We start from the raw sequence: 60,948 nt of genomic DNA, 5'->3' as shown, positions 1-60,948 counted from the left end.
CCTGTGTTTCCCCAGAGGTCCCTGGAGAGTACAAAAAGAGTCAGGAGCAAGACCTCCCAGGGGAAGTTTTCTGAGGAAAGCTTTCTGGTTGGTGGTTTGGAGAAACTAACCTTAATAGCTTCCTGATAGTGAAGGCAGAGTCTTGAACCTGGTCTCTAACCTCAGACCAAGGCAATTGGGATCTTTGGTCACTGATTGCCCTCTTCTGGCTAGGCAGAATATTCTAAGGTTTGGGTTTTGACCCTATTGAGACTGAACTTAGGAGGCCAAAGTGCTGAGAAGGCTTTTGAGGGATCAGAGACAACAGGTGTCCGTTTGCAAAAGGGAAAGGCATGAGCGTGTGGGAGCATAATCCTTTTCCACCTCCCTGAATTCTTATAATGAATGTGTGAGAAGTGAGAACCCTCTCACCCTCCAGGCCCTTATCAGGTCATCCAGAAAGATCCAGTCCTCTGCTGGCCCTGTGATGTATTAGTTCATCACAGAAGGGCATAAGTAAAGAGAATTTGGATTTTCTCAGCCAACCTTCTGGCAAATTTTAGAAACATGGCCCTCTATCACAAAACACTACAACCCAAGACAGTTCTGAGCAAGAGATTTCACCCAAATAACCTCAATCATTGTAGACCGAGCTCCAAGACCAAAGAAGGAGCTCCCAGGAGGAACCCCTCTCCCCAATCTTCCCAGTTCCTGCCCTTCTGTGAGAAGTGTCAGCCTGGAACATGCCACAGGATGGTAAGACACCTGGGAGAAGTGGGAAGAACAGGTTGGTGCAAGGAGGGAAGGTATATCTCAGGGCCCTGCTTTCATCCACATGGTTTCCATGCCCTTGGCCAGTGTTCTGGGGGAGTTTGGTTCAGTCACTCCCTCTCTGCTCCACCCTGCTTCCCTTAGATCAGTGGGGTCAGTGCAAATGGCCCCAAAGCAAAGACTCAACTATGAGCCACCTCCCAAAGAAAGTGAGAGCTGGGGGACCCTGGGAGCAGAAGGGGAGCAGTCCCCTGGGGAGAGGACTTTCTGTGTGGTGGGAAACCAGACTTGAGGGGCCTGAGTGACCCTCCCCAAGAGGGTCCTCCTTGCCACAGGTGGGCCGGGGAGAGGGGAGATGTGTGGATGCCTCCTTCTCATGTCCAGGGACCAGCAGTGTGAATCAGCTGGGGGGGCTTTTTGTGAACGGCCGGCCCCTGCCCCTGGACACCCGGCAGCAGATTGTTCGGCTGGCAGTCAGCGGGATGCGGCCCTGCGACATCTCACGGAGCCTTAAGGTAGTATGCTTTACCAGGTGATGGGGACAAGAAGCAGGAACAAAGCACCCTCTTAAGGCAAGTCTGAGGCTGTTGCAGACTCTGAGGGCTTTCGAGGCTTGGGCTACTTTCTAGAAGACCCTCTTGGGGCCTGGGATGGGGAGCTTCAGGCTCCCAAAGGTGAGGCTGAATTCTTAACTCTGCAGCCTGGTCCAGTAAGTCTCACTTTGCCTTGGAGCCTCCTGCTGCCCTAGGGACACTCACCCTCTGCCCATCATGCCTTACCTGTCCTTGCTTCTTATCTGACCCAGGTATCTAATGGCTGTGTGAGCAAGATCCTAGCGCGTTACTACCGCACAGGTGTCTTGGAGCCCAAGGGGATTGGGGGAAGCAAACCCCGACTGGCCACACCCCCTGTGGTGGCTCGAATTGCCCAGCTGAAGGGTGAGCGCCCTGCCCTCTTTGCCTGGGAGATCCAACGCCAGCTCTGTGCTGAAGGGCTTTGCACCCAGGACAAGACTCCCAGTGTAAGTGCCCTCCCCTCCCTGCACTAAGTCTGGTGAACAGGCCGTCTGGGAAGAAGATCCCTTCTTACTTGGCAATGAGGCCATTCCAGCCTGGCAGGGCAGGGTTGCTGGGCCCCCTTCTGTAAAGTGGGAGTGGCGAGATAGGAGAGAAGAAAGGAGGCTTCCCTGGGAAAGATGTGTGGGCCAGGACGGAGGAGAGAAAGGCTACTGGGGAAACATCCTCAGGATATAACCCTGGGTCTGTGCACCACCTCCCCTCTCAACACCCTGACACCCCCAGGTCTCTTCCATCAACCGAGTCCTGCGGGCACTACAGGAGGACCGCCGACTGCCCTGGGCACAGCTCAGGTCACCAGGTGGGTCTTGGAGCTGCAAACGTAAGCATTTTACAGGGATGATCAGAGCAAACATAAGCATCTTACAGTTGGCAAAGCCCTTTCTTGGATCACCCTCACTGACAACAAGACAATAAGGAGGGCCTGGCAAGGAGTATTGCTCTCTCCTGGCAGAAAAGAACTGAAGCTTAGAGAAGAGAAATGGCTTACCCAAGGTTACCAGCTAGTTGTTGGCAGGTCCTGTGACAGAACTCAGGTCCTCTGGCCCCTAGGTTCACAGGATCTGCCAAGGAAGAGGCAGGGCTGGACCTCCCACACCCTCCCTATGCCTCATGCCCAGCCTCTCAGAGTGCTCTTCACATTCTGTGGAATCATGCAAACCTGGGCCAACCTTGCTGCTGTTTCCCCAAACACGAAGCATGCACTCAACCATGGCATTGGGAGTGCCTCCCACTAAGTGCTCCTTTAGTAACCTCCAAGAAACTGTGAATGCCCTACGAGCATGGCTCTGCTCTTATATCCATGTTGTCCCTTATCCATAGCCCCAGGGCCTTGGGAACCCCATCTGATGAGAAGAAACATCACAAACCGCTACAAGCCACTGTCCCCCTTTACAGATGTTTTGACTCCAGTTCCTCACACTCCCCGCAGTGGCTGTGAGGTTCCTCGGGGTCCCCACCCAGGGACTGGCCACCGGAATCGGACCATCTTCTCCCCAGGCCAAGCTGAGGCTCTGGAGAAAGGTGCCAGGGCTGGGGAAGACAGCAGGTGAAAGGGTGCTTGGTGTGACACAGGCAACGGCCCCGTGGCCTGTGGGCAAAGGCTGAGAAGCGGAGGCTGTGGGTGGCCCTACCTTAAGGAGGAAGGTAGTTTAGGGTCATAGCAGGTGGGAATGGGGCCTGAGGGGGAGATCCATGCCTTGCTCCTCTCCCTGTGACCTTACTACTTGAGCCTCGATCTCTGCAGAGTTCCAGCGTGGGCAGTATCCTGATTCGGTGGCCCGTGGAAAGCTGGCCGCTGCCACCTCTCTGCCTGAGGACACGGTGAGGGTGAGTGAACTCTGCCACACAAGGTGCACAAAACGCAAGAACAAAGACTCTGTGCTGAGGTGGTTTTGGGTTCCGGTGAGGGGCAGATGGCGGGGAAAAGGTGGAAAGAGATTCGTTTGTAGAAAAAAGTCAGACACAAGACCCTCCTTGTTCTCCTTCTGCCGATTCCTCTCTTCTCTTCCCCACTCCAAGCCTTTGAAGTGAGGAGGGGGACAGAGAACAAAGGCCAGAGCAGGGAGGAGGGACATCAGGTCTGAGGAAGGGTCTGTGCTCTGGGTCCAGACCAGAAACATGTGATGAGAGCAGTAGGTGCCAGGTAGCGAAGGGCACAGCCAGCTACACCGTTCTGCTCTCCTTCAGGTCTGGTTTTCCAACCGAAGAGCCAAATGGCGCCGACAAGAGAAGCTCAAGTGGGAAATGCAGATTCCAGGTAATTTTCCTGCACATCCATCCTTCCATCCACTCATCTACCCACCCATCCTTCCACGCATCCATGCGTGCATGGATCTATCCATGCGTCCATCCACTCACCTATCCATCTATCCACCCACCCACCTGTCTGTCCCTCCACTATCCATCCATCCATCCATCCATCCATCCATCCATCCATCCACTAAACATTTACTTGGCATCTTTCATGTGCCAGATTCTGTGTTAGATGCTCAGCATTCAGAGTCTCTGCTCTTTAGGTCTGCACTGCCCCGTTTACCATCCCTGACATTTAATCCTTCTTCCCCAGTCTCCCAAGGGCCTGCCTTGGGGAGGAAGGCAGTTTAGGGTTATAGCATCCATCTCCTCCCATCCCTGCCAGAAGTTGCCATCTTTCTTAGAACCTCCCCGCTACTCCCCGCTCCCCAAACCTATTCCTCCTTCTGAGTGGATCTACTCTCACCTTGTAGGTGCTTCCCATGTACCAACTGTGCCCAATGCCTCCTCTGGGATCATCTCTGCACAGGTATCCAGGAAGAGAGGGGAGTTTGTGAACTGGGAAGACAAGGGCTCACTGCTTCTCCCAATTCCTGACTGCTCCTGGTTCCTACAATTCACATTTCAGAAAGCACCATGCTCACAGTCTACTATGTGAATGGTGCCCTCTAGAGTTGTGCAGGAGACAGTTGGAGGCATGGGGGCAGCCTTGGGGCCCCAGTTCTGCTAAATAGGAGGCATCACTGACAACTGAGGGTCTCCTCTTGCTTTTCGTGGCAGCCCCCTGGGAGTGTGTCTTCAGCAGTCCTGCCTGCCCTGGAATCCTTGGGTCCCTCCTGCTATCAGCTGTGCTGGGGGACAGCACCGGACAGGTGTCTGAGTGACAACCCACCCCAAGCCTCTCTCAAGCCCTGCTGGGGTAAGAATCCACAGGCCAGGCCTCACTCCTGCAGGGTGTGGGGAAGGCTTACTCCTTGACCCACAAGAGGGCATGGATGTCCAGTTGGGGTCACCAAGGGAACCTTGATACAGCTTTCTTCATTCCTTCCATGGCCTACAAGGTTGGATGCTAACACCCGCTGAGTCTATATTTCCACTGACAGATGTAGAAGGAAAAGGGGGTTGGATTGGGATGTGAGTGTATATATCCAGGGTAGAGAACGGATATCTGTCCCTCTCCCCACCAGTGACTTTGAGGGGTGGGGTGACAGCAACAAACCCAAACTCACACTCTCTTTGTCTCTGCAGGCCACCTGCCTCCTGCAGCTGAGCTCCCTGGATTCAGTAGTGCTTTGCCATCCTTACCCTTCCTTCCACTGCCCCCGTGGCCAGTGTTGGTGCCCCTGCGGCCTTGCTCTGGTCCAGCTCCCCACCCCTGCAAGGCCTGGAATGAGGGAGGAGGGCCAGAGTGGAAAGGAGATGGGGTGGGGAGGATCTAATATCATCCTGCCCAGGCAGATTACTGGTTCCTCTTCCTTCCTGTGACTCTTTCTCCTCATCTGTGGACCCGGTCTGGTCCTGTCTCGCTGCCCCTTCTATGCGGCACCTGTTTGGAGGGGCTGGGAAAGCCGTGCCCGCTCACGCTGGCCTTAAATGGCCTCTAGTTGGCAGGAATAAAAGCATTTTTTTAATTAGCAGTACTTCCTGTTTGTGTTTTTCCCATGAACATGCATACTCCCACCCCTACTTTTAACAGTGATATAGTTTGCTCTATAGCTAGCTAGCTAGCTAGCTGTCTTTTATCTTCCTATCTTCCAATCTATCTATCTGTATGATCTCTTTATGTATGTAACTATGTATGTATCTAGCTGCCATCTATTTAATTTATCTATATGTTTATGGAACTATCTACCCAATCTGTCTAATCTATATATTCATCTACCTGGGTGTATATCTACATATGTATGTAGATATGTATCTATATTAGTGTGGACACTCAGGCACTCATATTGTGCCCACACACACACTGATAGTACATCATGGCATGTCACTTTTAAGTCCCAACAGGTATCTCCAAAAATAAGGGACTTTTACATAACTACAATATACAGTAATTCCTTAATCTAAGGAAATAGACATTACTTCCTTAATTGCATGTGTATTTTTTTGCAAAGCAGCAGAGTGGAAATGCCATCTTTCATACTCTGTCCCTTTATACACACCCCTGGGGCATGTTTGCTTGCAACTTCTTGGCAGTAAGTTTCACATCTTCTCAGTTTTGTCTCTCTGCAAAAAAAAAAAAAAAAAAAAAAAAAAATCTGGCTCCCCCTGGGAAGCCTTGGTATGTAGAGAAAGAGGGGGAATATGGGGAGAATGGGGTGAAGAATGGGATATTTTGAAGAATAATATCCGAATTCTTTCCCTTTTGAAGAGCAGGGGCATGGACTGATAATGGCTGATGGCACAAAGCGGGATAAAAGGAGTGGGGGCACGTTTGTTTTCTCTCATCTGGGAGTGCTACTCATCCAGAAGCTATCTTCATCAAACACTCTAGAGCTGTGCTCTGCAATAAGTAGCCACCAACCACATGTGGCTATTGTAATGTGACTAAAATTAAGTAAAATGCTGGGGCACCTGGGTGGCTCAGTCGGTTAAGCAACTGACTTCGGCTCAGGCCATGATCTCATGGGTCACTAATCTGAAGCCCTGGGTTGGGCTCTGTGCTGACAGCTGAGAGCCTGCAGCCTGCTTCAGATTCTGTGTCTTCCTCTCTCTCTCTGCCTCTCCCCCGCTTGCTCTCTTTCTCTCTCTCTCTCAAAAACAAAACATTTCAGAAATTTGTGTAAAATGAACACCCCAACTCCTCATTCCCACTAGCTACATATCAAAGGCCCAAAGGTCACATGTGTCCCCTGGCTGCCGTATCAGACAGTAAACATTACAGAACATTTCCATCAGCACAAAACGTTCTATGGGACAGCACAGCTCTAGAATGAAATTCCAAGGGGGACGGAGCCTACCCTGCCTCTGCCCTGCTGACAGACGGCCTAGGTAAATGGGTAAGGTTTTGTGGGAAGACAATCTGCATGGCACAGTCTGCGAACAAGCCGTTCATTCAACTACAGGACTCATGTCAGCAATGGAGGGAGCTGTCAGCTGAGGCCCCATGGCCAAGCACGATCAAGCGGAGGATGGATGGCCACCTGGGGGAATGGGGCCCAAGAGACTATGAGTGGGGGGTGTGTGTGCCTCCATGCACACGCATACCCATGCATCTGAGTTTGTACATGCGTTTATGGAACGATGAGGAAGAGATCCTGCCTTAAATGACCCCCAAGGTCCTATCTCTCTGAAGAGTGTATTCCACTCCATATCTTTGGCCTGTTCTTAAAGTTCTCTGGGAAAGAAATGCCCTAGTCTCTAGCGTTCTCAAGCTTCACTTATTATATTAAAATTTTTACAAAATTCTTTTATATCTCTTGAGGAGAAACATACTTACGAAAACCTGAGGTCATTTTCCTCTGTGCAGATGGAACCTCTCTCATGTGGTTTTAGCTTCTTTTCTCAACAGATTTAAAAACCAGGCACTCATTATAGTGTGGTGCAATTCCCCACACCACACACCACACACAGTGGGTCAGGCATCACTGTTGGTGTTTGAGAACATTTTAGGAGGCATGTAGACACTGCTTTAAATAAGGGTGAGTCAGATGGGGCGCCTGGGTGGCTCAGTCGGTTGGGCGTCCGACTTCAGCTCAGGTCACGATCTCGTGGTCCATGAGTTCGAGCCCAGTGTCGGGCTCTGGGCTGACAGCTCGGAACCTGGAGCCTGCTTCCGATTCTGTGTCTCCCTCTCTCTCTGCCCCTCCCCTGTTCATGCTCTGTCTCTGTCTCAAAAATAAATACACGTCAAAAAAAATTTAAATAATAGTGAGTCAGAAATGAGAAAATTATTCACCTTTCCACTCCCTTTCAATTCAATTTGATTGCATCAAACAGAAGCTTTCATTTTGGTCCTAGTATTTAGTGCCTCTATAACAGTTATTAATCTTTTTGTTTTTAATGTTTATTTATCTTTGAGAGAGCGAGAGAGACAGAGCATGAGCAGGGGAGGAGCAGAGAAAGAGGGAGACACAGAATCTGAAACAGGTTCCAGGCTCTGAGCTGTCAGCACAGAGCCCGTGAGATCATGACCTGGGCCAAAGCCGGATGCTCAACTGACTGAACCACCCAGGAGCCCTGCCCACCCCCACCCCCTTTTTGTTTTAACAGAGGGAAAGGGAAACACAGGTTCTGAGCCTTGGACAGGGGAGGGAAATCTAATTAGGATTTGATAATCATTTTGTATTTATTTATTTATTTGTTTGTTTGTTTATTTATTTATTTATATTTGTGAGAGAGAGAGAAAGAGAGAGCATGAGCAGGGGAGGGGCAGAGATAGGAGGAGAGAGAGAGAGAGAGAGAGAGAGAGAGAGAGAATCCCAAGCAGGCTCTGTGCCCACAGCACAGAGCCCAATACAGGGTTTGATCTCACGAACTGTGAGACCATGACCTGAGCCAAAGTTAAGAGTCAGATGCTTAACTGACTGAGCCACTCAGGTGGCCCTGATTGTATTTATTTTTAAGGTCACTTTCTATTTGTGGCAAGTGATTCTGGTCTTCCATTTTATGACAGTGATTAAAATATTCCTTTCTAAATAAAAGTACTTAAGAGTCTATGTCAATAAAGACATTGATAGAGCATATGGTAGGTAGATGAAGGCCAAAGTTATACAGACAGTACAAGAACGATGGTCATTTTGGAAACTCTGTTTTGATGGAAAGAGTAGTGGACATTACAGTCCATTCTAGTTGAGGAAATTGAGTCAGAAACCCCAGTCGTGGGACCTTGGGCAAATCACTTCAGCTCCCTGTAAAAGGTGGGCAGCGATGGGGAAAGTACCTGTCTTGCCCAACTGATGAGATCAAAGGTAATGATAAGGTGGGATAATTGGTAAACCTCCAGGGTGGTGCTGAGGGAGTGTGCTACACCAGCATAAGGTGTTATTACCATTGCCCTGTGCCCATAGGATTAGTAATCATTCTTTCAAAACCAAAAGGACAGCTAATCATATCTGGATTCTTAATCCTTCAGGGCAAAACTGGCTCCTTATGGAATCACTGGAAAAAGTCTAGCGATTCTGGTGGGAATGGGAAAGATCATTGTAAGAACTGGTTACCATTTGGTGCCGCCTCTTCTGGATAGAACTTGGAGTGGTCTGGGGCCTCAGTCTCCACCCATATCCAGACCCCTATTCTGTACTGAGTCAGATGCACACCAGGGTCTTGGGGGTGGCCTTTTGTGATGTATTGTCACTCGAAACAGGTGTTTTGCTAAACTGGGTAGGGAAAGTTCTGTAACAGATATTCTCATGGATTTGGACTCTGGGGTTCCTCTTGTGTTTAGTGTAGTAGTTTCTCCTGGAGGATTTGGATTTCTGTAGGTAGCATCCCATTGACCTGGGAAGGGAAGAGGAAATAGAAAGCTTCAGTCAGTCATTTGTTGAGCTTAGGCTTTTAAGAAAAATCTGGTAAGACCATCTGTGAAAAGAGACAATAAAATGATTTGTTCCATTCTTGATGAGGGATCACATAGATGCATGTGAAGTTAATTGATAGGAAAAGACAGTAAAACTTATTTTTTAAATCATATTAATGGCATAAAAATAGCATCAGAGTTCAAAGGGATACTAAATTCAACAGAAAAGATTTACTAAGAATTCAACAGGATTGGGGAAGACTTCTGATAGAGTAGAATGCGCTAGGTGCCAGGCTGTTTACTGAGCATTTTCAAATCATTATCTCACATAACACAACAATCCCAGGAGATAGATATTATATTCCCATTTTATCCACAAAGAATAGGCTTTGTGAGGTTCATTTTTCCAGGGTCAAACAACAAGTTAAACTGATAAAAATCTAATTTTATCAGAACCCAGTTCTGAGTCCAAAAATGAGCTCTTAACCACTATGATACACTGTCTATTGGAATGTCAGGCTGGGAGAAGCCTGAGAAATTTAGTTAAATCAAAACCCTTCACGTAACAGATAAGAAAACAAGCCCAGTGCGATTTCATCCAGTTTGGCCATAGTAAAGGGTTTCTGTAGAAAACTGATAGAAAATGGAAGAAGGGAGTGAACATATATTAGGGGTCTATATCTGGATTCATATTGTCACTTGACCGTCATACCACTCTATGAAGTAGATATTATTCTCACTTTACAGATAAGGAAACCAAGGCCTAGAAATGTTAACGCAATTTCCCTAAAGTTCCAGGTTTATACGATACCAAAACCAAAGTTCTTCTTCCTACAACATCCTCATAACTTTCCAAGTTGAGAAAGTGAGGTCAGCTATGAAGAAACGGGGCTAAGAGCAGTGAAACGTCCTGAAGAGGTGTGAACAGGGAATGATGGATTGGAGGCAGCACCTTAGGAAAGCAAACTTGGTGTGGAGAGGAGATTGAATAGGATGGACCCGAGGCAGGGGAGTGCTGCTGGGGCGGGGGGTTACTGCGGTGTAGGCTTTTGGTGACAAGCCTGGAACCAAAGGTACCAAAGGTAGTTAAGAAAGAGTAAGCCCTCAAGAGGCATAGTTAAGGGAGTACCGAAGAATTATCAGGGTTTGGTAAAGGGAATGAACGGGAGGAAGGAGACATGGTGCTGAGGTCTTGATCCAGAAGCATTTGAGAGGGCAGCCATGCCCTAGATGGCCATGGGGAGGGCAGGAAGGATCATCTTTGGAGGGGAGGGTGAGTCGGCTGATTTTGAGGGGATAGCAAGACAAAGTCAAGTCAAGTGCCCATCAGGAAGTTGGAAAGAGATGAAGTTAGAGTTCGGGAGGAGGGTCAAGGCTGCAGATGAATATTTGGGAGCCATTAGCACTCCAGGGATCCAAGGGTGTAGGGATAGAAAGTGCATGGGATAGAAAGCATACCCTCAGAGTTACCTGTCTCCCCGAAACATGGGACAAAACTGCATCTTAACAAAGAAAGATAAACACACACGAGTACACCCAATTTTGTCCCCTGCAAGTTTGCTTGCACACTCGTGTCAGTGTGGCATAATAGTGAGAAATCTAGATCTGATTGCCCCTCCTTTCTCTAGCAAGGCTGGGTTTAGAAGCCCTAAGAGGAAAAGCACATATCTGGAACAAATGTCTGGCATTGATCAAGTTGTGGGACACACGTCAGCCCAGGGGAGGTGTTTTGGTCTCATTCTCACCCACCTCCCTTCCTTTCTTGCCCCTCAGTTCCTGCTCCCCCATCTCCAGGTCCTTGCCCATTTTGTCTTACCTAAAATTCCCAAATACACTCTTTGGTAATCTCCTCGCTGTCTGCCAACAGGGTGCCGCTTCGGTCGGATCGCATGTAGAAGCCATTGGGTGCCAGTACTGTGAGCAAGTTGCTCCCATGAAGCTCTACACAGAAGTTGAGAGCGAACTTTCCCCAAGGGCGAAAGGTGCCAAAGGACGTTATTGACCAGAAGGATCCACCCTGTGCTGAGGAGGGAAGAGCTCAGGTCAGTGCCCTATTCAGGACAAAGTTCTCCAACAGTACAGCCTAAGGAGGCTCCCGGGAAGCATGCCAACCCTCCCTGACTACCCTACCCTGCCTGTGTTGGCAGGTCCCCCTACGGAAACACAGGAGGGCTGGGTTTTGTTCTGCCGACCCATTCTGGGGGTGGGGGGTCTTGAAGTGTGAAAACAAACAGAAACTCTGTTTCTCCTTTTATGGTGAGTAGGGTCTGAGCAGCAGGCCCTGAAGTCTGAGTTGGGGCCAAGGCAGGGCTAGACTCTGACCCCAGGGATGAAGAGGAGCTCCTCACCCCGGAAGTGGTAGATGCCTTGGCGGCAAGGCAGCAGGTGAATGCAGTCAGGCTGATCCATATTGCACTTCATTAGGTCGTGTTCTGATGAGGTGCCCACATACCCATAACGACCTCGCAATACGAGGAAGGGACGGTTAGCTAATCGAATCCCAAATTCCTCATTTGGGCCTAAAAGAAACAGAAAGGAGTTATCTGGATGAGCTGCTTCTAGATGCCTTCACTGATAGAAGCAGGAAGAGGGGCCCTAATTGTAAGGTGTTATCAATACTTTAACAATTTTTGAACACCTACTATGTGCTGGATTGTATGCTAGGTGCTTATGAAATGTTTGTGAAAGCACTTGTGGAACCCGAGAAATGTTGATGTTCTTCCTTCCTTTGAGATGTGTGAGCCTATTTAATCCTCACGATAATCCTGTGAGGCAGGCAGGTTGGCTATCACTTCCATTGATTATGGAGCCAATGAAACTGAGGCTCAGAGAAGTGGTTTGCCCAAGTGATGACAAAAAATCAGTGACTCAGCAAATATACAGACCCAAATCTTCTGGCTCCAACTCCAGTGCTCTTTCTGTCATATCTCAGCTCCCTCTGAAAGCATCTCTGACTTGGAATAACCTGGCAGGAAGGCTGTTGTGCTTACCTGGAATGGTGGCTTTGGCCATCAGCAGGCCATTGTCTATGATCCCCAAGAAGCGTCCATTGGGAGCCTGCAGGATAATCCTGCCGCAGTTCCAGTGCATGTGGAAGAAGGTGTCAGACTCCATTGGGTGCCCATTAGCTACCACTGTCCTGTGGTGCCTCTGGAGAGATGATAGGGAGCAGAGAGGGGAAACAAGGACTGAAAATCTCAGCTTTCTTCCCAGCGTTTCTATTCCTAGACCCTTTCCCACACACCACCCACTAGCTTTCTTCATTCTCCCTACCCTGGGAGGGTATGCTTTATGCTTCCCCATCCTTTTTGGAAAACGTATTGTGGCCTTAGCTCTCCCACTTCCCCAGTTTGCTATTTCCCAGAGCCCATTATTAAAAAGGGACCTGGATATCCATATGGAGAGAAATAGTCCTCAGCCCAGACTCCAAAATCATTTCAAAATGGATCATAGACATAAAAATGAAAGCCAAACAATAAAATGTCTACAAGAAGACACGGGAAATTCTTTGCAACTTTGGGACAGGCAGTGATTTATTGGATGAAAACTCACTAACCATTTATAAATGGAGAAATTGGTACCTCATCAAAATTAAAAACTTGCTGCTCAAAAGACACTTGTAAGCAAATGAAAAGGCAAGCCACAGATTGGGAGGAAACACAACACATATATTTGGCAAAGAACTTGACTTCAGAACATAGAAAGAACTCTCAAAACTCAATAATAAGATAAACAATCCAGTGACAGATGGGTAAAAGATGTGAACAGACACCTCACAGAGAAGATCTACAAATGGCCAGTAAGCACATGAAAAGATACTCAACATTATTAATTATAAGGGAGATGCAAATTAAAGCCACAGTAAGATGTCACTACATACCTACTAGAGTGGCTAAAATTAAAAAGACAGACATCACGATGAGGATGTGGAGTAATTAGAACCCTCATACATTACTGGCAAGAATGTAAAATTGCATACTCCCTGTCAAAAACTAACATTTTCTTAAAAATATAAATGCACGTTGATCACGTGACCCAAAATTTCGACTGCTAGGTACTTGCCTTAAGATAACTAAAAATACAGGCCCACAAAAAAACTTGTACACAGATGTTCATAGTAACTTTATTCATAGTAGCCCACACTGGAAACAACTCAAGGGTTCATCAACAAGCAAATGGATAAGCAAATTACGTTTGTGTTTATGAGTACTAGTATGGAACACTACTCAGCAATAAAAAGGAACAAACCAGTGGTACACAGATCATGAATCTCACAAACGTTATGCTGATGGAAGAATACATACTGCAACCCCATGTAGAATAGACAAATCTAATCTATAGTGACAGAATACATAAAAGGGAAAAGAGGGAATTTCTGTGGAGATAGAAATATTCTCTAACTTGTGATTGTGGCGTACTTGCATAGGTATATATATATTTGTCAAAACTTATTGTATGCTTAAAAGTGGTACATTCTATTGTAAATAAATTCTGCCTCAAGAAAGTAAATTTTTTTTAAGAGACCCTATTGGATAAAATTGGGCCCATTGGTTGAAAATTGATATGGGCCTCCATTGTTCACTTCAGCATCTAGTCACTTGCCTTGAAGAAGGAGAAAGTACGTCTAGAATGAGAGAACTCAGGGATGAAGGGTTCTCTTGCTCAGAAGGCCAAGGTCTTACCTGGGCTAGGTAGCAGCCATTTGCTGCACGAAGCTGCAGGGTGAGGCTCTCGTTGTCACATTCAAACTGGAACAAGGACATTGGGGTTACGTGCTCAGAGGCAGCATATACCTCAACATCTGCAGAGAAAGAATATGTCAGAGGGAGAGTCTGGTCTCACCCTCAGTGTCAGCCCCTCCTCCATGATTTATGGCTGGGGTTCCCTCTGTTTGCCCCCCTCAGCTTTCATCCCCTTCTGGACCATAGGAGCTTGGAAAGACCCAGGCTACTTTCCCCTAAAGCCCATGACCCTGGCCTTATCACTCTGCTCCATGGCACAAGAGATCTTCTTGGGATCCCAGCACATTCAAAAATCTTTGCTGATCCCAAACATATTTTTCTCTTTTCAGCAGCCAGCTCTCCCTCCCTCCACAGCAGTGTTGAACCCAGCACTTGCCATAGATGATGGAGAGGAACTTCCGAGTCTTTGACCTGAGGCTGACCCACGTCGGACAGCGCTGTAGGATGAACCACTCCTCACCCCTATGGGGACTGGAGCCCAGGCCCAGGAGCAGACGTGTGCCCTGTGGATACAGTATGCCTCCTTCTCCATCGCTCAGTGCCACGAGCCCTCCAGGTCGCACTTGCATGTGAAAAGCTGTCTGTGATGAGGGTTGGGGGGCCAGCCGGTCTAAGTGGGACAAGAAGAAGTGTGTTGAGGTCTCCAGGTGGTAGCATCCATCTTGGAAATGCAACAGGAAGCCACATTCCTCCAGGCAGGGCACTGGCGCATCCACCCAGACGCGGCCCGTGGTAGGGTCAGCCCGGGCATAGCAGTGGTTAATGGGGCTGTAGAGGATCACATGGACATGCAGAGCTGGCCGGGGGGTCCACATGTGGTAAGCTGAGAGGACCCTGGAGTTGCAGAACACATCTTCACCATCAGACTCCAGATAACGACCACTAATAATGCACTGGAGAGTCCACTTGCCATTGCGGTGGAAACGCAGTAGGAAGCATCCATGGTGGCTGGTCCTTGGCCGGCCATAGGATAGACTGCCATCTGCCTCGCATAGGAGGTAGAGGCCCTGAAAGCTCCTTAGTCGTACAACAGCCTGTGCGTCGTGTTGATTGCTCACCAAGATCTCCCAGGTCTAGAGGCATTGGGAGGAAGAAGGAAATCAGTACTGCCACATGACTAGGCCAGGGAGCCCTACCACCATCACCCCTGGCATCACCCTAGAACCTTCCTTGGGACCAACCACCTTCTCCTCCCCATCAGCCTCCTTGCCGTCAGCTCTTCCACCCTCTCATCCAACAGTAATCAAAAGATTTCAGGGGGCCTCTATTCCTGGAATCAGAGCGCTTCTCAAGATCCCAAGAGAAGCTCTAAATGCTTACTTCTTCCAGCTACCAGAAGGTAAACTTCCCTCTCTCTTACTTGGTGGCTTCCTTCAATACCTAATTTTCCAAGAAGTGTTTTGGTTTCAATGTTACTTTCCTCTTCCTCACTGTTGCCCCTGGAGAGCACACTAGCCACACTCCCATCCCCAAAGCCCACCTCGCCAGCATGGCAGAAGAGCAAGACCTCTTACAGGTGGGTCCAGGCTCCAGGGATAAGGATGGGAACACACACAGTTGAGATGCAGTTGTCTGGTTCAGCTGTGATCAACCCTGTTCTAAACAAGGACCTTGCTACCGCCTCACTCTGTTGTACTGTTGCAGGGCTGCCTATGCCCCTTTCTAAAATGAGCTCTCCTAGGCTTGTAGAGTACCCCATCCCTGAACTACAACCAGAACAGAATCATAGGCCTTGCCGTCACTCCACTTGTCCAACTTCCCTTGGACGCCCACAATTTTGCCTTCCAGCCTGGGCTGTTATCTCGCCTCTTTGTGATGACGCAACCACTCTGTATTGGGATGGAAGGAAGAGAGCAGCCAGGGAAGACTAGGAAGGAAGGGCTAACGCTTTGTCTCTCGGAACAGGTTTAGAGAGGGGGAGACGGAGCAGTGGAGACCTGTGACCAAAAGCCTGGGGTAGGAGGCTCTCAGCCTGACAATGTCAAAGGCTGGGAAGATGATTAGGCTGAGAGTGTACCCCTGCCACCACCGCGTGTGCACACACAGACACATGGACACATGCACACGCTCACGAGAGCTTGGCCATTGGGAAAAATGGCTCCAGTACAGGTTTGCTTTGTTACCTGTCTCCGGCCCAAACCCCTCGCAGTAGCAGTGACTATATTCTTATACGTCTCATAAGTGAGGTAGGATCCTGCCCAGCTGATGAGCCCAACCCTTAGCTCCTCGGGCTTGGGGCTTTGCGTCCACTCCACGTCATCCATGGGGCCGGCACCACAGGTGATGACTCTGTCCGGCCCAGCCTTCCCCCCAGTGGTGCGGTTCCACAGGCCATAGGGCCTAGAATCAGGCCTGTAGTACCCACCAGAAGACGTTCCCAGAGGGAACTTCTCAGGCAGAGGCTAGGCTAGGGCCCAGCGCCTCTGTGACCCGGGAGCATTGTGACTGTGAGGGCTGCCTCTTATCCATAGTGGGGAAAGGGCACTGGCACAGCATTGTCAATCTACAGCCCAGAGGAAGTGGGTCTGGGGCCTTGGGCATTAACCTCCTCACATCACTCCAGGCACCGAGGTCGGCTGAACGAAGACTGGGCATCAGAACTTTGGCCTGTACCAGTGATAGCCCATGACTACAGGCAAGTCCTTCTCCTTCTTCATGTCTGTTCCTCATTTTAATGGCAGGGTAAAAACCAACCTCTTTCCACCCTCCGAAATGAGTTCTGCTTGGCTCCCTTGGGACTCCAGTGTTTTTAAAGTTCAAGATATCCAAGAAAAATCGATTAACTTTTACAGCCCTTGGGAGGATGAGGCCAAAATGTCTCAGAAGGTGCTTTTCAGGAAGTGTGAGGAAACCCTAGACAGATAACCAGCAAGGATCATATTACTCGTATTAATCAGAAAGGGTTGGCTTAGAGCAGGGTAAGGAAAATGCCCTAGATGGGGAGAGCACTGGGCATCTTCCTCATAATCCCCAGCCGCACTGCTGCTGGGCAGCCAGTGAGTGCTGGCCCTCAGGATATGAGCCCTTGCCCTCAAAGGGTTTCTGTTGGCCAATGGCCATTTCCTCTGTAGGGAAAGCCCCTACAGGGCTCATTTCCTACAAAGCTCGTGGAGAAAATCAGTGAAGAACATGGAGGAATTGACAACATCAAAGGAGAAAGGCAAGAGGAAATAATGGTGGTGATGGTGGTTTTTGCTTAAGCTTTGCTGGGATTCAAAGAACGGGCAGAGTAAACCACACTTGGAGAATAGCCCACACTCCTGGTTCCATTCATATGCTTTCTTATTCCCCGTGGTGGGAATAGGGGAGTAGAGGGCAGGGTTGTCTTCCCAGGTAGAAAGAGTTCCAGTGCAAGGTGAGGAACTGTAATTTGCAAGGCCCTACCAATGTTTTACAGAAAAAGGCTAATAGACTACGGGTGACAGAATCACCTGGGTAATTTTTTTTTTTTATTTTTTATTTTTTTTAATTTTTTTTTTCAACGTTTTTTATTTATTTTGGGACAGAGAGAGACAGAGCATGAACGGGGGAGGGGCAGAGAGAGAGGGAGACACAGAATCGGAAACAGGCTCCAGGCTCCGAGCCATCAGCCCAGAGCCTGATGCGGGGCTCGAACTCACGGACCGCGAGATCGTGACCTGGCTGAAGTCGGACGCTTAACCGACTGCGCCACCCAGGCGCCCCACCTGGGTAATTTTTAAGATGCATATTCTTGGGCTTCACACTGGTCCTGATGAATCATATTTTCTAAAGGTTATCTCGGGACCCTCTTTTTAATAAATATCCCCTCCCCCTGAATTTTAATGTGCACAGTAACCATGAAGAGCCACTGCTCTAAGTAGCTAGGAGATGGAGAGGAACAGGAAGTGTGTGATTTACAGAATCATGAGGTAGAGCCTGTTATCCTCAGCAAAGGCCCCCTGGAATTGGGAAGGGAGTGGAATTTCCTCCACTGGAACCCCCGAAGTACTGTATCCTCAAGAACAAGGAGGGAGAGGCTGAGCTAGGGGAAGGCAGCGATGTGTGTGTGCGCGCTGGGGGAAGGGGTTGGCTGTGCAGCCTTAGCATTTTGAGCCTCCCCCTGTCATATTGTCCCTTTGTACCCAACAACCCAGCCTCCCCCCAAACCCCCGCTTCTAGGCTACAGACAACACTGTGTACAAACCACAGCAAATTTATTACTCAATATCCAGTGCCACATCATAGCACCACCCGGAGCCCTCACCTTCCCTCCCCATCTGGCCCCAAGGGTACACCCAAAATGGAAAAAACAAAAGTAAACCCAGATCCCTGCTCCTCCTCTGGAAATAGGGGCCTTAGCCCTGGAGGTCCCTTCCACAGGCTCCAGCAGGCAGGAGAGTGGACCCCTCCGTGCCCGGAGAGCGAGGCTCCAGGCTCCAACGACAGAGAGAACATGCAGGCAGGAGCAGGAGCAGAGGCCTGTGTCTGTGGGAGAGGAGGAGTGGGAGGGAAGGGCACTGCCTGAGGAGTCCGGGAATCTGGTCATCCCGGGATGCACGCGGGAGCTTCCGGGCAGCAGGGGCCGGCCCCTGGTTTGCTAGCGCTTCGACAGCTCATGGGACAGCCAGTCCAGCCCATCATACAGGCCTGTGCCTTGGGTGGCACAGGTGGCCTGGACGTACCACTGTGGGGAGAAGGAAGGAAAGGTCAGTAGCAGGGAAGACAAGGGGATACCTTTCCTCCTGGCCCCAGCCTGTGGCTCCCCTGGGAGAGGCAGGACCCTCACCGTGCGGCTGCGCAAGTGCTGCAGCCCCAGCTTGTCGGTCAGCTCGCTCACGGGCATGGCATTGGGCATGTCCTGCTTGTTGGCAAACACCAGCAGCACCGCATCCCGCAGCTCGTCTTCCTGCAGCTGAGAGAGACGAAGGGGATGGAATCTGGAGCCCTAGCAGGGTCTCCAGGCTTCCTCTTCCCTGCTGTGGAGGGAGCCCCCCCTTCTACCTTCCAGCATATTTGTGGGGAAGAATGTAATATTGTGCAGTCTGCTGCTGAACACAAGACGCAGAGTCATAAATCAGCTTGAGGCCATCTGGCCCGAAGTCCAGAGCCTTTTTCTAATGACTTGCCCTAGTCAAAGTGACAACATTTCCAAATGGAAAACCAAGAATGAAGAATGTAAGATGAAGTTTCTCTCCGCGACATATAATCCTCCTTTCCCTGCCAACTTCTCAGAGGCGAAGCTGTAAGAAATCAGTTTCCTGACAAGGAAAAAGTCAGTCCTATACTTTTCACCTGACTCAAATTCAAAACAGGGCGAGATACTCCTTGTGTCGGTGTCACAAAGAGAAACACGTTCAAGGCCTGTGAGGCATTTCCTGACTTTCACACTGGCACAGAGATCTCAGAGCTCTGCCTCCAAACCAGGGCTCAGTTCCCAGTGCTCTGGGGGCTCACCATCTTCTGGAGCTCATCAGCAGATTCCTGGACCCGCTCCCGGTCATTACTGTCCACTACGAAGATGAGGCCCTGGGTGGGAAGGAAGAAAGAAAGGGCGAGCAATTACTCCCACCTGGGACATACCCTAGTCTGGCTTTCTTCTTCCCATCTTTGTGTCCAAACCCTTCTCATCTAAACTTTCACAAGGCTCTGCAAACATCCTGGCACAAACTGGAGACACCCTGCCCGGGATACAGCCTCTGCCCTCAGGCAAGCAGTGTGGCTAGGAGAGGTGCAAGGGAACAGGGAAAGACTTGATGAGACTTAAATGAGGCAGCATGAGGGCGCCTGGCTGTTTCGGTCGGTAGTATGTGTGACTCTTGATCCTGGAGTTGAGTTGAAGCCCCACACTGTGGGTAAAGCTTACTTAAAAAAATAAAATAAAATAAAATAAATAGGGGCACCAGGGTAGCTTAGTTAGTTAAATGACCACTCTTGATTTTATGCTCAGGTCATGATCTCACCGCTCCTGAGTTTGAGCCCCTTGTCTGGCTCTGCACTGACAGCACGGGTCCTGCTTGGGATTCTCTCTCTCAAAATAAATAAATAAACTTAAAAAAAAAAAAAAGTAAATAAGACAGGATGGACCCAGAACCCTGCTTGTCAGGAGAGTGTAGGGTGGCTAAGTCTCAGAAGACTAATAATGCCAGTTCTGAAGGACGAGTAGAGGCAAGCCTACAAACACAGATAGAAGGAGGTGAAGGGTTTTTTTCCTGGCTTGGGGGCCCAGCCTAGGCCAACATCTCAGTCTTTGCAGTCCTAACACCTTTTCTCGTGGGGTTGGAGAGCCCCATCCCCACCTGAGTGTTCTGGAAGTAGTGTCGCCACAGAGGCCGAATCTTGTCCTGGCCTCCCACGTCCCAGACTGTGAAACAAATGTTCTTGTATTCCACTGTTTCCACATTGAAGCCTGGAGATAATTGGGGAAAAAAAAAAATGAAAACAAAGTCCTGAAAGAAAGGAACTCACTAAATCTATGTAGAGTCATCAGAGACCTAAAACCAGGAAACGATCAAGTCTGCTGGGAACAGAACCCCAGAGGACCTGCAGTCCACAGACCAGGCGGGGCTAGGTCACATTCACCCAGCCTCGGCACTATCCAGCAAGTAAAGGTAACTGTGACCCACTTCTCAGGTAGCCGTGTCTAGTGTCAGGGTCAGCCCCTGCACACAGATAAGGGCCTCAGGCAGAATCGCGAGCAGACCCAGAGAAGGCCTGCCGCCAGCCTCCCGCTCCTCCCGGCCTCGCCTCAGAACTCACCTATGGTGGGGATGGTGGTGACAATCTCCCCCAACTTCAGTTTGTACAGGATTGTGGTCTTGCCAGCTGCATCCAAGCCAACTGCAAAGGAGAGGGGCAGAGGGCTGGAGACGGGAGCGAGGGAGCCCTCTAGAGACCAGGGAAGGGGAGAGGCCAGGACAGCCGATGGAGACGGGGGCGAAGAGCCCCTGCGCCTGCAGGTGCGCGCTGTTATCTGCCTTCGAGGCCTTGAGGGCGGTCTGATGGTGAACACCAACTCCAGCCCCAAAGCGGGCGAGGGGCTGAAGAGGGCTAGTGGGTAAAGGGCATAAGAGGAGGGCCACGCTCCTTTTAAAAGTCGTCTCCAAGGGCGGAATCCTCCCTTCTTACCAGCCGGGCTGGGGCGTAGGGAGCTTCACCCCACCCAGGCCCGCAGCTCCCAAGCCCAGGCCCCGGGGTCGGCGCTGCAGACCGCGAACCGCCCGAGAACAGTGACCCCGAGGGGGGGTGGGGGTGGTTAGGAGGTGGGTGACTCAGGGTCAGAGACCAGACTGAGCCGGGATCGGAGGGATGCGGGGGCGGGAGGACTCCGCGGGGGCCGACGCTCCGGTCCGGGCCGCGCGCGCTTGATCAGCCTCACCCATGAGGATCCGCATCTGCTTCTTCCCGAAGATCCGCGAAAAGAGCGCGGACACGGTGAGGCCCATGGCGGGGCCGGGGGAGGGGGTGCGGGCACGGACGCGGGGTGCGGGCTGGAACCGGCCGGCTGCTGGGGGATGGGGCGCAGCAGCAGAAGGAGGAGGCTCCGCCGCCGCCTCCGCGCGTCCCGGCCCGCCCTACGTCATCGCGGGCCCGCCCCCGCCAGGGCCCCGCCCCCTCCCCGCCCCTTCCCCACCCCCAGGCTACCTCTCCGGCAAATTCTGAAGCTAAGCGAGTCTCCGCATCCTTGCTGAATCCGGCACCGGCTTTAAAGAGTGAAGGGTCTGGGTCTCTCCGTTTCAACAGCGCTGGCAGGTCTATGGCTGCTTCATGGCAGCCCGAGCGGGGTCGAGGAAAGTCTACAGTGCTCCACACGGCCCCCGACCCCTAGCTTAAGTGGCCGGCCTTTCGGCTTTGGTTTGTCGCGTCCAGCCCACCCTGCGCTCCGGTGTAGCTTTTGCGAATTAGCATTATCGACTGTATGCACCACCCTCCAAGGGGAGCGGAAGGTCGGTGCAAGTATCTTATTCCTCTATTTGGCCCTCTCAGCGCCCAGAGAGAGGCTTTGAACGTGGCAGGTGGTTCAAGTGACCCTAGAATCTCGAGAGGAGTGCGCCGGAGGTGGAAAAAGAAGGTGCCCTAGTGCTAGCTGGACTTCTTGGTTTTCCAATAAGCAGAACTTTCTCCTGCGTGCTGGAGAACTCCACCTTCGCCTCCATGGTTCCAGACACAACACCTTTCAGTTGATCCACGCAGCTTTTCTGAAGCTTCTTTACTTTCCCACAGACCTGAGAACCCGGATTTTTAATGCACACCTATCCAGGATTTTATGAGACTCTTGTGGCCCTAGACTCCAAGAGCTTCAGAAGTAATTTCCCCACTCAGCAACAGAGGGGAAATAGCAGGAAAGGAATTTAAGTTTCTTCTATGAGAGAGGCTGGGTCAGTGCCTGGCACATAATATATGCTTAGCAAATATGATACTTGCTGGTTTGAACGGACTAAAAGGATGCTCACTGGAGCAAGGACAAGCGATTTGAAACTGGATTGCCAGTTGGCTTCTGGAATCAGTTGCTTATGAACTGGACATGGTGAGGTGAGCTGAGAATCAGAGAACCTTCATTAATTCACCTATTCTACAAATATTGAATGCCTACTATGTACCATTGTTCCAGGTCTCAGTTCAAATATCAACCCCCGCGCCCCCCTTTTGAGGGTTTGGCTTCAACAATCCTCATAACTTGTTATTTTCTGTAAAAGGAGACCAATATCTGCCCTATCTCATGAGGTGATGGTGAATATTAAAATTATGAGACTATCTGAATGTTCTGTATGTTTCAGGTGGATGTTATCTGGGCCACTAAGAAATTGGGTCCGAAAATACCTCCAGGGTCTGCCCCAAACTGACCTGAAAAGTCTGTAAAGAGAATACACTTTGGGCACCAGGTAGGAGTGAGTCTAAGACTTTCCTTTACTCTTTAGCCATATACTTGCATTCCTAAGAAGGCTTTTTACAAGCTTTGAAGAGTGCATTTAAAAGAGTTCCAATATAATAACACAACTAGAACTGACTGAGTCAGGTCAGTTTTACATCTTGAACTTATTTATTTATGAGGGGGTAGGGGCAGAGAGAGAGGAAGAGAGAGAATCCCAAGAAGGCTCTGCATTGTCAGCACAGAGACGGATGCAGAGCCTGATCTCACCAATGGTGAGATCTCGACCGGAGCTGAAATCAGGAATCAGATGATTAGCCGACTGAGGCACCCCAATCTTTAGCTCTTTTAATTAGACTCTTTTTTCTCCATCCCTGTTGTCATTGCCCTATTTCACTATCATCTCTTCCTCAGGACAGAAATAGCCTCCTTACCAGTCTCCTGCCCCTTGGTATCTTTACCCCGTCATACAAGTCTTGATGATGCTACTCAATATTAAAATCCTTTAGTGTCTTAGCACTCAAGATAAAAATTGAAATGCCTTGGGGTGCCTGGGTGGCTCAGTCGGTTGAGTGTCTGACTTCGGCTCAGGTAATGATCTCAGAGTTTGTGGGTGCGAGGCCCATGTGTGGCTCTGCTCTGACAGCTTAGAGCCTGGAGCCTGCTTCAGATTCTGTGTCTCCCTCTGCCTCTTTGTCCCTCCACTACTTGTTCTCTCTCTTTCTCTCAAAAAGTAAATAAACATTAAAAAAATTAAAACAAATTAAAAAATGCCTTAATTTAGGTACCTATCTATTGGGCCAGCCCCATCTATTGCCACCTCCTTCACCCTAAGCTACGGCCATGAAGTGATTCTCAATGCTTCCTGGGTGAGCCAGGCTCTCTGATGCCCTAGGAGTCCTTGCAATCATTTTCCTCTGCCTGGAATGCTTGTTTCCCTCATCTTTCGTTAGATCACTACACATGCTTCAACAACCCAAGTATTTTCCGAGAACCTTCTCTTCTTCCTCTAGACAGGCCTCCCTCCTAACTCCCATACCACTTTGAATAAACCCAAACATACAGTCATGAGAGCAGGACTTGTGTTTGCACCTCTGGTTTTTCATTAGATGGGGGATCCGTGAGGGCAGAAACTTGTCTCTTCATGGTAATCACCAGGAGCAGCGTTTGGTATGTTGAGAGTTGGACAGATATAGATAGAATTCCTAGCTGTGTGACCTTGGGCATGTTATTTAGCCTCTGTGTCTCATGTCTGCACCCACTGAGCAGAACAATTGTAAGGGCTAAATACCAAAACTCTTGCGAAGGTCCTGAAATATACTTGGCACATAGGATGGAGGTCTTGGCTATAGGGTGCCGTCTACATGTATTTGTTGAATCAACACAACAGAACTCAGGAAGGGTGCTAATAATTATACTAGATGCCTAGGAGTTGCCAAAACTGTCCCGTCAAGGGTTGAAGTTTTCGTGTTCTAAAAGGGAGTCTTAATTGTTAATCTTTAGAGACAAAGGTGTTGAGCCGCAAATGCGGGGACACGTCGCTCATCCGGGTGTTTGGTAAGGACTTAGTGCCATGTTGCCCACTCTCTCTCGCTCATCGTAATCCTAGGGTACTCCACCAAACCATAATCACTCCCGAGTTTTTGACTTCGCGGGCCCTGCGTTCAAAGCGCAGCTACGCTCTGAACCGGCTCTCTCCCACTCCCCCGGCGAAATTGCCCCACCCACCTCGCGCCCACTAGGGGCGGAACCTGATGCGTCGCGGTGTCGTCACTTCCAGCGGACCCGGAAGCGTCGTTCTCGGGCAGCTCTACTTAGGAAGTCTTGATGGGGTTACGTTCGGTTTAAACTCTTGGCCGATCGTGGGCTGAGGGCCGTCTGGGACTGCTGTGACCCGGGCAAGCAAGGAGCTCGGAGCAGCCTCTGAGACAGTACTGGCGAGCCCTCGCCGTGTGCTGCTCTCGTCCCGGCGTCGCCCCGCCTCTAAGGTAGGACCCGCCCCCGCCCTCGGTGCCTGGGACCTGGCGGGCGCTTCTGCTAGGCTGCACGGTACCCGGCATCCGGTCTCGGACAGCTAGGAGGAGCGGGCGTGCGGCTGTGGGGACAAGTCTCTTTTTGTAGTTTACTGTCCCCGCCAGGGTCTTCGCGACCCTCTTCTGAGCTGCCAGAACGCTGACGTCGAGTAACCCGTTCTGAACATGGAGAAGTTTGGGATGAATTTCGGGGGCGGACCGAGCAAGAAGGACCTGTTGGAAACCATTGAGACGCAGAAGAAGCAGCTTCTCCAGTACCAGGCACGTCTCAAGGATGTGGTCCGTGCCTATAAAAGCTTACTGAAAGAGAAGGAGGCTCTAGAGGCCAGCATTAAGGTGCTGTCGGTATCCCATGAGGCGGATGTGGGCCTCACAGGTGTCCAGCCTCCAGGCCTCACTTTTCCTGACTCTGTAGATGACCGATGCTCCACTCACAGCGAGGATAGCACTGGGACCGCCACCAGCTTGGATACTGCGGCCAGTCTCACCAGCACCAAGGGTGAGTTTGGGGTAGAGGATGACAGACTGGCTCGTGGACCACCACCTCCAAAGTCTGAAGAGGCCAACGGGTCGGAGAGTGGCGTCAGCAGTAGCAGTGGGGATGGGCCGTCTGGGGGTGGGGAAGTGGACAAACGACTGCACCAGCTGAAGACTCAGTTGGCTACTTTGACCAGCTCTTTGGCTACAGTCACCCAGGAGAAGTCTCGCATGGAAGCGTCTTACCTGGCAGACAAGAAGAAGATGAAACAGGACTTAGAGGATGCCAGTAAAAAGGCAGAGGAGGAGAGGGGCCGTCTGGAGGGAGAATTGAAGGGGCTGCAGGACCAGATTGCAGAAACCAAAGCCCGGCTTATCACCCAGCAGCATGATCGGGCCCAAGAGCAGAGTGATCATGCCTTGATGCTTCGTGAGCTCCAGAAACTGCTGCAGGAGGAGAGGACCCAGCGCCAGGACTTGGAGCTTCGGCTAGAAGAGACCCGAGAAGCCCTGGCGGGGCGGGCATATGCAGCTGGTCAGATGGAAGGGTTCGAACTGCAGACCAAGCAGCTGACCCGTGAGGTGGAGGACTTGAAAGGTGAGCTGCAGGCTCTTCGAGATGAGAAGAATCGGCCTGACCCTCGGCTGCAGGAGCTTCAGGAAGAGGCCGCCTTCCTGAAGAGCCATTTCCAGGCTCAGTTGCAGCAGGAAATGAGGAAGGTAATTATTGCTCCAAACATTAGTCAGTTAGCCTGGAGTGGGAAATATTAGGGTATTTTCCTCTTTGGTAATTAGAACCAAGGGGCTGTGCTGTCAGGTTTTGATGCCATTCAGAAGGTTCCACCTTGAGCCCTGGGACATCTGTTCTGTGTGGTGTTGACAGTGTCCACAGAATGTGCTTCCAACAGGATGTGGGGTTTCTCAGTGTAGGCTGGTTTGGAGCCAGACACCTCTGAACCTCTGGGCATTGGCGTCTTCCCAGCCCTGCTCTGTGAAGCAGTGTCGTGGCAGCCATGCAGTGAAAGGTAGTGTGTCTACCATAGGTATATGCCTATATTTAGATAGGCCGTGGTGTATGCCTATAGGGAGGGGAGGCGGGGCAAAAGGAATTTTTGCAGAAGTCACCTCTTGTAATTGCTTCCGGTCAATTTGCCTGTTCTGGAAAGGTGTGCCATTTTACAGTGCTTCTTTCAGTGTGGAGAGAGAGAGAGAGATCCAACTGAGTTTTGAACTGCGGGAATATTGGGAGAGGAAAAGAATGTCCTGTGATTTCTTAGTAGGATCTGGGGAAGCAGATGATAAACAAAAGTCACACACTTCATGTGCGAGCTTGGTGTATGATGGGGGAAAGTGGAGGCACTAAAGCAGAACAACAGCAGATACACAGAGGTTCTTAATACTGTTTGGTTTATTGTTGGGATGAGCACTGGGTGTTGTATGGAAACCAATTTGACAGCAAATTATATTAAAAAAAATACTGTTTGGTAGAATGTATCTCTGGCAGCAGAACCCAGGCAGGTTATAGGAACTTTGGTTAGCTTCTGCATCAACAGAAAAATCCCCGGTTCCCATTCTTGCCAGGCCATTCCCATCCTATGACCCTTTTGCTCCCTTCTCTTGCTTTCTCAAAGATTGCCATAGGGCTTTGTGACTTTTCTGGATGCGTTTCCATCTGCTCCGTTGTTTTCCAGACAGCCCTTGCAGAAGATCAACTACGCCAGCAATCTCAGGTGGAAGAACAGAGGGTGGCGGCCCTGGAGAATCAAATATCCGAGGTGTCGGAACTGCTGGGCACCTATGAGAAAGCCAAGCAGAAGGACCAGCTGGCCATCCAGAAGCTAAAGGAGCGCATTCTGCAGCTGGACCTGGAGAACAAGACCCTGGCTCTGGCAGCCTCCAGCCGGTCCCCTCTCGACGGCCATGGAGAAGAGTCCAGTCTGGATGTCAATGTCCTGAAGGATAAGATGGAGAAGCTGAAGAGGCTGCTGCAGGTTGCAGCCAGAAAAAGCCAGGTGACCCTGGATGTGGAGAAGCTCTGTGACCTGGAGATAATGCCCAGCTCAGAGGCTGCCGACGGGGAGAAGGCCTCTGTGCTCTACTACCAACAGGAGCTGAAACAGCTGAAGGAGGAGTTCGAGAGGTACAAGATGAGGGCCCAGGTCGTCCTCAAGAGCAAGAACACCAAAGACGGTAATCTGGCCAAGGAGCTGGAGGAAGCCCAGGAACAGCTTGCAGAACTGAAGGAGAAGTATATCTCCCTGCGGCTGTCCTGCGAGGAGCTCGAGCGCCAGCACCAGCAGGAGGCTGAGGACTGGAAGCAGGAGCTGGCCCGGCTGCAGCACCTCCACCGGCAGGAGCTGGAGCGCAGCCAGCTGGACTTCCGGGACCGCACGCTGAAGCTGGAGGAGGAGCTGCACAAGCAGCGGGACCGGGCCCTGGCCGTGCTGGCCGAGAAGGACTTGGAGCTGGAGCAGCTGCGCTCTGTGGCCCTGTCCTGTGGGCTGCCAGGGCGCAGGAGCCCCGTGGGTGGCGGGGGGCCCGGGGACCCGGCTGACGCGTCTTCCCCAGACAGCCTGACCCAGGCGCTGCAGCTGGCTGCGGCCAATGAGCCCACTTTCTTCCTGTATGCCGAGCAGTTGGCCCGCAAGGAGGTGGAGATCACATCGCTGAGGAAGCAGAGACACAGGCTGGAGGTCGAGGTGCATCAGCTGCAGGACCGGCTGCTGGAGGAGGGGGAGCGCCATCGCGAGGAGGTAGGAGCGCTGCAGAGCCACATCGAGAAGAATATCAGGGACCAGAGTAGGGAGGGAGCCAACCTGGAGTACCTCAAAAACATCATCTACCGCTTCCTGACCTTGCCTGACACCCTGGGCCGCCAGCAGACGCTCACGGCCATCCTGACTATCTTGCATTTCAGTCCAGAGGAGAAACAAGTGATAATGCGTCTCCCAACCAGTGGTAGCTGGTGGCCTTCTGGCAAGAGATGATGCCATTTTCACTGACTCCTGAAATTTCTGTGCCTCTTGCGTGGGAAGGGACAGACTGGTTTCTGCTGCCTCTTCTCTTACATTATCATTTTTTTCTTCACTGTGTATTGAAATGGGAGAGTCTTAATTGTGGGACGGGATTTTTCTGCCAAATGCCATTAATGCCACATTATCCTGGGGCCCTAGAGATACTGGAAGAGTCCCAACATCTTGGGGTGGTGTATTTGTGAGGGGAAGAGGGGGCGAGAGATGAAGGTTGAGAAGTGCCAAAGTTGGGGAAGTGGTGAGAATCTTTTAAAATAAGACTTTTTGTTTGAGTATTATGCTCCTAGCGCAGAACCAGGAGTAAATGTGACTCCAAAGGGAGTTCAGTTATTTCTAAACACTCTCGGGACCAGCCCTTTACTCCCCATCTCATCACAATCGGAGTCTGGTCCACCGCTGCCCCAATTTTCTGGGGACGTAAATCCAGGCTGGAGAGGGATCAAGAAGTTTCAGATAGTGACAGTCCACTATTATCCACACATTCTTCAGTCCTGGAACTGGGAGGCTTGGTCTAGTTGGGACTGGATAACGACCTAATCTGGACAAAACACATCACTGTGACCATCCTGTAGGGGGCGCTGAGCACCACTTCGGTCTTAGGGATTTCCTGAGTAGCCTGCTTTTGCCCTGGATAGGGATATGTTAGGTCTCTCACATTTGACCCTGCCTTAACCTGTCTGCCTAAGAGTGGGCTGAGATGAATGACTTTGCTGTCTTTTCCTCAGCGTTGAACTTTGATTAAGAAAAAAACCCAAGCTTCTTATGAGAGTGGTCAGATTGGGAAACTCTGACCCTGTCTGGATACAAAGAAATAGCTCAGAGATTTACAGCCTCCCCCCTCCCCAGCTGTTTCTGCCCTTATAGGACAGGGAAGAGGAGGGGGATTTGCTGATTCCAGAAGATTGCTGTGACTCTCACAGGAAAGTGGTGGAAATTCAGCCAAGGGCCTGGAGTGCTTGCTGCCCCGTGGATAGCATTCTGGCTAAATCTCCATGTCCCTGCAGCCAGGGTGTTCATGGGTTACTGTCACCAGGGTATTTTGCCTCTAGGGGTTAATATAGTTACAGTACACACTCCTTGTCTTTCCTACATGCGTCACTATAATTTTCCCTCCTTCCTGCAATTTTTTATATTTGGTCTTGTGTAAGTAGGTTTATTCTGCACTTCAGGAAAGGGGGCTTCAGGCATCTGGAAAGGGGGAACTCAGAAAAGTTGGGCTCAAACAGTATCAGTTCCCCTATTTTTTCCTTTCCCCATCTTCTCTTGCTGGTTATAGAGATCTTTGGACCCCAAAGACCGGTGCTTTGCCACTGACCGGACTAATGTATATCCTTCTCTTATGTCATCATAGAGATCTGCTTTGTGAGGGTTTGGGATGCAGGAGACTTTGATGAAATGTTCTGATTGGGAGGCTGGGTGACCTGCACTATCTATAAACAGCAGACTTAATGAAACATGCAATGTGTCCAAGTGATAAACTGTGGAATCATTAAATCTGAACAACCTGACCTGTGTGCTTTCTTAATGGTATACACACACACACACACACACACACACACACACACACACACACACAGAGTGAATGTAAATAGTGAATGAAAAGGATGGAAATAACATGTCTCCATGCTTTACCTCAATTACAAAACACATTTTTTAGCCTGGAATTACGGGTGTTTGTGTGTAAGCAGCCACACTGGAAAAAGCTTTTTCATGGGTTTAGTGGGCAGGCTTAAAACTTCCATAATTACTGCTTGAAACTTTTTAGAGTTAATCCGTTTATTGAATGCTTTATTATGCTTCAAGTTAGGGTTCATGGTATCCTGGGAACGTTTCTCAGGATTGCAAGCTAAAGTAAATCATCATCGTCATCTTTTAATTGATCCCCTTAAACGTAGCCTATATTCTGGTTGCTCTCTCTGGTGGTTTTGGACAGCATAGAAAGATCCATAGTCCCAGCTGCTTTCCTAGGACTAGTAATTCCGAGGCTTTTGACTTTTGAGTAGATACCACATGGGGAAAGAAGCAAGTCAAGTTTTGATTAATAATTAAAAAATAATTTTTTAATGTTTATTCATTTTTGAGAGACAGAGCACAGTAGTGTGGGTCAGAGAGAGAGGATCTGGAGATCCTCTGAAGAGAATCTGAAGCATGGTCCAGGCTCTGAGCTGTCAGCACAGAGCCTGATGCGAGGCTCGAACTCACGAACCGTGAGATCATGACCTGAGCTGAAGTCGGACGCTTAACCAACTGAGCCACCCAGGCGCCCCTCTGATTAATAATTTTTAAAGTATTAATATTCATAAGCCTGTGAATGCTCCCAACTGAAATGGAAAAAGCTTGCTCCCTTCCTACCCTTAAGAAGAAGTTCATTGTCTTCCCACATTTTCCTCCCAAATATGTTTTCCAATTACTTGACTGGTTTTCTGGTGCTAGATACTCTAAGGAAAGGGAGAGAGAAAAAGAACTGAGATCAGATACAGAGAAAAATGAGTTTTCTCTTGGTCTCAGTTCCAGAATATTAGTGCACGAGGTGTGTCAATAAAGTAAGGAGACAACCTTACTTTCATTTATTATCACACAAATCAGGAGGATTGCTGAGAATAGATGCAGGGAGAAGGGCAGGAAGGCAAGCTGATGATTCTAAGGCTTTCTGCTTTCCTTTTTTTTCCTCTTCTCTTGTTGGGTACCTCCCTTCTGGGAAAAAAAATCGCCATATAATCACACCCTGGATGTAAGTCCCCCTCTCTTACCCAGTACTCTAAGGCTCTTGGCCTTGTGTTGAGAAGCTGCCACTATAGGATTGTGTTTGCTCACTCTCGCCAACTGCCAGCACCACGTCGAGCCATTGACCCCTGTTACGCCACACACGTGTTGTTACCCTCCATTTTACAGATCAGGAGAGTGGCTGAGATGTTAAATTTGTCCAAGACAATGTAAATGGTGTGAATGCCTGAACCAGGTCAGGTTACCCAATGCCTATTTAATCTGGGTGTGTTCCTGTCTTCTCAGGACTTGGGAGGGTCAAGGCCTGTCTCCACAGATGACTACTAGGGATGGAGAGACTGACCTCTAGGTTGAACTGGGCTGGTTCAAATGGAGAGATAATCTCCAGCTATAAATTGCAGCCAAGAAAATTTGCTATGCTGTAGAATTAAACAGGCAACATTGGTTCTTTATAAAAAGCCCTAAAAGCTGCCCTGTTCCCCAGGTTCTAGACGACAGCTAATATTTAGGACTCAGAGCACTCTAACAAAGCAAAAGGAGGGCTGAGTACCAGCTGTTGCCCTGGTGGGCTCCAACTATAGCCTCTTGTAAAGCTGGGGACACAGCTTGGGGAATTAAAAATAGAGCCCTAACGAATGGGTCACTTTACCTCATCTTCAATCCCCTTTGCCTCCTCTCTGTTTTCGGGGGCCTTGCTAGGCAGCCTTACTTCAGGCTGATGGTTTTGGAGCAAAGAACTAGGTTCACACATTCTGGGTGGAAGTCTCAATCCAATCTCCTGCCGGTTCTGTGACCTTAATAAATTAATCTTCCTGAACTTAATTTTCTTAACATGGGGATAATAATACCTTTTCAGGGTTTTTTCCTCATCTTAGAGAAAAATTAAGTAAGTAAAGAACCAGCATAGTACGTACCCAAAACAAAGTAGGTTCTAAACCGTGTTAGATTCTTTTTTCCCAAGAGTATTTAGGTGGCAGAATGGAAGTTAGACTGAGCTCTCTGGATTTGAGTCTAGTGATTCTTAGCCACAAATGTTGCTGTAAGCAAAAAGAAATAACAATGGCCTTTTGTGGAGTGCCTGCTACAAAGCAGACTGCTAGCATTTTCCTACATTACTTTACTTAATTACCACAACAATCTTGTGAAGCATATCTATTTTGCAAATGAAGGCATGGAGGCTTGGCAAAATAAAATGAATTGCCAAAGGCCCAGGGCTAGTAATGACAGACTCAGGATTTAAACACGTGTGGCCCGGTCTCTGTCTGTTCTGTGTCCCAGCAGAGGGCAACGGGGAAATACTGGAAATGTGTGGCTCGCTGAGAAATTTAGGGGGCTGTGTTTCTGGAGGCAGGGGAGAAGGGTCACCCTCTCTGCACTGGCAAGTGACTGTCTTCTAATTTCTTAGAAGCCTCATTCTAGCCCCGCAACGGAGCCCTTTCACCCCGAAAATCATGAAATGGGCTTGTGTGTTACAACTCAGTTTTATGTGAGTTTGGGTAGTGACGGCCTGTTTTTCCTGGGACCCTGATCTCCTGGATAACCCAAATGTCAAAGGTTCTGACAACCCACAGTGCAGGGAGCCCCAAAAAGCAAAAGCCATCAAGGGGCTAATGACCCACCTAACGTGGCAAACTCTCTTTTCACTTAAAAAAATTTTTTTATGTTTATTGATTTTTGAAAGACAGAGACAGAGCACAAGCAGGGGTGGAGCGGAGAGAGAGGGGGACACAGAATCCGAAGCAGGCCCTAGGCTCTGAGCTGTCAACACAAGTCCCGACGTGGGGCTTGAACTCACAAACGGTGAGATCATGACCTGAGCCGAAGCCGGATGCTCAACCGACTGAGCCATCCAGGTGCCCCTCTGTCTTTTCACTTTAGCAGGTAGACCTTCTCTGGTTCCCTGTACATTTGTCTGTCCCTATAGGCTCTGGACAAGGGACCAAATGTTCCCTTTCATGTTTGAGAGTATGACTCTGAAGACTGACACCACTTCATACAAATGTTACTTTTTTAAAATGTTTTATTTGTTTTTGAGAGAGAATGAGAGAGAGCGAGGACGAGTAGGGGAGGGTCAGAGAGAGAGGGAGACAGAGGATCTAAAGTGGGCTCCACGCTGACAGCAGAGAGAGCACTATGCGGGGCTCCAACTCGCACACCCTGAGATCATGACCTGAGCTGAAGTCAGACTTTCAACCGACTGAGCCACCCAGGAGCCCCTATACAAATATTACTTTTTATTAAAAAAAATTTTTTTAAGTTTGTTTTTGAGAGAGAGATTCAAAGTGCAAGCAGGGGAAGGGCAGAGAGAGAGGGAGACAGAATCTGAAGCAGGCTCCAGGCTCTGAGCTGTCAGCACAAGAGCCCAACACAGGACTCAAACCCATGAATAGTGGGATCATGACCTGAGCCAAAGTCGGCTGCTTAACTGACTGAGCCACCCAGACGCCCCTACAAACATTACTTTTTAAATGTAGATTACACATAAATTTTTTTTATTAACCGGGGCTGTGCTGTCCACTCTCAAAATATTTTGGAGGTTAGTATTTAGAGTAAAGCCCATTGTCTTTTTAGCACCCTGGGACTCAAATTCTTTGAAAGAGTAAGCTAGGAAAGGCTGAGGACGACTCCTGAAAGAGATAAAAACAGCATGCCGATTCTGTTGTCACCTGTCTTTGGGACCCTGGGGCCTTTGCAACTCACTCTTTTTAATCTGTTAGAGAAGAAGCAATGCATTTACATAGTTTTTCAGTTATTCTAATGATCAAACCAAACAATGCGTTGCAAGTTCTTGGAAAAGTATAAAGTACTATAAATTGCAGTTAATATTAATGTCTGACATTTTTTACACTAGATAACACAATGCAATGATAAATTAACTACATGTTGGTGAAGTGTCACCCACCCCCCAGCCTGGCTCCCCCATCCCACTGTCTCCCTAAGAAATACAGTCACATTCTCAAAAGGATGAAGTGGGGGACAATATTAATATAAGTACTGATTTGCTACTGTTGCCATAACAAATTACCACAAACTTAGTGACTTCAAAATAACACAAATTATTATTTACCAGTTCTGGAGGTCACAAGTCTGAGAGGTGTCTCCCTGAAGTAAAATCAAGGTGTCCACAGGCCTCCATCCCATTCTGGAGGCTCAAGGGAGAATCTGTTTCCTTGCCTCTTCCAGCTTCTAGAGGCTGCCTGTATCCCTTTTCTCATGGTCCCCTTTTTCCATCTTCAAAGCCAGTGATGTTACATTTCTCTGTGCCTTTCTCCCATAGTCTCTTCTGCCTCTTCTACTCTTGATTGGCCTTGTGATTGCATTAGGCCCATTGGAATAACCAGGATGGTCTCCCTATTTTAATTCCCCTTTGCCATGTAACCTAACAGGCTCTGGAAATTAGAACATGAACATCTGTGGGGGGACATTATTCTGCCGACCACAGTATATATTTGATAAGTATTTTATCTGAAAATAATATTAGCAAAAGCAAAAATGGAAAATCAAAACTCTCTCTAACTTCTTGGTAATAAAGCCTTCCAGGACTACTGGATAATTCCTAGTGATATTCTTTTTCATGGGAAACCAGCAACACCTAGTGTCTCCCCGAATAAATTTCAACAGAAAACATAAAGCTTCCTGTAATTAAAAATAGACTAGAAGGTACAGCTCAGTGACTGGTGGTGGAGAAAGGAAATTCTCATGACTTCATAAAGGGAAAAGGCTGGTGATTCTCTCTTCTATCTGTTCTTTAGACCTAGTTGTGAGCCCCCACATCCATGCAGACATCCAGAAGTATTTAAATTAATTCTGTTTGGGGCATGGCACAATATTGGGTTCTGTGATTGATGGAGAAAGATAAGAACACGATCCCCATCCTCAAATTGCTTCCAGTCTTACTGGGCAGACAAGCCACACGCTGGCAATAAAAGCATATATATGTACCCATTTACTCATAGATATGTACCCACTAGAGACTTAATGGCCAAGGGTACCAGTTATGATTAGGTTTAGTTGTACATATATCAAAACCCGAAAGAACACTGGCTTAAATCCCGGAGAAATTCACTTTCTGTTCTTGTGAAATAATTGGTATAGTCACTGGCATCACCCCAAAAAGTTAAACATAGAGTCACCACAGGACCCAGCAGTTGCACAGCTAAATACACATCCAAGAGAATTGAAAACACACTTCCATACAAAAACTTTTACACTAATGCCTATTAACACATATAATAGCCAGAAAGTGGAAATGACACAAAGGTCCACCAACTGACAAATGGGTAAACAATGTGATCTCTCTATACAATGGAATATTATTCAACCATAAAAAGGAATGAAGTACTGATACATGCCACAATGTGGAAGAACCTGGAAAACATTATGCTCACTGGAAGAATCCAAACACAGAAGGCCACATAGTGTATGATTCTATTTATATGAAATGTCCAGGACAGGTAAATCCATAGAGACAGAAAACAGATTAGTGGTTGCCAGCGGCTGGGGAGTAGGAAGGGAAGAAAGGAAGTGACTGCTAGTGAGCAAAGGGTTGATTTTGGGGGTGATGAAAATGTTCTGGAATTAGTGGTGATGGTCGAATAGCTTTCTGCATATGCTAAAAGCCCTAACCACCATTGAATTGTACACTTTAAGTGGGTGAATTGTTTGGTATGTGAATTATATCTCAATAAAGTTACTAAAAGCATGCTAGGAGGATCAAGGAGGCAAAAATGGGTGAGGAATAATTAGAGGACATGGAGAAGAGATTGGAAAAGTACCTCCTGTTGGCTGTTTGCTCCCCTCCCCCCAGCTCCTTCTCCAGGCCTTAGAGTGGTTGCCCTTTCTTTCCCATGTATTGGGCCTCCTTCCTCTCCTCCTACCCAACTACAAACAGCAGAATGTTCACTGGGTGAGGCTGACCTGGCCCCAGACAGGGAGAGAGATGGCATTTCTGATCCCTATGGAGATAAATGGAGAATGTGCTGATGGAAACAGAATGGAATAGGGTTCATGCCCCCTGCTACTGATGGTGTCCCCACATGGGAGGCACTTCTGGTTCAAGAGAACAAGTGTCCTTGGGAGTCTCTGGCCTTGATGGGACAGGGGAGGGGCTCTGTGAGCTTGATACATCCCTGTGGCCCACTGCGGTTTGCTCATCTGTTTGGAGGATGAAGAATCTTAGGGCTGCCTGTGTCCCTAATCTCCATGGGGGATGTGAACTAGCAGTTCCCGTCCCCCACTCCCCTGGCTGGCCTTGCTCTGGGCCCTCAAGCTATTCGTCCTCCCTCCAGTCCCCACTTATAGAGTAGAACATACGTTCTGACACCTCCTTCACAGACATGTGGCTTTATTATTGATCTGTCTCCTGTTAGTCTTGTGCTGTATAAACCAAGTACCCTCCCTTACTCTCTCCCTTCCTTCCTTCCTTCCTTCCTTCCTTCCTTCCTTCCTTCCTTCCTTCCTTTTTCTTTTTCTTTCTTTCTTTCTTTCTTTCTTTCTTTCTTTCTTTCTTTCTTTCTTTCATTCTATTGTTCTTTCATTCTTTCTCTTTTTCTTTTTTTGGAGTTGTCACACAAATGAAACTTTATTTGTGGCAAATAAGGAGATCACAGAGAATAACTTCCAAAGCCATGACTCCTCGAGTACTGTTTCTGACACCACTCTAAGAGTTATTTCACTCTAATAGACATAGGTTGGATTAAGTATAGATTGGATTAAGCTCTGTGTGTTAACCTCGAGTGACTCCTGTCTGCCTCTGTGAACTTTGTCTCCATATTCATGGCTTCCGGGGGTCTAAGTAGGGTGGAGATGCATGAACTTTGAGTCTGAGGTGGAGAAACCACTGTAAAAGATAGAGTCCCAGCTGTCACAGCCAGGAGAAGTGTAAAGAGACATGATGACTAAATGTAACATGGTATCTAGGATGGGATCCTGCGATGGAAAAATGACATTAGTTAAAAATTAAGAAAATATGAATAAAGTGTGGACTTTGGTTGATAATAATATATTGATATTGTGTATTAATTGAGACAAATGTGCCATACTAATGTAAGGTGTTCATCACAGGGAAAACAAGTTTGAGGTATATGGAAACTCTGTGTATTGTCTTTGAAAATTTTCTATAAATCTAAAATTATTCTAAAATTAAAACTTCATTAACCGCCGCCCCCCCCCCCCCCCATACAGTGTCCTGATCTCCATCAGAGCATTTAGCTCTGGACTAGACAGACCATTTTATTTTATTTTGTTTTGTTTTATTTTATTTTTTATTTATTTTGTAAATGTTTTTATTTATTTATTTTTGAGAGAGAGAGAGAGACAGAGAGTCAGAGCACAAGCGAGGGAGGGGCAGAGAGACAGACACAGAGAGGGAGACACAGAATCCGAAGCAGGTTCCAGGCCCTGAGCTGTCAGCACAGAACCCAACGTGGGGCTCGAACCCATGAATTGCGAGATCATGACCTGAGCCGAAGTCAGACGCTCGACTGACTGAGCCACCCAGGTGCCCCTAGCCAGACCATTTTAAAGGAAGCGTGCCATCCCATGTGCCTTCTTTTTTTTAATCTATTTTTTGAGGATCTTTAAAATTATTTTTAAGTGATTGCTGCACCCAACATGGGGCTTGAACTCACAACCCCGAGATCAAGAGTCACAAGCTCCTTCAACTGAGCCAGCCAGACGCCCTCTGTATGCCTTCTTTAAAGGGTAGTTCTCTATACTACTTGTATCATCAGTGCAGCCTGGAAAAGATCCATTTATCCACGTATAAAGGACAGGGTTTTAAAGTCCTGGGTGAGTGGATAGGAAGATGAGTAGAGGTGCACATCCTGGTCCCAGGGTGAATGAGGCCTTAAAGGACAATGAGTGACTGTGGTAACCCTGGGCCATGTCCAAATGGCTGTTAGGAAAGAACTGACCCATGAAGACACATCTCAGGGCACTGAGGTAAATTTTGCACCCATGGCAGAGCCAAAGGTCAGGAGCTGAAGTGCAGCCAGGCTCTGTGCCAAACTCATGAGCACAGTCTGAGAATGAACAGGGGCTGAGGGGTATGTGTAAGCCATGTAACTGGGTCATTCAGAAGTGGGTTCAGGAGCTCTGGTTCCCAGGCTTCCGATTTGGGTGCACAATGGGCCAGCACACTTCTCATGACAAACCGTTAAAGATAGATAGCCTGGCTGACAAAATGCCTCTGTCCACTCCTCTGGGGGACACTGCTGAGAGAACAGAGAGATTGAAGAGGTGGAGGGAGGGGAGAGAAATAACCTGGCAGCCTGTCCTACTCTTTAAGCAATGCCTGGTTTTCCTAGGGAGGTGCTTATATATTCAGTGTGATGGGCTGAACAGTGTCTCTCAAATTCACATCTACTTGGAACCTCAGAATGTGACCTTAGTTGGAAATAGGGTCTTTGCAGATATAATTATTTAAGATGAGGTCATTCTAGGTTCAAGTGGACCCTAACCCAATGACTTTTGTCCTTATAAGAGGAGACACACAGACACAGGGAAGAAGGCCATGTGAAATCGGAGGCAGAGTATGGAGCGATACGGCCGGAAGCCAGGGAACAGCATGGATTGCCAGGAGCCACCAGAAGGCAGGAAGAGGGAGTATGGCACTGTTGACACCTTGATTTGGGACTTGTAGGCTCCAGAATTGAGAGAGACTACATTTCTGTTGTTCTAGGCTACCTAGTTTGTGGTTCTCTGTTATGGCGGCCTGAGGAAATCGGCACACCTGATGGGGATGATGATGGGAAGGTGTGCAGCACCAGCTATACTTGGAGGGTCTGAGGCTGTGGTGATGCCTGGTCCCTGGCAGATCCAAAGTCTGGAGCTGGAGCCTCATAATTGTGAGCCCCAACATGGTCCCCAAATTCATGAGAAATTAGTATGGGTGATAATGTGGGTTACCCTTGCCTTCTACCCACCCCCTCCCCCACAGTGAAGGCTTGCCCATGTGGGGTTTCCTTGTGAAATCTTTATGTAAACTCCTCCTGCAAAGTTTTCCCAGTGGTTCTATGGGATGTGACCACAATTTCTTCTCTAGGAGTTACCTGTCCTGCACCTTCAAGCAGAGATGCCTCTCTTTCGGCTCCTTGGTCTGCTTGACCATTGTGGCCTCTGACCGCACTATGGTCATAGTGTGGCCACAGTCTCTGACACTATGAACCATCCCTTCCCAAAACTTCTCTCCTAGGTAGCAACACCTCTGTATTCTTTCTCCTGTGACTTCCTCTCTTCTTACCTCTGTGACTTAGTTGTCTTCCCCACTCACTAGAAAATGTTGCTGTTGACTTGAGTTCTGTATTTGAACTTCTCTCATTACTTCACAACTCTCTTGGGGAACCATCCAGTTTCCTAGCTTTAATTGCCACCACCATGTGACCCCTAATCCTGTGTTCTAGTTCTGGACCCTTCCTTGAGCTTCAGCTTCATATACCCAATGCAGGGTTTCTATCTGGTGGTACCAGTCACTTGTGACTCAGAGTGTTCTACAAACCGTATTGATGTGTCTCTTCCCTCACCTAGAACCACAGACTCCCCTCTGGTGAGATGAATAATTCATAAAGAGTTTTCAGTGAAGATTTAAAAGATAGATGTTGAACAGTTTTGAAGGAAGTGAACACACACACACACACACACACACACACACACACACACACACATCACAGTTGGTACCAGTGTAGGAATTACCCAATCAATAGACTGTCAAAACTTGTCTATACTCACTTTTATTATGATGCAAGAGGATTTTAGGACACAAAATACACATTTAAGGAAACCATAGGCTAAAGTATAATACATTTAATAGCTCCTTCCAGCCACCTTGGTCTCTCCCCTTTCCAGATCTTAGCCCCGACTAAGAGGCCACTCTTCTTGGTAACCTGGTATTGTCTTCAAGCCAGGCTGAGCCCTTTGAAGTCTCTTAAGTGGATGGAAAAGTACTTTTTCCCTGTCTCCATCCTCCTTTGTGCAGGTGAGTTCTGCCCTTCTTCTCTGAAATGATGTCTTTCTGGCCTTGTTCTGGTACACCCAGCAGGCTGATGAACCTAGACCTCCTGTGTGAGCCATGGTCCTGAGCCTTTAGACCGTCACACTTCTCTCTGTACCCTGTCACCGCTTGCATTAACTGCCTTAGGTCAGAGTCCAGGCCAGCTAATACCTCTATGAAATCATAAGAAATATCAAAATTCTGTAATGGTCCAAGGGCCATTAAAAAAAAAATTTAAAGGGTTTGTGAACCCAGAAATGGCCTGGGGAGTTGTGAGATGGGATGAGAACCCACATAATAAGGTTTATTTCCAAAGGTGGTATAAAGTTATCCAAGTCCAGCATCCCATTGATAAAGATGATAAAATCCTGACTCTAGAGGCCGAGAAATATATAGGTGAAGATGTTTGAATGGATAATGCTGGCCGTTCCCTTGGTATATGAATGCACAGTTTGTTTTTGAGACATCCGCAATGATTAGAAATGTGCCCCTGAGCTGCTCTGGGCTCAGCTATGGCACACATGTCTTAATTAGGTGGGTTTTGACTCATCATTATTTAGGTACCTATTTTTCCTTAACAGGGTGCTTTCCTTGTTTTATGCAATTAGAAGGAGGAAGCTCACAAAAGTCATCACATTACAGAAGAGATATGACAGAAAAGATCATTAATTCTATCTCACTGTACAAATCCCAGCAGTAATTAGGGACTTACATAAACAGCACCGCTTAAATTATTTAGTTGACAATTGCTAATAACAACTCCAGCTGTGTGGTGGTGCATTTTATTCTTCATAAAAGCAAAAGTGATTAGCTCGCTATATAATCTAATCATTGGAAAAATGTAATTCCCATAGCAACATCTGTTATTACTGCCTCGTAAAAGGGCAGGCAGAATTTTGACACATCCAATTGTACTGCAGCCTGAAAATCAAAGTAAATGCTTCGTCCACTAGAGGGCTGGTACCCATGCTGTCCTGGGGAGTCCCCCCCCACCCCGACCCCCTGCCCCAGGGGCGGCAGGCAGTGTGGACAGAGTGGGGCAGAACTTAATTTTCATCAATTTCTTACTTTTTATTACCTGGATGAATTCTAAGAATAAATGCCTGCAGCAGCTAATTCTTTTGAGACAACAGTAGTTCTAGAAAGATGATTGAAGCTCACATGAGAGATTTGGGGGGGGATTTTTAAACTTACAATCACAAACAATTCAATTTAAATATTTATCGGGCTCCTTGGCTGTGTGAGGATGTGGGCCAGCTGCTAATTACCACGCAGGGAGACACCTGGTGTCAAGGAGCTTCTTTCTTACTTGGGCCATTAGTAACTGACGTTTCCAGATCTCCGGGGCAACTGGTCACCTGCTAGAAGCTGGGTGTGGTCATGTCCCTTCAATAGGTCAAAACCTATAGAAACTCTTGTATGATTCCTTCACTTCCCTATCTCCCGGCCAACAAGTGGCCAGCGAGTTTTCTTTTTAACTGCATCAAATCTAGCCCATCTTGTTACAGAAAGTGAGACTTCCTGCCACACCGGCTGGTGGACAATCAATGAGAGCACAGATACAAAGGCACAGCGGTTGGATTGTAATACGCCTTGGTGAAGGCGTTTTTCTTCCCCCCTCTTCCCTTTTAAAATCTCATGAAAAATGGGAATTCTTACTTCTCAAAAGAGAGCTGAATTCATGTGTATTTTTACTACAGCAATGTCTAGAAATGTTTATATGAGAGATTTCTTCATTTGAGGTCTGGGTAATGGCTGGCATGATTTTACAGTTACAATGTGTGGTAGAGTCTGCTGATTGTCTTCCAATATTTATTCTCTTCTTCTCCCTTAGCAATAGCACCTCAGTATCGAAGTGGGCATGTTGTGCCTCAAGCTCAAAGACATTTGCTAAGGTCCATTGCAGCTATGCAAGACCATGTGACTACTATGTAAGGAAATGTTGAAATAAAGTACTGTTCGGGATTGCTGTGAAAACTCTTTTTTTTAATTTTGTTTTTGTTTTTGTTTTTGAGAAAGAGATAGAGTCGAGTGGAAGAGGGGCAGAGAGATGGAGACACAGAATCTGAAGCGGGCTTCAGGCTCTGAGCTGTCAGCACAGAGCCCAATGCAGGGCTTGAACCCATGTACCATGAGATCATGACCAGAGCCAAAGTCGGACGCTTAACTGACTGAGCCACTGAGCCACCCAGCCACCCCGAAGGCTCTTTTTAAAGGGAAGAAGTACCCCCTGTCTTTTCCTTTGCTCTATTCTGCTGCCTGGAAAAGATATTCAGTAGCTAAAGCTCTAGCAGCCCTCTTAGACCATGAGGAGGAGGGCCCCACAGTAGGGATGGTGGAGAGTGAGCTGGAAAGCACCCTGGGTCTTTTGTTACTTACTGGAGTGTCATGTATGTAATGGATTGTCTACTTTTTTTTTTTTTTTTTTTTTTTTTTTTTAGAGAGAGAGAGAGAGAGAGAGAGCATAAGAGAGAGGGATAGAGGGGGAGAGAGGTAATCTTAAGCAGGCTCCATGCTCATTGTGGAGCCCAGCACGGGACTCGATCCCGCCGTCCTGGGATCATGATCTGAGCTGAAATCAAGAGTTGGATGCTCAACTGACTGAGCTACCCAGGTACCCCTGTAGTGTCTACCTCTAGATTTCTTCTAGATGGAAGAAAAATAAATTCCTAATTTCCGTAAGCTACTGTTTTTAAAATTTTAACTGATGCTTTTGGTCATTTTAAAATTGTGGTCAAAAAGTGAAATACATTTCTCATCTTAACCATTTTTAAATGTATATTTCAGTAGTGTTCACTATCTGCACACAAACCACTGTTGCTTTGGCTTTTGTTTATATGAAGCCAAACCTAACCCTAACTAAAACACAATAGAAGTTCTTTAACTGACCTCCAATTAATACCTTGTTAAATGAAGGGCTCTCTCCACTTGTCCATCATGTGAAGGCTCCTGGCTACTATATGCTCTAGGACAGTGCATCTCAATGTTTTTTTATTTTATTTTATTTAAAAAAAAATTTTTTTTTTCAACGTTTATTTATTTTTGGGACAGAGAGAGAGCATGAACGGGGGAGGGGCAGAGAGAGAGGGAGACACAGAATCGGAAACAGGCTCCAGGCTCTGAGCCATCAGCCCAGAGCCCGACGCGGGGCTCGAACTCACGGACCGCGAGATCATGACCTGGCTGAAGTCGGACGCTTAACCGACTGCGCCACCCAGGCGCCCCAATGTTTTTTTATTTTTGAAAGAGAGAGAGCGAGCGTGAGTGGGGGAGGAACAGAGAGAGAGGTGGACACAGAATCCGAAGCAGGCTCCAAGCTTTGAGCTGTCAGCACAGAGCTCGAACTCACAAACTGTGAGATCATGACCTGAACCGAAGTCGACCGACTGAGCCACCTAGGCGCCCCTAGGACAGTGCTTCTCAAACTTGCCTGTACTCAGAACTGATTACCAAGCTCCACTCCCAGAGTTTCTGATTCAGTTGGTTTGGGGTGGCCTGAGACTTTTGCATTTCTTAAGTTTTTGTGTTTTTTTTTTTTTAACATTCATTTATTTTTGAGAGACAGAGAGAGAGCAGGGGAGGAGCAGAAAGAGGGAGGCGCACAATCCAAAGTAGGCTCCAGGCTCTGAGCTGTTAGCACTGAGCCCAAAGCGGGGCTTAAACCCACGAACCTCGAGATCTTGACCTGAGCCGAAGTGGGATGCTTAACCAAATGAGCCACCCGGGCACCCGGGAGAATTTTGCAATTCTAATTGGTTCCCAGGCGACACTGATGCTATTGGTCTGGGGACACCACAGTCTTCTGTCCTTGTAGGGAGAGCTGAATGTTGCCAGGAATCACTTACGTACATCCTGAAACCTGTGTATGTATTGTATTTTTGATCGTCTTTTCAATTGTAACGATGTCAATTTGTTTATACGGAATGTACTTGTGATTACAATTTAATTAAATATCACATCAACCTATGAAAAAGTAGTTGAAAAAAACGATTGTTACTACGAAGCCAAGCTGAATGTTTTTGGAGGGACTTAATAAAGGTGCTCACTGAAATAATGTTTGGTTTGATGGGGCAACTGTTGAGACCAGAAAAAAAAGTCTGTAAAAACTTAGAGGAATTATGCATTTAAGCTGCTTTAACAGGGTCTTTAAATTATTGTTTTACTTTAAATAAACTAGGGATGGTGGAGGCTATGAGTTGTAAATGATGTGCGTTGGTTGTGATTTAGTCAATAAAAACAAAATAGAACTTCAGTCTCTGGTTCCAGTCTTTAAAGAGACAAAAACCTTTGGAGAAATTGCAAACGAATGCGTGCTCAAACATTTTAAATTGAAATAACATTTTAAATTAAAACTGAATGTTTAAATTAAAATAAATATTTAAAGTATGTTCCCTGCTTGCTTTTTGAGTGAACTGATTGTCTTAGCCTGAGTTACCCAGAATGCAGAGCTTGTGGAAATGGCTTATGTGCTATTACTTTAATCAGGAATGCAATCCAAGCAGGATGAAGAAAAGGGGAGTGAGGCAAGGAAAGAGGGAGAGCCAATATGAAAACGCCAAGCTGAACTGGCCCACACTTACAATCAAGTGTGACCGATTTCTTGATCTTATGGGACTATTTTCTGAGACACTATATAAATGGCTGCTTTTTAGGACAGTATGTCTAGTGAAAAGAGGGAGAAGAATTTACTAGCTACTTCCCGCCTCCCATTGGTTAAAAGTTTGCTCCATGGAGTATTAACTTTCTTACACTCCCATTTAGACATGTATGGGCACTAGAGCTGGCTTCTTGGGCATGTGACCAATATACAGGGCCCCAAGCTCAGGAGGGGGCTGACTCCTGGGGTTTAATGTTCTGTATTACTGTCTTGAAATTCTTTTTTTTTTTTTTAATGTTTATTATTTTTTGAGAGAGAGTGAGAGCGAGCGTGAGTGGGGAAGGGGCAGAGAGAGAGAAGGAGACACAGAATCCGAAGCAGGCTCCAGGCTGTGAGCTGTCAGCACAGAGCCCTAAGTGGGGCCCGAACCCTCATACCATGAGACCATAACCTGAGCTGAAGTCGGAAGCTCAACTGACTGAGCCACCCAGGTGCCTCATTGAAATTCTGAATAATTTTATCTCTGAATGTGTGTTTTGTAAGAGAATTTGAGAGACAATGAAGCCTGTGCTTGGGGACTTGGGATTCCTGCCCACAAGATGTCCTGTCTCTCCTCTTTCCCTGATTCCCTGGGATGGGTTCTCAGCAACCTTCTTCCCACCCCTGCCGCTGCCCTCTGCCCCATGGCTTTACACTATCTATTAGCCTGAATGTGTCAGAGTGATGAGGCATATGGTGAGATAGTGGAGTCCATAGTCATGTGTCCCTTGTTATACTTTCTCTTTTTATCAAGTGGGTCCCTTGGACCAAGGCAATGTTATATGTGATATAATGTCAATAGAATAGGCATTTGTAAACCCTGGATGGTGGTGCTGTTGGAGGCATTGTGGAGAGAAAAGGCAAATCTTAACTCAAGCAGATGTCAAAATCTGGAAAGAAGACTACTGTTTCCCATCTAACATAGAAGGTGATGTAAATGTAATTCCATGAGGAATAGTGGTACGTTAATAAATATTTCAGTGCCAATCTCTGCTGTTGGCAGATTGAGCATTCAGCCGTGGTACGAGCTACATCAGCCTTGGTGAGAAGTAATTGCGTGTGACTCTTGATCTCAGGGTTGTATGAACCCCATGTTGGGTGTAGAGATTACTTAAAATCTTTTTTTTAAGGATTATTTATTTTTGACAGAGAGAGAGAGAGAGAGACAGACAGAGTGCAAGCAGGGGAGGGTTGGAGAGAGAGGGAGACACAGAGTCTGGAGCAGGCTCCAGGCTCTGAGCTATCAGCACAGAGCCTGACGCGGGGCTTGAACCTATGAACCATGAGATCATGACCTGAGCCGAAGTCAGATGCTTAACCGACTGAGCCACCCAGGTGCCCCAAGATTACTTAAAATCTTTTTTTCAAAAAAAATTAATGACTTCTCAACCTTGTGAGGTCATTTTCTGACAGGCCTTGCTTTGCTGTGTTTTGTTTTCAGGTCAGTTCATATAGAGTCTGATGGAAGGAAGAATTGATCTGTCAGCTGCCATTTTGCCTCAGTCAAAAACTTGCCCCATTGGGCATTAATTTCCTCGCACTTCCCAATTGCACATATGCGGGCAATGTATATACATGTGGGCAGGTCTTTCCTCCAGGAAAACCTGGAGGCGGAAGTGAGAGAAGTGGGGCGTGGGCACAAAGGTAGGTACTGTCAGATTGCGGCAGCTGGGCTCGGAACAAGTGACCAAAATCCCTGGATTCGGGTTGACCAAGAGTGCCGAAGCAAAACACAAAAGGAGTGTTTGATTTATTAACCAACTACAAATCCCAGATGAATTGGGTTGGAGAGCTTCTGCTACGTTTATCTGTGAGATGAAGGGTCTTAATCAGAATAATTGACTATTGATGGTCATTTACCCTATCCCAGGGACTTGCAGATCTCATGGCAGCCCTGACCTTTCCCTGCACCTCCTAACTCATGTGTCCAACTGCCTAGTTGATCTTGGCCACACACACATTTAATACGGCATTTCAAACTTAAAGTTGCCATACCAGAACTCGTAATTCCTGCCACCCCACTAGACTTGCTTCTCCTCCAAGCAGTTGCTCAATACACTTGTTCCTCTCTTTCCCTCAGCGACCCCTCCCGTGACTCATCTCCATTTGCTCCGGTAACAAGCCTTCCAAGGCATATCTTGCATATGCTCACTTCACCACTACCTCCCAGTTGAAGCCGTTTTTACCTTTACTTGTATTATTGAAACAACCTCCCTTCTACACTTGCTCCATCCGTTCTTCACAGAGCAGGAATACTTTCTAAAAATGGAACACAGATCATGTCAGTACCCTGCTTAAAACTCTCTGATTATGCTCCCTCCTATAATTAGCATAAAATCCAATCTTGTACGTGGTCTGGCTCCTGCCTCTCTCCCTGACTATCTCATACCACTCACTTCCTCCACCACTGCATTCCAGCCACACTGGCTTTCTTTCTGCCCGTAGCTCTTCCCTCTGCCCAGAGGGCTTTCCTCCCTGAGCCGTGCATGGCTAGTTCTTCTGAAGAGTCCACCAATGCAGTGTGGCCTACCCGGTTCCTGTCCCACACCCTATGCTGATCTAATTTTTGTTTATTTGCTCTCTCTTGCTGGCCTCCATTAGAGTGTGAGGAGTGGAGGAAAACTTCCTCTTTTTCACTCTTTTTTTTTGTTTTATTTTATTTAAAAAAATTCTTTTTTTAGTGTTTATTTTTTTGAGAGAGAGAGATAGAGTGTGAGCGGGAGAGGTGCAGAGAGAGAGGGAGACACAGAATCTGAAGCAGGCTCCAGGCTCCAAGCTGTCAGCACAGAGCCCGACGCGGGGCTCGAACCCACAAGCCGTGAGATCATGGCCTGAGCCGAAGTCGGCTGCTCAACCGACTGAGCCACCCAGGCGCCCCTCACTCTTTTTTTTTTTTTTTAATGTTTTGGGGCCCCTGGGTGGCTCAGTTGGTTAAGCGTCCGACTTTGGCTTAGGTCATGATCTCGTGGTTTGTGAGTTCGAGCCCCGCATCAGGCTCTGTGCTGACAGCTCGGAGCCCGGAGCCTGCTGCAGATTCTGTGTCTCCCCCTCTCTCTGCCCCTCCCCTGCTCATGCTCTTTCTCTGTCTCTCAATAATAAGTAAACATTAAAAAATTTTTTTAATGTTTTAAGTTTATTTAATTTCAGAGAGACAGAGACAACATGAGTGGGGGAGGGGCAGAGAGAGAGAGAGAGAGAGAGAGAGAGAGAGAGAGAATCTCAAGCAGGCACCATGCTCAGCGTGAAGGCCAATGCAGACTCAATCCCACAACTTAGGCTGAAATCAAGAGCTACCCAGGCATCCACCCCCCCTTTTTTTAAGTAGGCTTCATGCCCAGCACAGAGCCCAGTGCCAGGCTTGAACTCACAACCCTGAGATCAAGACCTGAGCTGAGATTGAGACTCAGAGGCTTAACCGACTGATCTGCCCAGGCGCCTCAGTAATTTTTTTTAAGTGGCATCCTGTTTTTCATTTGACTGAAGAAAACCTAGAAATTGTTTCTAGAGGACTAACAGCTTGGGCCCCATGGCCAGATAGGTCAAATAGGCTTCCCTATGGACAATTCAGACTGGGGATCAGTTGTGCAGGCAACTGCCAGAAACTCTGTGACTAATTTCAAATGGACCTCCCTGAAGTTAATTCTTATGCACAGCCTAGGGATGACCAGAGCCTTTAGGAGGCTAAGATGAAATCTTTCAAGCCCCAACCTATGCCAGTGAAGCTATTCTGTTACCTAGATAGCACATAACATGAGAAACTCATTTTAGACCCATTGTAATTAGTGTTGTCTGCGTTTTCCATAGGAATGCTCTCAACACTCTTTGATATTATTTCTGGGATGGCCCTTGGAAATCATCTAGTTTAGCCTTATTTTATGGATGAGAAAAGTAAGATCTAGAGAGGGAAAGCAACTAAGCTAAGGTCATTTCGTTAGTCAGAGGCAGAGCCAGGACCAGAATTAGATCTCCTAACAGAGAGTGGAAACTTTTACAATATTCCCTGACACCTGTTCCTTTATTCTCCTTGCCTCCTAAAAAAATGGCCTCAAGGGATTTACCTTAAACAATGTCCTTGTGAGTCCTGATGGGATCACCTTGGGTCTCTGAACACTGGCAGTGGTGGTAATCTGAGAGGTGCTGATCTTCCTTTCTTATTTTGCTTGGACAATTCTTGACTCATTATCAAACACATCTTTACCACCAAGGGAAGTAATTGTGTATTTATTTAGGGCTCAGGCAGCGAGACCTACAAAAAGTCACAGAAACATTCCTATTCCAACTAGTTAACAGGCTCCTGAAATTTACTAGAAAGAAATTACTGTGGGTGTGTTTTTTCACAGTGATTCATTCAATTTGTCTCATCACGAATCAGATATAGTGGTCTTTCCTCCGTTAAGTTTAGGTTGCAGAGTTTCAGAAAGTTTATCCAGATCTCAAAAATCCAGAACTGTTTTTGTTTTTTTGTTTTTTTTGGTTTTTTTTTTTTTTTTTTTGGTACTGTATTGCTGTAGTTAAAAGTTAGGACCACCAGGGAATGAGTTTGAATAATTTGTTTTGAAGATTTGGGAGGAAAATAGAAGGTTTTCCTTCCCAGAAAACAACTCGATTCTATATTCTCTTTCCTGTATATGTATTCACCATTTACTTCTTTCTCTGTTTGCCTGATTTCAGGGATGGGAGGAGGAATAACATCCAAATTTGCAGTTTTCTATCCATATTTGTTTCCTCCAGATAATTTTCAGGAGGATGAGGATTTGGTTGTTGGGGGTGGTGAACACCTCTGAGCAAACTGAGTAACTTAATAGCCCTGTGCATTTCTAGCTGAGCATGCGACCAGGAAGTTCAGGACTGCTGTTTTATGGTTGGAGCCTCTTGGTGAGCGTGCCCTTTCTAAACATTTTATGAGATGTGATTACAGCAGCACGATGTTCTTTTGTTTCCAGGGTGGGTTTGGGGAAACAGCAGACAACTCAGGACTTTTGAGTTCGTCCCTCCCGGAGCAAAAGCTTGAACCGACACAACCGGCTGAAATCCTCCCTGGTTCCTCCCTCCTGCAAACGACTTTGATATTTATTGCAGCTGCCTGTGTTTGCAGCGCTCTCGCGGCTCTGCTCTGTCCCAGAAGAGGCACCGGCACGTCTCGCTGCCCGCGTCCTGTAGCCCTACCTCTGTGCAGCCCTTCCCTCCCCAGTAAAATGTTCTCAGCGCACAAAAGCCGCCGCTGAAGGGAAGGAACAGCTTCGGGCCGAGAGGGAGGGAGCTGGCCGGCTGCACCATCTGCAGTGGAAAACGGACGCCGCTCACCCCGCCTAGGAAACTAATGGAGCGTCCCTAAGAGACCCAAACTCCAGCTTGGCTCACCCCAGCTTTCTCCCCCACCTCCAGACCCCCAGGTGAGACAGCCCCGTCAGCCTGCCTGTGGAAGGGCGCTTGCTTGCAGCCAGCTTCCGATCCCGGAATTCGACCGGAATCTTGAGCAGGTTTTGTTTTGTGAAAAGAAATGTTGTCATCACCGGTTTTTTACCCCCTTTGTTTTCCAGCATTTTCTTTTCTTGTGGTAACTTAAAACATTTCCTCTGGGGATGGGGTGAGAAGAGTCAGACATAAATGTTTGCCAGTGCAAAGTCCTTTGGCTGAATGTGGTGTCTGCGACTTCAGAAAAGCCTCCTACTAACCGGGTTACCCAGGCAAGGCTTCGAACTGCCTCCGAAGAATGGTGGCCGAAAGCCAGGGGTACGAATGTGATGCTGCGGTTTGTGGGGGTCTGTTTCAGCATTTATATTTAAATATCTTTCCCTCTAAGAATTTTTAATTGGCGATTTCGCCTTGAGGTGCTCCAGTAAATCAGAGAAGGAGCCAAACCTAGTTATTTCGCTTCGTAACCAAGCTTTATTTTCAGGGCTTTCTTTCCCCTGCGGTTCTTGCCCCGAAGCGATCTGTAAAGCGAACCCACTCTGATACAGTTTGAAAAGTGCATTTTGTACTTGGCTCTTTCTTTGATCGAATTAATCTGGGCTTTTTTGTAGTTCTAAATGAGGCCTATGGGCTGACAATGTAGCTGTTTAAAGGGGATTTTAGGGGATAATAGCCAATGCAAATAGTGCCATGAGAATGGCAACTTGCTTTTGCACTTTCAATCACATAATAACAGCAAAGAAAGCTTTTAAAATGAATTGAAATTTTGTGGCATGCCATCTGGGATTATTTGGGGAAACAGTTCTGAATACTGCAGTTGGGCAAAAGAATGGTGGTTCGGTCTGCTCTTAAGCTGACATGTTTCAGATGGCAACCTTATGCTAACTGGTGCAAAGTTGGCTAGCATTTTTTTTTTTATTTTATTATTTTCTTTCTCTCGGATTATCTGCAAAAATTCTCTTTGATTGCTGGTATTTGGGTCTGAAAAACTTTTCTATTGTTGAAGAATTCAATTCAACCCCTTGCAGCTGCTGATCCCCTCATTGTTCCACTCGTTATGTGTACGCGTCTCAGATGAATGTAGCCAAGCCTTTTAGCGCCTTAATAGGTGTCTACATAAAGGTCATTTATTCTGCCGTACTTGTTTTAACAAAAGTTTATACACAAACAACAACCACAGCTAAAACATTCACATTAATCAATTTCCTCCTGATGCAGAATGCAAAATCTGCCTCAGGCCACGGTGCAGGCATGAAAATTGTTTTCTGTGTATGATGTTGTAAAGCAGAAAGCAGTTTAAGCAATTTCATCGAGGGCAGAGCATAATTATTTCAACACAATCTCTGGCCGAGAGCACCCATTCTGTGCTTCTGTGTGTGTGAAGCTACAGTCAGGTGACACTGTAGGCAGAGAGGTGCTTCGCCTGGAACTGAGGCTTTAGCTTTTCCCTTGATGTTCACCCTGATTTGGGGGCTGTTCTCTGTGAGTTTCAGCTATCGTCTCCGCAGGGAAGGACAGACACAGAGATGATACTAGAATCTGGGGGAAATTGCATACAGTTATCTAGAATTTGCAAAAAAATAAATTATGTCCTCACAGGTGTAAGTCCTCCTGCTATACAAAAGAAAAGACAGGCACCTCTTTCCATCTGCAAACCCCACAGCGGGCTGCTTTCAGGATGAAGCAAATGATGAAAATAATGGCTTCCCACTGTAAAATGCTGGTAGGATGCCCGTAGGCTGACCAACTTCTAGTTGGGGAATTATTAGAGAGGGTTTCTAAGGGATCTTGGTGAGTGTGTGTGTGTGTGTGGGGGGGGGGATTGCCCAGCACAGTGGACGTCACGTGGGAATTATAAAACTCTGGCCACGTGGGGGAGGGAGCGAGGAGGCCCACCCACCCTGCCTCCCTGAGCAAACCTTAAAGAGCTTGCCTCTCTCTCAGCAGGGTAATTCATGGACAGGGCCACATTCTTTGATCCATCTCAGGATGGTACTTAGTAACTGATCACAGCCCTAAATTCACTCTGATCCATAAACAAGTACACTGTTCAGTATCTACAGGTAGTTCTCTGCTATGTCAGTTTACCTGCTCAAGGTTTAGACTTGGTGAGTTAAGGATTCAAGTCCTTAGATGCTTTGGGGGTTTTGTAAAAGTCAAAAAGCTCTGAGATTTGGCCTCCGGGTGTGGCTCCACCCCTTCCCTCAACCTCTCCTGAGGGTCTCTTCCCTTCATATGCTCTCCCAGGGGCCGGAGTGCAGCCAGCTGGTTCTCTCCCACAGGGACTTCTCAGCCTGGTGGGTGCTTCTCAGACTTTAAGGAGCTGCGGTGAATGACCTGGGGTCTTGTTAAAAAGCACACTGTGTTTCTCTTACTCTGAGATGGGGCCTGAAAATCTGCATTTCTAACAACTTCCTGGTGACACTGACACAGCCTAATTATCCATCTGTAAAAATGCCCATTGAGGCAGTCAGGGATTTCTTGACTTTTCAACTTTTTGGGAGATTGGGAAAGGCTTGGAGACAGTCTAGTTTTAGGGAGGCTTATCCTACAGTTTATCTTGCACCTCATTTGGTCCTTCAGTTACAAGCAGGAGAGACAAAGTAAAATGATATTTGGACCCAGTCTTTGATCACTTCTATATTATTTGCTCATTTAAAAAACTTACCAAATGTATATTGGATGCCTGCTATATGCAGGCATTTTGCTGGGTGCTGTGGGTGCTCTCATCCGTGTCCACAAGCAGTTCACACCCCTGGAGCCTGCAGCAAAGGGTCTCACCCCAGCTGCACACTGGAATCACTTCGGGAGTTTTTGTGGCTAATATTGACTGAGCCCCACTCCCACTTGGAGAGAAGCACATTTAACTGGTCTGGGACGGGGCTCAGTAATCCGCATTTTTGAAGTGCTTTTCGGGGGAAATCTAGTGTGCCCAGGACTGGGCATCCTTGGCCCAAAGTGTTGAACTGGATGAACCAGAAAGATGTGGGTGGGAGCCACCTCAAGTACAGGCTCCAAAGCGAGGGGAGGACAGTGGGATGGCCGTGTAAGGTAAGGGGACCTCTCTTTCCCTGCCAGCCTGCCTTTTCTGAAAAATCTTGCCCATCGTCATGAGAGAGGAAATGGCAAGGTTGCCATGTGTGCCCTTCAGAACCTTGTGGCATCACAGCTACTCATGCGTCAGTGATATCATGTCTTGATTCTCAGGCCCAGGATGGGTGTCTCTCTGGCACTAGTCCCTCCACTCTCAGCTGAGGCTGTGTCGGTGCAAAAGAGGGGCAGGACTCCATCGGCTCTTGTTTGAGTGACCAACTCTCCCAGTTTGTCCAAGACCGAGGGGTTTCCTAGGATGTGGGACTTTTGGTGCTAAACCCAAGAAAGTCCTGGATAAACCCGGGTGAGCTGGCGTCACCTTAGTCCTAGTGTCCCGACTCCTGCTGCAGGGTTGTCAAGCTTGACACATAAGGCATGAATCATGGAAAGAAAACTTGACAAATTGGACCTCACTAAATGAAACACACTTGCTTTGTGAAAGACTATGTGAAGAAGTTGAAAAGATAAGCTACAGACTGAGAGAAAATATTTGCAACCAAATATTTGATAGAAGACTATTAGCATCTAGAATAGATAAAGAATTGTCGAGACCCAATAGTAAAAACCAAACAGTGCAATTAGAAAATGGGCAGAAGAAATGGACAGACATTTCACTGAAGAGGATATACAGATGGCACATAAGCACATGGCAACATGTTCAACATCACTAGTCACTGGAGATATGCAAATTCAAACCACAATGAGGTATATGCCTATCAGAATTGGCTATAATGAAAAATGACGACGCCACCAAATGCTGGTGAGGGTGTGGAGCAAATGGATCACTCATATGTTGTGTGTGGGAATGTAAAATGGTACAGCCATCCCGGAAGACAGTTTGGAAATTTCTTATAAAATGAAACACGCATCTACCATATACCCACGCAATTGCACTCTTGAACATTTATCCCAGAGAAATGAAAACTTATGTTCACACAAAAAGCTGTTCACAAATGTTCATAACAGCTTTATTTGTAATAGCTAAACATTGGAAATAACTCAGAGATCCTTCAACAAGTGCATGGAGAGCCAGTGATTGCATTTCAGTAGATAAAGTCTCCTAAAACATTTCTTTTGGGGAAAGAAAATAAAAGGAGGCAAAAATGTTGGGAACTCCTGGTTCAGTGCTTGCCAGGTCTGGATATTTGACTTTGGGGTTCTACGTTCAGAGGGTGGTCAACCTGTGTGGTGAGCTGAGAAGAACCCTCTGAGGGACTGGGTAAGAAGCAGAAAAAGAGGACACAATGAACTGGAAAAAAAAATACCAAAGCCAAGTTGTAAGTAAGAATACGCATATCGAGGATATTTAGTTTAAAAAAAAAAAGAGAGAGACTATTTCTAGGATATAGCTGATGCAAGGTCAACTTGATATTCTTCTAGGTCTGTAGCCCTATAGTTTAGGGATAACAAATGCTCATAATAATGATTGGATCAGGAAGTGCTTTCTGACTTGGCAAAACTGCTTTATAAGTGTTATTATGGGTAGATACAGTAGCATCACAATTTTCTGCAATGTGGTAATCATGGAGGGTCTTGTCATGGCATCTCTTAGTTGATTAAGGTTTGCTGATCCAAATCATGGTCTTTCCCATCGCTTGGATGTTCAGGAATTGAAGGGATCTGGACAAAAGAGAACTCATGAGTGCTTCCTTACATTGCTAATAGAAGGGCTCATTCATTGGTTCAGATCACCAGGTTGGATTTGGGGGCCCAAGCATCCAGAAGTACCAAGCCAAGGGGCTCACTTGTGTTTTTCATGCTAAAATAGCGCCTTCCTGGACCCCTCACCTCTGGTACCGTAGACATAAATGACAACTGACTCCTATGTAGTACTTACTTCCCCTGCACCAGACGTTGCCGTTAAGTATTTTACTCATGTTAACTCATTTGATTTGCCTTACAAGCCTGTGAGATAGGTACTATTTCTATTTCCATTTTACTAGTAAGTTAACTGAGTCACAGGGAAGTTAAACTGCCCAGGGTCATGCAGCTTAGCAGAACCAAAGTTCAAACCCAGTTCATCTGGCTCTGGAGTTCATTCCCTTTCAAAACGAATATGCAAATACACAGGTTTTGTGGTAGGTCTATTTGAATGCCAAATATTTTTATTTTAATATACCTTAAATGTTCTAGAATTTGTTTTGGTTCCCTTTTCTTTTCTTTCTTTTAAAATATTTATTTATTTTTGAGAGAGCTTGCGCATGCACACGAGTGGGGGAGGGGGAGAGAGAGAGAGGGAGACACAGAATCTGAAGCAGGCTCCAGGCTCTGAGCTGCCAGTGCAGAGCCCAGCTTGGGGCTCGAACCCATGAATCGTGGGATCATGACCTGAGCCGAAGTCGGACACCTAACTGACTGAGCCACTCAGGTGCCTTTTTCGGAATCAGTTTATCTATTAAGAGTCTATATCACAAAGCCCATGGACTTAAACGCAATATTCCAATTTGACAAAGTGGTAACCCATGGTAGGTTGCATTATCTGTGGAGTCTCACAAATGGCAAAACAAGATCAAGAGCAATAACATCATTCTAAATGTCATTGTGCGTGTCACCTGTTTTGATGAGGCCTGCATAATTTAACAGTTGCTGGTGCTATGGAATAATTGGTTGGATGGTATCATTTTCACTTATTTAAAATTATGATTCGGGGAACCTGGGTGGCGCAGTCGGTTAGGCGTCCGACTTCAGCCAGGTCACGATCTCGCGGTCCGTGAGTTCGAGCCCCGCGTCAGGCTCGGGGCTGATGGCTCGGAGCCTGGAGCCTGTTTCCGATTCTGTGTCTCCCTCTCTCTCTGCACCTCCCCCGTTCATGCTCTGTCTCTCTCTGTCCCAAAAATAAATAAAAAAAACATTGAAAAAAAAATTTAAAAAAAAATAAAATTATGATTCAAAATTATGATTTGTATTCATGGATTGTCATTTTCCCCGTGGGCACCTTTGAAGGCGGAGGACAGCTTGCTGTAGAAGCCCTGATATGTTTTAAAGGGATTATCTCAAGTGTGTATCTGCCCTCCCCCTCTCCCATGTTGGCAAATCTACCGCAGATGGGCTGACCTATGAACATCAGGATGTTTTTTATTCTATGATACGTTCACAGGCTTGGAGGGATTTGAATGGCTCTAGATTTAATCAACAGGCTGCTGTTTCTTAGTGTAGCACATATTCCTTCAAAAATGAAATGAGACCATGTTATCTTGCAGCCAGGTCTAAGGGATTTTTCTTGCAGGAGTTTGTTGTTGTTGGTACTGTCCTTTAGTATTGCTTCTCTTTCTTTTTTCGAGAAAAATCAGTGGCTGCACTAAGGATAACTTACATGATTTCCCCCTTTCTTCACTCTCAGACTGCTGGGCTAGCTCAGTAGGGGAGCCAATGGTTGGTAATTAACTTTTAGATAAATTACTGCTTGAGGCAAAGGGAAGACACCTTGAGAGTTAGAAGTCAGTCCATCAAAGCAGTCAGTGGAGACATCCCTGTAATTTTGTCATTTTGCCAATGATGGCAATAATGCTTGCTTGACAATCTAATAGCATCTCAAGCACCCAGGCATCCAAATTAGTAGGAAAAAACCCCATGCCATCATCTAAGCATCTTCTCTCTGACTCAGAACATAAGGGACAGAGAGAACAGTGTCACCATGGCTTAACATAAGACTTAAACTTGTACATCCATCGATTGGGTGACCCGCCAGAGCAATCTTCATTATGATAAGAAAGTCATGGCCCAGTATCTAGCCGGACTATGGAAATTCTACTTTATCTGAGCCATCAGGCAACTGGCAAAAGGTGGAAAGACACACTGTACATCAAGTACACACTGTTGTCATGGCAGTATTTGGACAGAATGACAAGAGGACTTCAGCTTTTTCTTATAATTTTAACCTTTATGCCAAGTCAATTTAAGTCATAATTCTGTCTTTGTTACTATTTTCCTCCTCATTTAGTTTTCACTTGATTAGTTCTTTAGAACTACAGTTTATAATTATGCATGCTAAAAAGGACAAGTTCTATTAACGAAGCAAACCACTTTTCCTATACAGTCCCTCTTTTTTGCCTCAGACTTCACTGAATTATGAAAACCTTCTCAACTATTTGAAGTGGTGTTACTATTTTTATTGTATATACTACTTAAATTGTAATTCTATTGATATCTCAGAGACTTTTAGAACTGGAATGAGGGGCGTGTGGGTGGTTCAGTCAGTTAAGTATCTGACTGTGGCTCAGGTCATGATCTCAAGGTTTGTAGGTTCAAGCCCTGCATCGGGCTCTGTGCAGTGTGGAGCCTGTTTGGGATTCTCTCTCCCTCTCCCCGCTCCCTGTCCCTCTCCCTCTCTTCCTCCCTCCCTCACACTTTCTCTCTCTCTCAAAAATAAATAAACTTAAGAAGGAAAAAAAGAGCTGGAGCACCTGGAAGGCTCCGTCGTTAAGCATCTGACTTCCGCTCAGGTCATGATTTCACAGTTTGTCACTGTTCTCGTTCGAGTCCCACATGGGGCGAGCTCAAGCTCCCCTCCGAGTGAGCCCGAGCCCTGCTTGCAGTAAACCAAGCCCCACTTTGGGTGAGCCCTGCTTCTCTCTCACTCTCTCTTTCTCTCTCTCTCTCTGTTCCTGGTTCACTTGCACCCCCTCTCTCGTTCTCTCTCTCTCTCTCTCAAAAAACAAACAAACAAAAAGAACTGGAATGAGCCTTTGAACCAATAATAGCCACGGCTGCAGAGTACTTAGTCCCTGTCAGCGATCCCAATCAATGTATGTTTCATTCTCTGCAATCTGTGGGGTGAGTATGAATTATCCCCATTTTACAGTGAGGATCAATGAGGCCTGGCAAGGTTAAAAAACACGACCAAAGTCTGCCATCTGGTAGGGCTGGGAGGAAAAGAGTAACTGCTCTGACTCCCGTGTGTGTACTCTTAATGTCCAGGTTCTAACTCTGGGTGACTACCTTAGAAAAGAAAACTGGGGGCGCCTGGGTGGCGCAGTCGGTTAAGCGTCCGACTTCAGCCAGGTCACGATCTCGCGGTCCGTGAGTTCGAGCCCCGCGTCGGGCTCTGGGCTGATGGCTCAGAGCCTGGAGCCTGTTTCCGATTCTGTGTCTCCCTCTCTCTCTGCCCCTCCCCCGTTCATGCTCTGTCTCTCTCTGTCCCCAAAATAAATAAATGTTGAAAAAAAAAATTAAAAAAAAAAAAAAAAAAAAAAAAAGAAAAGAAAACTGAAGTCAGGAGAAGTTACTTTAGCTCAAGTAACATCAACAAATGGCTGATTTTCTGAATTAACCAAGTGAAGCAAAAAAAAAAAAAAAAAAAAAAAAGGGAAGGCCAGGTGAAGAACCTGGTGTTCTGGAATGGAATTCTATCCCTTCTAGGTCTTAGACACTTCCTCTTCCCCATCTCTGCAAACTTCTTCACAGATCAGAACACAGAGCACATTCTATCAATAAGCACTTATAAAGAAATAGCAGCTTGTTGAGATATAATTTACATATCATAATGTTCAGCCTTTAAAAATAGACAATTCAGTGGTTTTTAGTATATTCACAGAGTTATGGAGCCATTACCAACCACTGGCAACCACTGATCTGCTCTCTGTCTCGATGGATTTCCCTGTCTGTACATTTTAACTAAATGGAATAATTCAGTATGTGGCCTTTTGTGTCTGGCTTCTTTCACTTGGCATGATATTTTCAAGGTTCTTCCATGTTGTAGTATGAATTAGTTGCCTTTTAATGGCTGAATAATATTCCATTGTATGAATATACTACATTTTGTTTATTCATTTATCAATCAGTGGACATTTGGGTTATTCCATTTTTTTTTTTTTGGTTATTGTGAATAATACTGCTATGAACATTCACGTATGAGTTTTTGTGTGGATGTATGTTTTCATGTTTTGGGGGTATTCTAGGAGTGGAATTCCTGGGTCATACAGTAACTCTCACGTTTAACTTGTTGAGGAACTGCTAAGCTATTTTCGAAAGTGGCTGCACGGGGCACCTGGGTGGCTCAGTCAGTTAAGCATCCGACTTCGGCTCAGGTCATGATCTCATGGTCCGTGAGTTCGAGCCCCACGTCGGGCTCTGTGCTGACAGCTCAGAGCCTGGAGCCTGCTTCCGATTCTGTGTCTCCCTCTCTCTCTGACCCTCCGCCGTTCATGCTCTGTCTCTCTCTGTCTCAAAAATAAATAAACATTAAAAAAAAAAAAAAAGTGGCTGCACTATTTTACCTTCCCACCAACACTGAGGGCTTCGGTTTTTCCGCGTCTTGCCCATACTCGTTATTATCTATCTTTTTGATTGTAGCCAACCTAGTGGGTGTGAAGTGGTATCTCATAATGGTTTTCGGTTTGTATTTCCTTAATGACTAATGATGTTGAACGTCTTTTAATGTGCTTATTGGCCATCTTTGTATCATCTTTGGAGAAATAGCTGTTCACATCGTTTGCCCATTTTTAATTGTGTTGAGTTCTTTATATATTCTGGATAGTAGACCCTTATCAGATATATAATTTGCAAATATTTCACCCATTATGTGGGTTGTCTTTTTGCTTTCTTGATGGTGTCCTCCAAAGCACAAAGTTTTTAATATTGATGAATTACAATTTATCTGTTTTTTCTTAAATTTTTTTTTAACTTTTATTCATTTTTAAGAGACAGAGAGAGACAGAGCACAAGTTGGGGAGGGCAGAGAGAGAGGGAGACAGAATCTGAAGCAGGCGCCAGGCTCGGAGCTGTCAGCACAGAGCGTGACGTGGGGCTTGAACCCACCAACCGTGAGATAATGACCCGAGCCAAAGTCGGACGCTCAACCTACTGAACCACCCAGGTGCCCCTATCTATTTTTTCTTGTATCACTTGTGCTTTTTGTGTTGTATCTAAGAAGCCATTTCCTAATCCAAGGTCACAAAGATTTACGCCTGTATTTCCCTCGAAGTGAAATATGTACTTTTAGTTCTTATAGTAAGAACTAAAACCTTAGGTTTATAATCCATTTTGGTTTTTTATACATAGTATGAGGTAATAAGCATTTTTTTAAAAAATTCTTTTTTAATGTTTATTTTTGAGAGAGAGACAGAGGATGAGCAGGGGAGGGGCAGAGAGAGAGAGGGAGACATAGAATCTGAAGCAGGCTCCAGGCTCTGTCAGCACAGAGCCCGACGCAGGGCTCAAACTCACAAACCATGAGATCATGACCTGAGCCGAAGTCAGACGCTTAACTGACTGAGCCACCCAGGCGCCCCGAGGTAATAAGCATTTTTGATGCAAGTTTATGGGAGTTAATCAAGTTGGCAGATAACACTTTGATTATTAAACTGATGTGTATTAAAGCCATATAGTCCATTACTTGAAATTATGTTAATCTATTAATGTGATTGTGAAGAAATATTAGAATTTTGGCTTCAAATTTAAAATTGATTCTAGCCGTGTCTTTTCTGACTTTAATTTTCTTGAAACTAATCATGGTAAAATGTTCTATGATTCTTTGATTCCTATCTGTTAAGCCACTATGCTGGGGATGGGAAATAATTTTCTGTTAAGGGACTTCTAACAGAAAAAAAAAAAAGGCAATTCATTGAGCCATAGGAGTAAAACATAACTTTAATATTAGAAAGTACTATGTAAGCACTAAAGAATTAAGTATTTAGGGGCGCCTGGGTGGCTCAGTCAGTTAAGCTTCCGACTTCAGCTCAGGTCATGATCTCATGGTTTGTCGGTTTGAGCCTCGTGTAAGGCTCTGTGCTGACAGCTCAGAGCCTGGAGCCTGCTTTGGGTTCTGTGTCTCCCTCTCCCTCTGCCCCTCCTCTGCTCATTCTCTCTCTCTCTCTCTCTCTCTCTCTCTCCCTCTTTCAAAAATAAACAAAAAAAGAAGTAGTTAAGCACGCTATAGTTCTATATGTTGGCCAACTGCTGAGGAAGAGAAAAAGGAGCGCCGGGATTGGGAAGGAAGGATGA

The 60,948-nt window shown here is 46.9% G+C and overlaps 4 protein-coding genes across 4 annotated transcripts; 2 read left to right on the top strand and 2 right to left on the bottom strand.

Moving 5' to 3' along the window:
- The first annotated feature begins 546 nt into the window (after positions 1 to 546).
- Positions 547 to 4,974, top strand: PAX4 (paired box 4). The gene is given in 12 exon segments (XM_047095243.1): positions 547 to 735; positions 1,086 to 1,265; positions 1,556 to 1,771; positions 2,052 to 2,127; positions 2,724 to 2,849; positions 3,073 to 3,155; positions 3,516 to 3,585; positions 4,055 to 4,110; positions 4,362 to 4,500; positions 4,830 to 4,843; positions 4,845 to 4,901; positions 4,903 to 4,974. Coding segments are annotated over 12 exon segments (1,278 nt in total).
- Positions 4,975 to 10,855: 5,881 nt separating this feature from the next.
- Positions 10,856 to 16,045, bottom strand: FSCN3 (fascin actin-bundling protein 3). Its single transcript, XM_047095103.1, has 6 exons — positions 15,905 to 16,045; positions 14,158 to 14,854; positions 13,722 to 13,840; positions 12,030 to 12,189; positions 11,388 to 11,558; positions 10,856 to 11,061 (listed from the first exon to the last, which is right to left on the bottom strand). The coding sequence occupies exons 1-6, from the start codon at positions 16,043 to 16,045 to the stop codon at positions 10,856 to 10,858; spliced, it is 1,494 nt and encodes a 497-aa protein (XP_046951059.1).
- Positions 16,046 to 17,939: 1,894 nt separating this feature from the next.
- ARF5 (ADP ribosylation factor 5) lies at positions 17,940 to 21,263 on the bottom strand. Its single transcript, XM_047097112.1, has 6 exons — positions 21,118 to 21,263; positions 20,499 to 20,579; positions 20,039 to 20,148; positions 19,197 to 19,268; positions 18,529 to 18,654; positions 17,940 to 18,426 (listed from the first exon to the last, which is right to left on the bottom strand). Exons 1-6 carry the CDS (start codon positions 21,182 to 21,184, stop codon positions 18,340 to 18,342), a joined length of 543 nt encoding a protein of 180 aa, XP_046953068.1. The 5' UTR covers positions 21,185 to 21,263; the 3' UTR covers positions 17,940 to 18,339.
- A 3,149-nt stretch (positions 21,264 to 24,412) lies between these two features.
- GCC1 (GRIP and coiled-coil domain containing 1) lies at positions 24,413 to 29,658 on the top strand. The gene is made up of 2 exons (XM_047096736.1): positions 24,413 to 25,838; positions 26,810 to 29,658. The coding sequence occupies exons 1-2, from the start codon at positions 24,807 to 24,809 to the stop codon at positions 28,103 to 28,105; spliced, it is 2,328 nt and encodes a 775-aa protein (XP_046952692.1). The 5' UTR covers positions 24,413 to 24,806; the 3' UTR covers positions 28,106 to 29,658.
- The last annotated feature ends 31,290 nt before the right edge of the window (positions 29,659 to 60,948 follow it).

This window comes from Lynx rufus, unplaced genomic scaffold (assembly GCF_022079265.1).
Source record: "Lynx rufus isolate CCGP_SWC_20201006 ecotype Redwood Valley unplaced genomic scaffold, mLynRuf1.p SCAF_4, whole genome shotgun sequence".
NCBI classification, from domain to species: domain Eukaryota; kingdom Metazoa; phylum Chordata; class Mammalia; order Carnivora; family Felidae; genus Lynx; species Lynx rufus.
Note: the sequence above shows the minus strand (reverse complement) of the source record. Positions and strands in the feature narration are given on the sequence as shown.

Coding starts and splice junctions, on each gene's coding strand:
- FSCN3 (XM_047095103.1), bottom strand. CDS start 16,045: ATGGATGACGTGGAGTGGACGCAAAGCCCCAAGCCCGAGGAGCTAAGG. Junction 14,855..15,904: donor GGGGTTTGGGCCGGAGACAG/GTAACAAAGCAA, acceptor CAATGCCTCTAG/ACCTGGGAGATCTTGGTGAG. Junction 11,559..12,029: donor GGCCAAAGCCACCATTCCAG/GTAAGCACAACA, acceptor TGTTTCTTTTAG/GCCCAAATGAGGAATTTGGG.
- ARF5 (XM_047097112.1), bottom strand. CDS start 21,184: ATGGGCCTCACCGTGTCCGCGCTCTTTTCGCGGATCTTCGGGAAGAAG. Junction 20,580..21,117: donor GCAGATGCGGATCCTCATGG/GTGAGGCTGATC, acceptor TCTCCTTTGCAG/TTGGCTTGGATGCAGCTGGC. Junction 18,427..18,528: donor AGCACTTGCGCAGCCGCACG/GTGAGGGTCCTG, acceptor TTCTCCCCACAG/TGGTACGTCCAGGCCACCTG.
- GCC1 (XM_047096736.1), top strand. CDS start 24,807: ATGGAGAAGTTTGGGATGAATTTCGGGGGCGGACCGAGCAAGAAGGAC. Junction 25,839..26,809: donor TGCAGCAGGAAATGAGGAAG/GTAATTATTGCT, acceptor GTTGTTTTCCAG/ACAGCCCTTGCAGAAGATCA.